General features: G+C 43.6%; 1 protein-coding gene across 1 annotated transcript; it reads right to left on the minus strand.

The window, feature by feature from the left end:
* Positions 1–10,504: 10,504 nt before the first annotated feature.
* Positions 10,505–36,549, minus strand: slc2a15a (solute carrier family 2 member 15a). The gene is made up of 12 exons (XM_069724412.1): positions 36,505–36,549; positions 33,611–33,709; positions 28,486–28,646; positions 25,836–25,960; positions 23,846–23,991; positions 23,460–23,592; positions 22,302–22,489; positions 15,944–16,054; positions 14,791–14,892; positions 13,532–13,607; positions 11,507–11,634; positions 10,505–10,768 (listed from the first exon to the last, which is right to left on the minus strand). Exons 1-12 carry the CDS (start codon positions 36,547–36,549, stop codon positions 10,505–10,507), a joined length of 1,578 nt encoding a protein of 525 aa, XP_069580513.1.
* Positions 36,550–72,089: the final 35,540 nt, after the last annotated feature.

The following is a 72,089-nucleotide window of genomic DNA, read 5'->3' on the forward strand; positions in this document are numbered from 1 at the left end:
AGCAGGTAGAAAAACACCCTAACACATACACATTGAGGCTGAAAGGCTGCAATCAACATGTGACTGCCTTTAATGATGTGTGAGAATAAACATGTGAGTCAGCAGAAACCAACTCTGAAACCAGTTCAGATGCTTATTGGCCGGCCACGTTAGCATTCCAACATCTGCAGCTATGTCTGTCGCCCCGGGGCAAGGCAGCGGTGATTACCATTTAAAAACAGGCCCAGGACACACAGCACCGACACGCACTGAGCAGCTGACACCGACACTTTGGAAATTGCTTTGAAAAAGCAAAATTTAGGTTCCTTTCAAACTCACCGAAACACCAGTCCAGTGTTTTATATTTACTCTGGAGGCCATTTTAGCAACACTCTGTAAATGTAAACTGACCAGTTTCTGGAGTTTTGAAAGTGAAATGTGGTCCCATCCTTGCCTGATTTAGGATTTCAGCTGCTCAACAGTTCAGGGTCTCCTTTGTTGTATTGTTCATGTCCTGATGCTCCAGATGTTTTCAATGATTGACAGGTCTGGACTGCAGGAGGCCAGTTTATCAGCGGACTCTTCTACTAGAGAACCATGCTGTTGGAATACGTGCAGAATGTGGTTGGACGTTGTTCTGCTGAAATAAACAAGACCTTCCCTGAAAGAGACGTTGTCTGGATGGCAGCATATGTTGCTCCAAAACCTGAATATATCATTCAGCATTAATGCTTCCTTCCAGATGTTCAAGCTACCCATGCCATGTGCACTAATGCATCCTTGTACCATCACAGATGCTGGCTTTAGAACTGAGCTGATAACAAGCTGGATGGTCCCTCTCCTCTTTAACCTGGAGGATGCAGCGTCCATGATTTCCAAACAGAATCTCAGATTGTGATCCATCAGACCTCAGGACAGTCGTCCACTTCACCTCAGTCCATCTTCAATGATCTCGGTCCAGAGAAGGCGGCGGTGTTTCTGATCATGTTTCTATCTGGTTTCTTCTTTGGAGAGTTTTAACCTGCATTTGTGGACGCAGCGATGAACTGTGTTCACAGACGATGGTTTTCACAAGTGTTCCTGAGCCCATGCAGTGATTTCCACTCCAGAATAGCATGTTTTTAATGCAGTGCTGCCTGAGGGCCGAAGATCACCACCATCCAATATTGGTTTCCAGCCTTGTCCCTTGTGTTCAGAGATTTCTCCAGATTCTCTGAATCTTGTAATGATATTATGAACCGTAGACGATGAAATCCACTAATTCTTTGTAGTTTTACGTTGAGGAACATTATTCTTAGATTGTTGAACACAGTCTTTCAGAGTGGTGAACCTCTCCCCATCTTCACTGCTGAGAGACTCCGCCTCTCTGAAATCATCTTTTTATACACAATCATGTTATTGATCTGTTGCTAGGTAACCTTATTCACAACCAGGTGACAACCTGTCCAAACTTTTTTGGACAGGTTGTTGGCATCAAATTCAGTATATATATATATATTTTTTAAATTTTTTAATTCTAATTTTTTTTTTCTCACAAAACAGTTAAATTTCTCAATTCCAACAGAGTGGTGAACCTCTCCCCATCTTCACTGCTCAGAGACTCTCCCTCTCTAAAATGATCTTTTTATATCTAATCATATTACTGACCATGTCCATTCTTACTCTGTGGGTCCAAACTCTTTACAGAAGTTTTATGACCTTTTCCAAACTGATGAGAATCAACAACTCTTTTTAGAGCTCCTCAGAAATCCCGTGTTCGTGCTAACATACACTTCCACAAATATGTTGTGAAGCTCAGACTGATAGATCTCAGTTCTTCAAATAAAACAGGGCGCCCAGTCACAGCTGATTATCATCACCTGAAACACTTGAATCTAATTTCACCTTCAAATTAACTGATAATCCTGGAGGTTCACAGACTTTTACCGCTCACAGCCATGAAATATTTGTCATTTTCATCAATAAATTAATAACCAGGTGTAATATTTCTATCTCATTGCAGCATTTTATCATGTGAACAATAGAATAAGGCACACCACTAAAGCAGGCCATTATTTTGGCTTATTTATGCCTTTTTTTGGAATTTACCCCTGTCCATCCACTTCCGCTATTCTGATCTATTGGTGAAAGGGTGATGGCAGGTGTTCACATCCCTGAACAGTATTTAGCCAACATGAATGAAACTCTCCATGTCCTTCAGACTTTTCACATTAAAAGTCTTGCCGGCTTCCTTCAGAGGTCATCTTTTGATTTTGAGGCCCAAAATGATCAACCTGAGGTTGAACTGCCATCTGAGCTCATTGTAGCTCAGATTTGATGAAAGAAAGGATTTCCAGCCAGTACATTGATGTATTTATATGAGGGGGGGAGGGGGACACATGCATGGCCACAAAACTGTCTGTGTGGCAGCATGGTGCTAAAGCATAAAGATCAGGCCGGCCCAATCGTAACACACGAGCTCACAAAACACTTACAGCCTGTAGCACAGAAGTGCCACATTCATCAGCTATCTGCCGCTGCATTTACACACCTATCATCACCAGCTCGGGGAGAGAGGGGGGCACAGGGGAGGACAGAGGGCAGAGCCGGGTTACCAAACCACCATGAAGCCAGCTGCAGAGATCGTCACAAAGCTGGTCGAGGTTTGTAAAAGGGAGAGGCTTTGTTCAGGGACTACATGCTCGATGTATTATGCCGCACGATGCATATCGTAACTTTATCATTGTTTGGTTCAGAGTTAAAAAGTAAAGCAGCCCGGACCGCCTCTGAGCATGGTCCGAGCAGATCTCAATGTGTCCGTGATGCTGACAGTTGAGATCACATCGTCCAGGAGGGATTTTAATGTCTCAGAGCCAACAGAACACATTCCCTACCTACATAACACCCTCATACTGCAACCCTCAAAACCAACACTTGGACATCTCTGCTTCATGTTATATTGCATATATTTGGCATAATTATTACTCGTATAGTCTACCTCAGCATGCATGTCCATTCATCATCAGACTCCATCCTGAACAGGAGTCTTTCCCAGCTGACTTTAGGGCAGGATGCACCCCAACCATCATCCATCAGTGATGTCATCAACCATCAGTGATGTCATCAACCATCAGTGATGTCATCGTTGGTTTGTGAACGTTATGAATCCTCCAGTTCAGATTTTGTCCGTCACCATCTTGCTAGCTCGGAGCGATTTGGAGCAGGAAGTGACCATATTTGGACGAGCTGGGGGAGGAGCCAGCGGTGGATCTGACCGATCTGATCGGAAACCTGACGATACTACGTCCCGCCCACCGATAGCTGTAACCTGACTGCACCGCAGGCCTGTCAATCAAACAGACACGCCCCCAAAAACAGGTTTTCTTGAATCTTCTTTTCTAATGAATGAGGGATTATTTTCAGATGGACCTCCAGAAAACTAAGAAGAAGGAGTGACTTTAGCTAACAACACCGAGATAACTGATGGACACATTTTATTCACTTTGGATTTGATGAGAGAAGTTGAATGGGAGTCTATGGAGCCGGAGGCTTTTTGGAGCCGACCTCTAGTGGCACTCGCTGGTATTGCAGCTGAAGACACTTCTGGATCGGAACCATTTTACAGACCTGAAGCTACGGACTCTTTTATATCCAGTCTGTGGTTTTATATTTTATATCCAGTTTGTGGTTTTATATTTTATATCCAGTCTGTGGTTTTATATTTTATATAAAATATATCTGTGGTTTTATATTTTATATCCGGTCTGTGGTTTTATATTTTATATCCGGTCTGTGGTTTTATATTTTATATCCGGTCTGTGGTTTTATATTTTATATCCGGTCTGTGGTTTTATATTTTATATCCGGTTTGTGGTTTTATATTTTATATAAAATATATCTGTGGTTTTATATTTTATATCCAGTCTGTGGTTTTATATTTTATATCCGGTCTGTGGTTTTATATTTTATATCCGGTCTGTGGTTTTATATTTTATATCCGGTCTGTGGTTTTATATTTTATATCCGGTTTGTGGTTTTATATTTTATATCCGGTCTGTGGTTTTTTTAATTTTATATCCGGTCTGTGGTTTTATATTTTATATCCGGTCTGTGGTTTTATATTTTATATCCGGTCTGTGGTTTTATATTTTATATCCAGTCTGTGGTTTTATATTTTATATCCAGTCTGTGGTTTTATATTTTATATCCAGTCTGTGGTTTTATATTTTATATCCAGTCTGTGGTTTTATATTTTATATCCAGTCTGTGGTTTTATATTTTATATCCAGTCTGTGGTTTTATATTTTATATCCAGTTTGTGGTTTTATATTTTATATCCAGTCTGTGGTTTTATATTTTATATCCGGTCTGTGGTTTTATATTTTATATCCGGTCTGTGGTTTTATATTTTATATCCGGTTTGTGGTTTTATATTTTATATCCGGTCTGTGGTTTTTTTAATTTTATATCCGGTCTGTGGTTTTATATTTTATATCCGGTCTGTGGTTTTATATTTTATATCCGGTCTGTGGTTTTATATTTTATATCCGGTCTGTGGTTTTATATTTTATATCCAGTCTGTGGTTTTATATTTTATATCCAGTCTGTGGTTTTATATTTTATATCCAGTCTGTGGTTTTATATTTTATATAAAATATATCTGTGGTTTTATATTTTATATCCGGTCTGTGGTTTTATATTTTATATCCGGTCTGTGGTTTTATATTTTATATCCGGTCTGTGGTTTTTTTAATTTTATATCCGGTCTGTGGTTTTATATTTTATATCCAGTCTGTGGTTTTATATTTTATATCCAGTCTGTGGTTTTATATTTTATATCCAGTCTGTGGTTTTATATTTTATATCCAGTCTGTGGTTTTATATTTTATATCCAGTCTGTGGTTTTATATTTTATATCCAGTCTGTGGTTTTATATTTTATATCCAGTCTGTGGTTTTATATTTTATATCCAGTCTGTGGTTTTATATTTTATATCCAGTCTGTGGTTTTATATTTTATATCCAGTCTGTGGTTTTATATTTTATATCCAGTCTGTGGTTTTATATTTTATATCCAGTCTGTGGTTTTATATTTTATATCCAGTCTGTGGTCCACCCTGGACAGTTCGCCCTGAACCTGGATCTACTGTTTCACTTTATAAGTGCAGTGAAACAGTTCACTATCTACTGCACCGCTGTGTGAGCATCTGTAGGATGGGAGGTGGAAGCAGAGGGCCTGATGTTCTGTGGCTGTCAGACTTGTGGTGATGGAGCAACACTACTGCTGCATTTACAGCCTTTTAACACTATCTCCAGAGTAAAACTCACTTTGATTGGGTCCTCCTCTTTTCCAGCTCTGGATCTTATTTCGAGATGATTGTAACCCTGTAATCGTTCCTCTCTGGTTGAACCACAGCAGCTGTGAAAGTCTGCGGAGGTGCTGCTGCTGCGGGATCATCCATCTCGTTTAATTACTCTGCAACGTTGTCGCCACTCTATCTGTCACCGGCCTCGTTCCCTGATAACAGACATTTGTCACTGTCCTCTGCCTCCCTGCTGTAATACCATCAGCACCCGTGACAGCCACTTGGCAAGGGACACTGGGACACACACACACACACACACACACACACACACACACACACACACACACACACACACACACACACACACACACACACACACACACACACACACACACACACACACACACACACACACACACACACACACACACACACAGCAGCGGCAGCATCGTAATTAATGGCAGTGCCTCTGATCCTAATAAGCATTCTGGTGATCTTTATTGCTGGGTGTTCCCCACTGGTTATACAAGTGTTGGTGTGTGTGTGTGTGTGTGTGTGTGTGTGTGTGTGTGTGTGTGTGTGTGTGTGTGTGTGTGTGTGTGTGTGTGTGTGTGTGTGTGTGTGTGTGTGTGTGTGTGTGTGTGTGTGTGAAAGAGACATGGTGGTATATAGAGATGAGTTGTGGCGGTATATAAATAAAATTGAATTGAATTGTAAATGAGTTGAATTGTTTGTCAGCAGATTTACAGAAAATCCAGCGGTCTGATTATATGAGCAGATATGAATGACAGGGCAGATTTAATAATATTTATTATTCGTGTTAACATTAAGAGATAGAACATTTGCTAAATGTCATCTTAAAATCCAGTAGATGGTAGTAAAGTTCATTAATGAGATATTATAGATTATTGTACCAGTAATCCTCTGAGATACACATGCTGCTCTTTAAGCTTAATACAGAAACAGTCGTTATGAAGAACCATATATATATATATATATATATATATATATTATGGTAGAAGTTTCAGATTTAGATCATAGAAAAGTGGGCTTTTGGCCTTTCTAAGAGGTCTACTGTCAGAGAGCCCTTCTAGTTTTTATTTTGTTCATGTGGACATTTTTTCCACATGTACAACCCCGTTTCCAAGAAAGAAAAAAAACAGAATGCAATGATTTGATTTGAACCCATATTTTATTGACAGTAGACCAGAACAACATATTAAATGTTGGGGAGCTGAAAAATTTGATTGTTTTATGGAAAATATCTGGTCATTTTAAATTTGATGGCATTTGAAAAGCGAGCGTCTGTGATGGTACAGGATGCATTAGTGCACATGGCATCGTGGGTCGCTTGAACATCTGGAAGGAAGCATTAATATACTGAATGATATATTCAGGTTTTGGAGCAACATGGTATTAAGAGGTCAGCTCAGTCTCCACTCTAATTTTTCAGTATTAATGTTATTATTCATGTCCAAACCCTCCAAAGTTATTGCAGGAAAAACAGACTTTTAACAAACGATCAGACAGAAACTATCAACATGACGTCATGTTTGGTGTCTTTCATGCACAGCAGACCAGGTGTTTCCATTTAATGTCTGTATTCATCGTGTTGTGAATGTAATGTGTGTCTTTACTGTCATCTGATTGTCACTTATTTCCTCAAACCAATCAGGGTTAGATTGTGCCGTGCAGTGAGACAGTATGATATTAAATGAATCCTGTCCAAATGTTTGTCATCTTCACAGGCGCTGTGACCCATCAGCTGTTACCAGAACCTCCCATACTGCTGCCTCTTGAACATGATCTATGATGAAGAAAGAAAATAGTTCAGCAACACACAGACGGTGTTTTATTTTTATTGAATGTTCATTTAAGTGAAGTAAAATGTGTCACGGGTTGATTGAACTAAAAGGAGAGATCCCTTTTTGACCACTAGGGGTCAAAGGTGAGTTGGTTCCCTGTGACAGGTTAAGCATGTAACTACAATGGGCCTGCTGTTTACTATGGCAGTGTTTCATTTACACACACACACACACACACACACACACACACACACACACACACACACACACACACACACACACACACACACACACACACACACACACACACACACACACACACACACACATTGGGGACCTCCGGTGGGCGGACGCAGGAATGACATGGAGAGAAACATGATGTGTTCACTGTTCTGAGTGCATCAGTGTTAAAGTTCAGAAACATCAGTTCACTACAAGTACCAGGATGATGTACTCCAAAAAAAGAGAAGTGTGAAACTCTGGACACTTTCCACCCTAAACGGTCACCATCTTGGCTCCGTAGAGGAAGCCAAGCTAATTAAAGCTGCAGATATTTTGAAGGGTGATGTGTTCACATGATGAGGTCATTTCCTGTCAGTGTGGCTTTAAACAACAGGACTGTCTCCACAGTAGGAGTCCTGATGTGTTGGTGTACTGAGGGAAGAAGAACATCTGGAACACAGCAACAGTAGCTGCCTTCTGATTCACATACTGTTTCTTTTTACTTTCAGTACGTACTGCAGCTACCCTTAAAAAGTATGTACTGTTGCATGTAGTATGTGTACAACTGGGACATGCTACATCATCATATAAATGCACCTTGACCTTTGACCCTCGTGGTCGTATCCGTGGGGTTTCTACATGTACATCTAAAGTAAAAAGAAAAAGGATGCAATTTAGAGCCACTACGCGTCCTTTCAATGCCTCTTCTTCTTCTTCTTCTTCCTCTTCTTCTTCTTCTTCTTCTTCTTCTTCTTCTTCTTCTTCTTCTTCTTCTTCTTCTTCTTCTTCTTCTTCTTCTTCTTCTTCTTCTTCTTCTTCTTCTTCTTCTTTTTTCTTCTTCTTCTTCTTCTTCTTCTTCTTCTTCTTCTTCTTCTTCTTCTTCTTCTTCTTCTTCTTCTTCTTCTTCTTCTTCTTCTTCTCCTTTTGTGAGTTGCAACCTGGCAGAGCATTATCCAGTTCTCTCAGGGGTCTCGCTGGATGTGACGTGTTGTCCGTCAGAGCTGAATGCTGCCTTTCATACTGCAAAATACAACCGGATGTAGACGGACATCCTGGTACTTCAGGCACACTACACTTCACATACTGTTGTATTTCACTGTCCATACTAACATACTATTTAGTATGCCGTAAAAAGATTTTGTATGTTCCACTACATAGTAGGTGAAGTGTAGTATGCCTAAAGTACCAGGATGTCCGACTGCATTCAGTCACTTCATTTATGTACTTATCATTCACTTATGCACATATTTCTATGTATTCAAAAATAAACTGGATTAAGCTTTTTGTATAAAATAGTTTCAGTCATTTTACCGAACAGCTCAGTTAGTTCAGTGCAGTCGAGTCATTTCAGCACATTTATACACAAAGTGCTGCACAGCCTGAGACAGAATCAAAACAAAAATTACAAACAAATGAAAAGAAATTAAGAACACATTAAGCCAAAACCACATCTGAAGATACACAGGAAGTCATCAATACTGTCAAAATAAAATGACAGTGGGGCCAGTGGTGTATAATATTATATCAGAGATCATTTCAATAGTTTGATTAAGGTTTGATCAAAATATAAATACACTCATAAAGTACCATAAATCATATATTCTTATTTCTCTAAGCCCTGAAAATAAAATGTACACTGTAATCTTATTTCTCAATATTCAGAAAATATTGCTATAATTTAAAGTGCCTTTACACCTGCTCTGTGGAAAGTTCAAGAGAGTGCAGGTGTCTGAAAAAAAGGGCCAGAGAACACGATGGAGGAAATGCATTAAATAAGAAATATCTATGATCTTTAGGTATTAAAAGGGGAATCCTCAGTGATCAAACAGATGTATTTCCATGGAAACCAACTCTCAGCTCGCTGTTTTGATTTTTGATTGCATTTAACTCTGTGAGCCTGATTGTAATTTTGTTTCATTTTGTTTGAATTTACAAAGAAAATCTCTTCCAATTTCTTCAGACTGGATATTTTTGGAGAATCCTGAGAGGCTTCGCTGGCAGGAGGCTGTTCCAGAGTTTCAGAGATGCCACTGGGAAACTAAACGTGAGCTCTGATACAGTCTGTAAAACTTATTGAGACCTCCTGAGGGGCTTTATTGAATTAACAAGAACATAGAACTTTACAATAGACAAGATGGCGTCGTCATAAACTCGCACACACACACACACTCGCACACACACACACACACACACACACACACACACACACACACACACACACACACACACACACACACACACACACACACACACTCACACACACCCACCCACACACACACACACACACACACACACACACACACACACACACACACACACACACACACACACACACACACACACACACACACACTTCACCCCGTCATGAGTTCCATGTTTATTGCTGATGTGTGTTTACAGTTTACAGTAAGTGCAGCGAGCTTTCAGACGATGGATGCAGGTACGACGTGGCTTATATAATTTATATATATTTATATGACAAATAACGATAACTACTGAAACTTACATCATACTATACGTGTTTTGAAAGTGCCATTAAAAGACACCTCCGATCCTCCACCTGCAGTAACGCTGACCGGCTGAACCTCCGGCTGCTGAGAGCCAAACACCCGAGTTCACCTGCAACACGCTTCCCCCTGCAACGGGCGCTTTGTAGTTTAGTAGAGCGTTACTATGGTTACAGCTTCTTGCAGTTTTGTCCATGCAGCCAGCAGTTTTAGAAAAGACCGCAGTCCACTGGGAACGTTGCCATGGTGACAGAGACACAATGACAGTACAAAAAACAAAAACAAACAGTGGATTCACTTTGCTTGGAGGTCAACTACTCATCAGCCGTCGCCGGGGGAAACCGTGCCGACCTGTCCGAGCTACAGTCGCTCCGAGAAGAAGAACAACGTGGAAACTGGGAAGGGTTTGTTCGGATCGCTTCTCTGTCGGGATGTCACGATGCTACTACATTGATTAATACATTTTTAATTTGCACTGATAGGAACTATGATCCAACCTATGAAACTGGAATTTGAAATTCTTAAACAGACTAAAACTTGAAGCTGATTGGAGAAACCAGAGGGGCACATTGTGGTGTTTATAACTGAGCGACGGTTTCAACCTGAGTGTGGGAGGTCAGCTTCACTCAGCTGGAGCTCACTGAGTGCAGGTGAGGTGTTGTTCGGTTGAAGGACTTAAATAGGTGATTTCAGGGAGAACCTGATGTTTACGATAGGTAATGTACAGAAGATGAGCTTTCAAACTCCACCGAAGTGTGTACCACTCCACCGTAGCCGTTCATCTTCTTCAGCTTCAGCTCGTCCTGGTGGATCAGGCTCTGCGTCTCCAGGATGGGCTCCTTCTTGGAGAACATCCGGCTGATCTCCATGAACGTCTTGTTTTTGGTCTCTGGTATCACGACGTAGATGTAGATGGCCACGGACACGCAGATGGAGGCAAACACCAAGTAGCTGTAAGCGCCCGTCGACATCTGAGGGACGGAGAGAAGAGGACAGTTTATCTCTGACCGGAGCAGCGATGAGGGAAGACTCACGCTGTCAGAGGTTTTCAAATGTTCTGATCCACAAATATGTCAGAATCAGTCCTGGTCACTGAACCTATGACATCCTGTGTGCACTGGCCCCCAGAACCAGTGGCGGTTTGTTAACACGGGGTGCTGAGGCTCCGCCCCCTCCAACGTCGAGAGGGAAAAAAATACTCCTTTAACATGTAAAACATAAATGAATGCTATTATAATAGTTTGCTGTTAAAAGTCTGTCAGTCTGTAATAATTCAATAAAAACTGCTTACAGATCGTATTCAGTTCATATCTGTGTAAATAATGTACTTTCTGGTGCGCGGCGTCGGACAACTGAGATCAATGAAGTCCTTCAACTTATATCAACCACAGGACCTGAGGCTGCTCTTTTGTTGGTTGGTTCAGATTTTCAGACCCTCCCTCTTTTATTGGCAGCCAATCGGTATTGTTTTGCGTTTCGTTATGTGGTGACGGTGACTCCTGCTTCTTTCTATCTGACCGGCAGCGGAAGTGAAACTTGGAGCGGAACTGAGGAAAACTGGGTTATTTCTAGAGTTGAGACGAGTACTCGGCTGAAACGAGTATCCGGTACCGATAACGTACTTTTGACGAGTATCATTTGAGTAAATGTGTTGACTAAGGTTTCTAACAGACACTACCTGTGTGCACACATCTACACACAGAGCCCACCTGTAAGAAGGGGAAGAGGAAGCCCACGGTGAAGTTGGACAGCCAGTTGAGGGAGCCTCCGATGATGTAGGCGGCGGGCCGGTGGGACTGTTTGAAGAGTTCTGCTGTGATCAGGAAGGGAATTCCCGCTGGAACCGGAACAAACAGAACACACTAAAAAACATGCAGCAGCCACACAGCTCTGCTCAAGGTTCTGCTGAGGGCACTTAAAGGGCTCATTTATTATTGAACTGTGTATGACATCACTATGATGTCATACACAGTTCATTCATAGGGAATAAGGTGATGATGAAAGCAGATGAGCTTCCTAACTGGACACTTTCTACTGATGAGCGGCTGTGCATGGAATATATTATTCATGTTCATTCATCATCTTTATAGCAATAAGACCGAGGGAAGGCTAATTAGGGAGAAACAGAATCAGCCAATCAGGCGAGGGCCAGGCCAGAATGTGGACAGGACAGTCATACATCACAGGATGAACTTTAATAATAGCCTATTTTATTATTATATCCTCTCATTAAAACTGCATCGTTTGTTTCTCTTACACAGAACGTGAGAATAAAATAAAGATTTATCATTCACTGCTGTAAAATCAACATGAGCTCACCAATTACGGAACACGACTTGTACAGGAAATGTACAATGTACTGTTCCTATGGATGTTAACATGTAAATATTATTAATTAACTGTCACTTATTAGACTGGACAAACTAGATCTAAAAGTGAGCCTTCGTAGCTCGACATGCTCTGGAGTTAGAAAAACATTTTGAATCTTTAAAGATGCCCTGTGACCTCCAGAGGGCGCCGTTCACTCACAACACAAAGCTCCGCACACTCAGCAAGTCTGCAGGTCAGTTTATCACCTCGGAAACGGAGAAGTCAAACAGAACAGAAGACAAAGTAAACCTGAATCTAAAAGACTTGTAAGAAATAAATCCTCCCCCTCAGTTTAAATCACTCTGACATCACAAACACTCCTGCTGGTGGAGTTGACAGTCCAGCACTGTGTTCCAGATCACAGACTTCCCTCAGTACACTACTACATAGTACTCATACTTGTGTAGTGCAGGAATTTTGACAGAGTAGTGTTGTTTTAAATCTCACTGTCTGTTCCGCACTGACAGAAAATGACATCAGCATGTGAACATGTCACCCTCCAAAATATCTGCAGCAGAAATCAGTGTGTTTTTGTGTCCTCTGTTTAACACTCAATAAACACACTGATTCTTCTGTCCAGCAGCAGCAGTGGAAAAGAAACACTTTGTGTTCAGGAACAGCTGCAGCTTCCTCACACGCTTTTAATTTGAAAATCCTAAAGGATACACGTAGGTTTCACATTTCTTTTTTGGACCGTTTTGAGTGCATCATCCTGGTACTTGTAGTGAACTGATGTTTCTGTACTGACAGTGAGAACACGCTGATGAGTGTTAGTACACGAGCACAACATCTGGAACACAAGTGCAACATCTGGAACACAAGTACAACATCTGGAACACAGCTCTGGTTTATTTATCTGCCCCTGACATCTCTTCCTTCAGTCCGGTACAATGAAGAGCAACTGGAACAGCTGATGTTTAAGAATCAGTTTATCTCGATCACTGTGAACCGCCTGTATTAAAGCTAACAGGTGGATTAATCTAATACTTAACTGAAAGAAATATAAACAGCCATTAATGTTGATGATTGATCAATCATTAAAAATGCCTAAACTTCACTGGTTCCAGCTTTATAACTGTGAAAATGATCTTTCTGATAAACTTAATATTTTGAGGGTTTTGGACTGTCGTTTGGATCAAACAGGACATTTTCACAGATCCAGAAATTAAGTGATTGACTTGAGAAAATAATCAACAGATGAACCTAAAATGATAAAATGTGCACAGCTGCACTTCTCCTGGCTCAGACATGCTGGATCTGTCCGTCCGTCCTCTGATGTCACGTGATCTACCTGAACAGTTGACCTTCATCATCCCAGCAGGGAGTCGAGACATGTTTTAAATGTGCGGTGCGGAGCGACTTGCCTGGACCGATGCAGAAGCCTCCGATGATGCCGACCACACAGCAGACACTGATGTAGTGCATGAGGGGAAGGTGAGTCTGGGGGGAGAAGGTTTGAAGGATTAAAGGACAGTTTGATTCCATGAAGCTCTCAGCCCTCCACGGCCTTCGTGTTCATCACTGTCCCACAGCAGCAGGAGCACGGCGTGTTCTGCCAACTGAAAGTCAAACGCTCAGTTCCCCCGCTGAACATCTGGAGTGAGTTCATTTGTCTTTCCCTCTCATTGTTTCCTCTCCTCCTGCACCTCCTCGTCTCTCCTACTCATAAATATATAATGAATACAGTGAACCCTCGTTTTTCGCGGGGGTTACGTTCCAAATAGAAACCGTGATAGGCGAAATCCGTGAAGTAGTAACCTTTATTTTACAATTGAAATAGATAGAACTGGACATTAAATATATCTACGTTACATATAGTCGTAATGTGATTTCAATGCACGATGCAAATCCGTGAAGCAGCGAGACCGTGAAAGGTGAACCGCGTTATAGCGAGGGTTCACTGTATATGGATAAAAACCCAAATTCTGCTGCATGGAGCCACCGTGGATTTACAAAGTGATGTAGGTGAGAGATGAGGTGCAGGAGAGCCGGTATCAGTAACAGATCTGTGAGTTTGAAGGATTACCATGCAGAGACCTTTTTAAACAGTAGAAAACATGGAAAGTTACTTGTTACTATATTTTGGATACTCAGATGTAAAAATCAGCTGAAAAAAAAATCAGCTGAAGGTCTGAGCAGGTTTTAACTCGCGGACATTAATGAGAAGGATTCCAATCTAACGAACGATGAAATGAAACTCTGAACTATCGAAAATTTAATTCTTTCTGAAAAAACAAGACACATTTTATACATCAAAGGCTCTGACAAATCTTAAACCTCTCCAGACGACACATGTGAATAAAGGAAAAGTAGTACGATAAGAAACTGAGTTGTGTTGTCGTTTTTTGTTGTTATTTGTTGTTATCTTACTAATGTAAATGCATGTGTATATATGTTTGTAAGTTATGTTCTTGGGAATATAATTGTTCAGAAAAAAAACAATAAACACAGTTTCCAAAAATAAAATAAAATAAAGTACATTATATCTCTGAAGTCTACTGTAAAGTTCTTAAAGAGTCACGACATAATGAGTTATTTCCTCAGCTTTAGATTTGTGTTGTGCCGTCCCTTTAATTCATGATGTCGTCCTGACAACGTAACCCCTCCCACCCCCCACACACACCTGTAAAATGAGGGCTAATGTGATTCCAGCACAGCACATGCCCATCATGGCGAACCCCCCGATCATGAGCGGCCTTCGTCCCAGCTTCTCGATGGTGAAACACTGCCGGAGACACAGAGCTCACGTCAGACATGAAAACACAGAAAAACACTGAAGAATATGGACGCAGAGCAGGTGAACAAGGGGGATGTGTTCTGGTACAATGGTACCAAACCTGGCAACCTGAAGGTGACAAACACCAGAGACTGTCTCTTCACATGTAAACAGAGGACCTGCAGTGATTACATGAACTGACAGTAATAATGATTCATTTGATCTCTTTTATGAGCATAAATCATCATTTAAAGTATTCGATTGTTTACTTCTGTAAAGTAAATAACTTCCTGATATTTAATCATGTCAGATGATGTTCTTTAAACCTGATTAAAAGCTGTTACGCTGTGTTGTTCATCCAGATATAATCCCAGCATATTGAGCCACTACAACCACAAGCTGCTGTTTTCTTTTTCACTGAGTATCTGAAACAAACAAGATCCTGTGAGCTCATTTCCAAGTGCTCGAACATTGTTGAACTGCTTCCGGTCTTTGAGCTCGGCCAAACACGTCCTGACCTCTCATTAATATTCCTCTTCTGATCGTATCTCAGACCTATCCATCTAAACCAGAGGTCTTCAACAGGGGGTCTGCGACCCCTAGGGGGTCCGCAGTGGTACCAATTTTTGGTTGATGAGACAATTTTTCATATTTTTTAAATATTTTTTTTGACAAATTTAAATGTCTTTAAATCCACATTAACATGAATCCAACATATAATAGTGAGTAGATAAATGGAGGCAGAAGATGTTATCTTTCAGTCAGAAATGCACATTCAGCGACACACAGGAGCTCTCAAGCTGGACACCGGTTCACTCACAGCACGAGACTAGCTTGGACCTGTCCCTCCAAGCCTGGACCTGTCCCTCCAAGCCTGGACCTGTCCCTCAAAGCCTCCTGCACTCCTCCAGTTTAATATAAAACACCATTTTATACAATATATACTGTATAGTAGGGGTCCCTGCTCCATCTCTCTATCGGTTTGGGGGTCCTTGGTCTGAAATAGTTGAAGACCCCTGATCAAAACAACAACAATAACCTGATAATAAGTTGTGTTTACCCCGATGAGTCCCCCGATGATCTCTATAATTCCTGTTCCTGCTGTGGTGTACTGGATCTGTGGAACCGGGATCCCGGCATTCTGAAAGATGTCGTTGGTGTAGAACCAGATCTGTGGAGAGAAGCGTTTAAAGATCCATTCAGTATTCAGCGTCCCAGCGCTGCTCATCAGACTAGTCTGACGGTTGGAGGCTTTCTGGGTCTGACATATGATGATGTCATAACATGCTGAAACCTTCCCAGCTACTGAGGCTCAGTTCTCCAGAACCTGCAGAGTTTCAGACGGTATCTGTCTCTGAAGAGGAACCATGTTTTCTGTGTGTAATGTCAATCTATTTGTTTCATACAATAACCGTCTGCTATTAAATACCACAGCGCCACGAAAAAAAATGAAATGAAACTAGAATCAAGGCACTTTTTGTAAGTTGTAGTTTTTCATGAAATTATTTTCACAGTCGATTTCAGTTGACTGTTTTATGTTCTGATTGTGGATGATCACGTAGAACTTTTTTGTTTATTTACATGTCAGCTGGTTGAAAAGTGCAAAATAAAAGGGTAATAAATGGAAAACCCATGAAGTGAGGCCTTCGTGTTCTTTATTTTCATCAGAAAAGTTGCACCTGATACATTTTACCAAATTATTGGGTATCATGAAGTCAAGGAAGTGACCATATTTGGACGAGCTGGGGGAGGAGCCAACAGTGGATCTGACCGATCTGATCGGACACCTGACGATACTTCGTCCCGCTCACCGATAGCTGTAACCTGACTGCACCACAGGCCTGTCAATCAAACAGACACGCCCCCAAAACCAGGTCTTCTTGAATCTTCTTTTCTAATGAATGAGGGATTATTTTCAGATGGACCTCCAGAAAACTAATAAGAAGGAGTGACTTTAGCTAACAACACCGAGAGAACTGATGGACACATTTTATTCACTTTGGATTTGATGAGAGAAGTTGAATGGGAGTCTATGGAGCCGGAGGCTTTTTGGAGCCGACCTCTAGTGGCACTCGCTGGTATTGCAGCTGAAGACACTTCTGGATCGGAACCATTTTTTAGACAGGATTCACACTTTCAAGTTCCTGGGAATCCTGATTTCCGATGACCCTCCAACACCGCCGCGACCATCAAAAACGCACAGAAGCGACTCCACTTCCTGAGACTGCTGGAGAGAAAGCTGCTGGTGGCCTTTTACCGTACAACCGTCGAGAGAATACTGAGCAGCTGAGCATCCCTGGACAACGTGGCCACTTCCCGCTCCCTCAGCAGAGCCACCAACGTCCTCCAGGACTCCACACATCCCGCTCATCACCTGCTTCAACTGTTGCCCATCTGGCCGGCGCTGCAGGTTTCCTCCTCCACTCACGCTGCTCCTCATCTCGTACTTTACAGACTCGTGTGCAATATTTCAACTCTGCAATACAACATTTCATGCTGACACCCATATTTTAGTAGTATATATATATATTTACCTATATTTTATAGTCTGTTTGTATCTTCTACGCACCAAAGAGGAGCAGCACGTAGCGCTTAGAATGACAATACAGGGTTTCTGATTTCCATCTCAGGTTGAAGAGGAATGTCTTCAATGTAGCATGGGGGTCAGGAACAGTACCCATGGACTGGCAGACCGGGGTAGTGCTTCCCATTTTCAAAAAAGGGAGACCGGAGAGTTGCTCCAACTATCGGGGTATCACACGACTCAGCCTCCCGTGCAAAGCTTATGCCAGAGTGCTGGAAAGGACTCCGACCGTTTGTCGAACCTCAGATTGAAGAGGAGCATTGCGGATTCTGTCCCAGTCGAGGAACAGTGGACCAGATCTTTACCCTCGCAGGACTACTGGAGGATCCTGGGAGTTTAACCATCCAGTCTACATGTGCTTTGTGGACTTGGAGAAGGCTTTGGACCGTGTCCCTCGGAGTTTTGTGGGGCGTGCTGCGGGAGTACGGGGTGCCGGACCCGTTGCAACGGGCCATCTGGGCTCTGTACAACCACAGTAGGAGCTGTGTTCGTATTCTCGGCAGTAAGTCAGACTCGTTTCCGGTGGGCGTGGCCTCCGGTGGGCGGGGCCTCCACCAGGGCTGTTTTTTGTCACCGATCCTGTTCGTGACCTTCATAGACAGGATATCTAGGAGTTGCTGGGGGGATGAGCACGTCAGGTTCGGGGGTTTCGTGCTTGCCTCTTTGCTCTTTGCAGATGATGTGGTCTTGTTGACCTCCTCGGACTCCCAGCATGCACCGGGGCGATTTGCAGTCGAGTGTGAAGGCCATGGTGCTCTGCCGGAAACCGGTGGATTGCTCCCTCCGGGTGGGAACGGAGTGTCTGCCCAAAGCGAAGGAGTTTAAGTATCTCGGGGTCTTGTTCACAGTGAGGGGAAGATGGAGGGTGGAGGATGGAAGGTGGAGGGTGGAGGTTGGAGGTTGGAGGGTGGAGGTTGGAGAGTGGAGGGTGGAGGTTGGAGGGTGGAGAGTGGAGGGTGGAGGGTGCAGGTTGGAGAGTGGAGGGTGGAGGGGGAGATGGACAGGCGGGTCGGTGCGGCTGCAGCAGTTCAACAGGCGCTGCACCGTGTTGGTGAAGAGGAGCTGAGCTGGAAGGTGAAGCTCTCAGTTTAGCGGTCGATCTGCGCTCCGTCTCTGCGATGGTCAGCAGCTCTCTGGGTCGTCACAGAAAGAACGAGGTCGCGGCTACAAGCGGCCGAAATGAGTTTCCTCCGTAGGAGGCCGGGCTCAGCCTTGGAGATCGGGGGAGGAGCTGGACATCAGGAGGGAACTTGGAGTTGAGACGCTACTCCTTCATGTCGAAAGGAGTCAGCTGAAGTGGTTCAGCATCTGATCAGTTTCCTCCTGGCCGCCTCCCTCTGGAGGTTTTCTGGACACGCCCAACTGGCAGGAGACCCCGGGGAGACCCAGGACATCTGGAGGATCATATCTCCCTGTTGGCCTGGGAACGCCTCGGGATCCTCAGGAGGAGCTGGAAGATGTTGCAGGAGAGAGAAGTCTGGGCCAACATGTTCGACCTGCTGCCACCGAGACCCGACTTCGGATGAGAGGAAGAAAATAGATGGACCTCAGGTTGACCGTCAACAAGAGAAGACATCACGTTCCAAAAGTCAAACAGCAGCCACACATCCTTCAGACAGAGAGTCTGCAGTGTCCCAGTGAGGCCTCGTTCACCGCTGGTGAAATGAAGGTGTGTGTCTGTTCTGTCACAACAACGAGAGCAACGCACTGATTTTAGCTTTCTAAAACTGAACACTGTCAGGATGAATTAACTACCAGGCATCTGTGAGCAGCAGAGGTAAAACTGTCTGCCCGTATGGAGACACACGCCCTGAGAGGGAAAGGAAACGCTGTAAAAACCTGGAACGAGTCAGCAGACAGGTGGTCCAACATTAACACAGAGACACACCGACATGTGTTCACATTCAGTCGAGCTGGAGGCTTCAGGACAGGACCGGAGGGGTGTGAAGAGACGATGAAGATACTCACAGACACACACACGCACACACGCACACGCACACACGCACACACACACACGCACACACGCACACGCACGCACGCACACACACACGCACACACGCACACACGCACACACGCACACACACACACACACACACACACTGCTCTTCATCACGTCACAGCTTTTTGTGATACTTTACACACAGTGAATGAAGGCTGCTCTCAGATCTGCACATCTGGAAGCTCAACCGCTGAACACGCTTCTCCACAACGAACACACAGATCAGCGTGATGTTAAAAACACCACAGCAACGAAGCAGCGGATCACACCGAGGTGACAGGTGAGAACAGGTGAGTTTACCTGTCGTCAACAGAACCGGAGGTTTATCATCATTATCGTCAATGTCAAGCACAATAATCATCTTTATCACAATCATCTTCATCAACATCCATTTCACCTAAATCACTTATATCCCAGTGATCAGAATGATTATTATTATTATTATTACGCCATAATGATCAAGGTCTCAATTACCACTCATCCTCATTACATCACCATGCTGTCATTGTAAAGTATAGTCATCTTCCTCATTATGATCACCCTCTTCTTCATCTCCATCACTCACTATAATCCCTGGTTCATGTTTAAATCTGATTCATTTCAACGTCTTCATTCCTACGGAACCACTGTGAAGCTCCTCATCTCTAATTAGCAGCTATAAATACGACCGGTTTAACGAGCTGAGCTCCGAGCTCGCAGCGCGCGGTCCGGCTAATCATCTGGGTAATTCATGAATCTCCAGTGCATCATTCAGAGAGGAAACCTGGTGAATCAGAAGGATGACAGCAGCTTTTTGGCTTTATTGGAGATGAGGGATCGTTTCATCTCAGAGTCTCTGTCTGATCAGCTGGACGGAGCAGATCAGGGGGACGAACGGAGCCGCTAACCGAATGAAACCATCCGACGTTGCTTTATGAGTTTGTGGCGTCATCTCTGCAAACCAAAGCCTCCGTTAACCAGCCAGCAGCTGATGGTGAGCAACACAGGAAATGCTTGTTAAAGCAAACACCTGCTAAACCTGCGAATGCCCTCTGGATGATAATAGCTTTTTATAATTGGTCTATTTTGGGCCTCTGGTAGGAAAACTAAAGCTCTAAATATGTTACGATTATTGCTGTGTTGGCAGTGGTTTATGACATGATGTTGATTTAGAGCCAAGTAATCTGGTGTTTCTCGGTCTCATTGGTCACTTCACTTTGACTTCATTGGTGTCTGTCGAGGCGGCAACCCGAGAACCCGGTGGTGGACACCGGGGGTGAAGGAAGCTGTCAAGCTGAAAAAGGAAGCCTTTCGGGTCTGGTTGGCTCATTGTCTCCTGAAGCAGCTGAGAGGTACCGGCAGGCCAGAAGGGCTGCAGCTACGGTGGTCGCGGATGCTACCGGGCATGAAAGGAGATCGGGGAGGCCATGGAGAAGGACGTTCTGTTGGCCTCAAGGAAGTTCTGGCAAACCATCCGACGACTCAGGAAGGTGAAGAAGGAGCTGATCTACGTTCCAACTCTCACCGATGGTCACGAGCTCTGGGTGATGACTGAAAGAATGAGATCACGGCTACAAGCGGATGAAATGAGTTTCCTCCGTAGGTGGCCGGGCTCAGCTTTAGAGATCGGGGAAGGAGCTCTGACATCAGGAGGGAGCTCGGGAAAGAGACGCTACTCCTTCATGTCAAAAGGAGTCAGCTGAAGTGGTTCAGCATCTGATCAGGATCCTCCTGGCCGCCTCCTGCTGGAGGTTTTCTGGACACGCCCAACTGGCAGGAGACCTCTGGGAAGACCCAGGACATCTGGAGGATCATATCTCCCTGTTGGCCTGGGAACGCCTCGGGATCCTCAGGAGGAGCTGGAAGATGTTGCAGGAGAGAGAAGTCTGGGCCAACATGTTCGACCTGCTGCCACCGAGACCCGACTTCGGATGAGAGGAAGAAAACAGAAAAACTACGTGCTTGACGTAGAAAAAAAATGAAATCGATTTCCCTCATTGTCTTTAAAATCAGTGACGTTAGATCTGTGAGTTGTGAAACAAGAAGTCTCTCTGGTGTTTCTGAGGTTAGATGACGGTACGTCTATTCTTAGAAACAGATGCAACTGAGTCACTTTGTTGGTCGAATTCTTCTCCAAACATGCCGTCACTCTGCCAGCAGCTGTTACACCGTCACACACACTGAAAACACACCGACTGATAGAAATGAAGGAAATGATGTCAGCAGAGTGAGAGTTTCTCACTGCAACAATTATTCTATCATCTCTCGCTCTGCAGTTCTCCTCAACTCTACAGAGCTTTTCAGCCTCTTTTGTCTCATTGTTTTGGTTTTGTGACTGTGACTCAAGCTGTTTTCAATGAAGCTGCTCGAAGTGCATCAAACACTGGACAAAAGAGCATCCAGCTGAAATATAAGATATTTCACTGAGGTGGAGACCAAACCAGAGCAAAAACAGGAGTGAACAGAAACACTGAATGGAAGCTGAATTTCTGTATCTGCCTGATGTGCAGACACTTCCATCACAAACACTTTACCTGGTCAGACGTGTCTTCTTGCAGATTCTGTGTTTTATTAAGTGGTTCTATTGACCAAATACCCTTTCGTGCAGTGTGTATTGTGCTGATTGGTACATTTTACTGGCTTAATGTGAAAACGTTTCAGTCCCACTGACCTTCTGAGCACTGAAAAATTTGCTTCACGTATGATCTCGGAGCCTGACATGTGCTTGGACAAAGAGTCTGGAGCATTTCTCGGTGTGGGTATAAAAGCACTTTAACTGTGGTGAAAAGAAGAATATTCTGGACTTAGTGAATCCTCTTACATGCACACATTACTCAGTTTTCAGAGTGTCCTTACAGCATCGATGCCGGACAGCTGCATGCCGATGTTGATGACCACCACACTCAGCACCTGCCAGCGGACCGTGTCGTCCATCAGCAGCTCCCACACCGACAACGTTTCCACTGAGGACAGGGAGCGCTGCTCCTCCTGCATCTCCTCGATCTCCGCCTGGATGTTACACTTGGCTCTGTACCACTTCAGAGCTGAGACACACAGACACACAGACACACAGACAGCAGCATAAAAGAAAGATGAAGCATGAGGCTGCACAGGCGGATGGATTTCAGAAGATCTTTGGAAATTCACACAAGCTAACTCGCTAATCTAGAAAACTAGTCTGAGAGGTTTGTCCTGCCAAAATGTGATGATGTCTTTCAGTCAGACTAACAGTCATCAGCACATCTAACATGCAGTTGTTGTTCAAAGATGCTTGATTTTTGAGGCGGTTTTCACAAAACATTTTAACATTTTAAATTAATTTTTTGCTAAAATTGCAGGAATTAGAAAAAATGACAAGTTTAGAAAGAATAATTCAATTTTTTTAAAGCACAAACTAATAAAAGATTAAATATGGAATCGCTTCCTTTGATAATAAGCTTGTCATTCAAATTTTTGTTGTGAAGACCACATTTCCTACAAACACGGTCACTTCCTGTTATTCCGCTTGATCCGGTTTCCTCCGGTGCACAAATACAAATTTGGTGAGGAGAGTAGAGGAGGAGAGCTGTACTGACTGTAAATGAGGAGTTATATCTGTCAATAAAGTGAGTTTTGTTTGAAAAGACTTACTTTATGCCGTTAATACTTTCAACACAGCTTCTGATGACGTCATTTTTTGCGGAAAAATTGTGGGAATGTAAAAAAAATTGCAGGCTGCCGCAAATATTGCGGAGTTTGCTTGTATTTATGTTAATTATTGAGATCGCAAGATCACGATTTCCTGGAGGGACTGTATATTAAAGACACACTGTACATGCTGAAGTTCCTATTTCATAATGACGCCTTAGTGAAGCTTGACAAAATGATAAACTGCTATAGTGCAAAAAAAGACGTCTCAAAGTGGGTCGCCTCTAAACGAAGGTGACAAACTCTGATTTAACTGCTCTTCTCCTCCAAAATGTGAAAGCTAGTCTTGTTGGTCTTGTTGATGAGCAGCAGTGCCGTGACACTGACCTGTGATGGTGGCGTGGACGTTGTGCTTTTCAATCAGCAGGTACCTGGGGCTCTCCGGGAACCATGGCAACAGCATCAACTGGATGAAAGTGGGTACCACCACCATTGAAAGGAAGAGGGGCCAGTGCTCCTCCTGTAACAAGTCCAGCACACCGACACTTACAGTACACACATGGAGGGCAGCAGTGATGATGAGATAACAATATCTAGCCGCGCTAATCATGTTCATGCACGCAACGTTTCCAATGTCTGGTGGAAAAACTGAAAGTGGGAACACGTTAAGAATGAATCGTTCTTCAGCCACGACACTTCTTTAGTTTTAGGTGAATTGATGGGCCTTGGCTGCAGTCCCCTCCACACACTGGCAGAGTTTGGAGAGCTACTACCTTTCCTAGAAGCTCCTGCAGTCCGAGGATTTGGGCGCTAAAGACTCCGGTTCCGATGAAGATACTCGGCACAAGACCCAGGAAGCCTCTGAGATTCTTCGGTGCTATCTCACCCAGGTACATCGGTACCACACTGAGAGAGATGCCTGCGGGAACAGAAGCAGAGAGGAAGGTCTTCGTCACTTTATTCTAATCCTCTGTGGAGTTAAACATGACATCAGGATGTAACATCAGAACGGTTCTGAAACCGAACCTATGAAAGGAGTCTGGCACTGAACATGCTTATGATTTCAGCTCATGACTTCTTGCACTTCATGCACTCTGTCATGAAAACACAGAGAGGATATTTGTTTTTTGTTGGTATTGTTTTTGGTTCTTTGTAAAATGATCAAAACATAAAAGTGGTACAGCCACTGTCTGTCAGTCAGTTAAATGATCAGCTGAAGATGAACTGACAGTCATTTTGTTATTAATTGCTTTCAGTCATCAGTTGAGCAGAAATGCAAACATCTTTAATGTGAGGACCAGCAGCTTGTTATGGATCTCTTTGGTTTCAGACATGAATAAACATCTGAAGACATTTCGAGGGTAAATCAACAAGTTCAGAGAATACTGCTTGTGTGTGCGCACGGAGCAGCAGGAAGATAAAACCCTGACGAGTCACTGCTACAAACTTCATCTCCTGATCATCATCAGTTCCTGAGTTACTCGTGTTTGTGATCCGTGTTCTGGTGCGTCTGGGATGTTTCACACCTGAAACTTGATCAGAGAGCGAACATCAAAGTTTGTGAAACATTTCTGGGGAACAGAGAGACGTCTCAGAGAGACGAATCCGGTGAGGAGCTACGATTGTGTTGTTGTGGGTAGAAACTTGTGTTTTCATTGCGCTGTTGTCGTGTTGGAGAACCCTGTTACCATGGCGACACAGTCCGGGTCATTATAAGTGAGCGTGTGTCCTCAGACCCTCAGAAGGTCCAGCAGAGCTCCGTGGTTTCACTCCGACCCTCAAATAGAAGCCAGCTGGTTCTCCTGATGTCTTCTTCCAGAGTTGGACGGAGACGTCCTGAACGTCTCTAAGAACACGTCTCCAGGTGTCTTCGTGGTCTCAGACCTCCTGAAGCATCGTCAGAGTCTCCGTTGATGATTTCCAGAGTTTGATAGTAAACCTGACGTGTTCCCTCTGGTCATGTTCACGGAGAAATCAGAACCAGAACACTGAACAAACATGAGGAACTCAGGAACTGATGAGGATCAAGAGATGAAAGTTGTAGCAGTGACTCATCAGGGTTTTATCTTTCTGCTGCTCCGTGACGTGCACGAGCAGCAGTCTCTTAACTTACTGATTTATCCTCGTATATTAGGTCAAGGAAATAGTGGAGGGCTCTGTTTGCATTATGTTTACATTTTTATTTATTTATTTGATTTTATTTCACTTTATTAATCCCCGAGGGGAAATTTCTTTGCTACAGCATGAAATATGAAATAATTCATCTATGAAGTAATGTGCAGATTAATCCATTAGGTCGCAGCTGCTGTTTCCGTCCTCTACACCTGAGCAGAAGAAACTTCATCATTTCAGTGGAACAACCAGTGTCCTCATCTTCTTCATCATGTGATTATATCTAATCAGTGTGCTGTAAGAGGATGTGATCTATTTCCTGATATTTTGTGGAGTTACATGAAACGTGTCTGTTTGTTAAATTGTGCCTCCACTCTTCTGCTAACGTCCATCCAGCAGATGTTGAACCTGCTGCAGTTCAGACAACAGAGCATGTTGTGTCACGAGGTCTTCCTCACAGTGGAGATGGGTGAGGTTGAGGTGAGGCTGTGAAGGCATGCTGGGAAACGCATCTCTGAACGGGACACAGAGTCTGCAGGAACTCAATGCAGATGTGTGTGTGTGTGTGTGTGTGTGTGTGTGTGTGTGTGTGTGTGTGTGTGTGTGTGTGTGTGTGTGTGTGTGTGTGTGTGTGTGTGTGTGTGTGTGTACCTGAATGAATTCCTGTGATAAGACGACCAATGATGACCATCTCAGGTGACCCACAGATTCTGCTGAAGCCCATCAGTGAACCAGCAATGAACACCAGCACTGTTGTGTTCACTATCGTGCCCTTCCTGAAAGTACACACACACACACACACACACACACACACACACACACACACACACACACACACACACACACACACACACACACACACACACACACACACACACACACACACACACACACACACACACATCATGCAGACATGGTGAACATACATAAAAGCATGACGGAGGTTTATGGAACAGGAAGGACAGCAGCAGAATGATGGTTGACAGCAGTAAACTCATCCCGTCTTATACACACAGTCACAGACACACACAAGTCCTGATTAGCCATAAAATGCTAACACAGCTTGTGTGGGACATGGGGGGGGGGGTGATAAACTGTGATCAGCTATAAAACACTGCTGCATGGAGGAAGTGACCAGCCTGTAAATAGGATTATAAATCATCTGCTTTTCATTTGCATTTAAATGTTTGTGAATGGAGCCTTCATCTGATGTGTGCTGAAGGTAAAGAAAACTTTCCTCTGCACTTGTCAAGGGCAGCGGGGCGAGGGGGTGGGGGTGGGGTGGGGGCAGTCTGAAGGACGACAGGGCACCGAGGGAGGTGAGGAGAGGGGGGAGGGGGGGCAACAACAGCTCTGGACAGAGAGGACAGAGGGATGATAGATCTCAGGCCCTGATCTGGTGCCGTCTGTGTTCCTGCCTCGTTGTGTTACCACGTATTGGACCTCTCTGCTGATGGGACACTGGACATCCTGCAGCACGCTTCTCTGACGTCACTGCTGGACGCTCCCTGGTGGGACTGTGTGTTGGTGGTGGTGTGTTCAGATGTTGGATGCTGCTGAGTGTCTCAGGCTGCCAACTAGCCAATGTCCATTTTATTGGTATCAGGAGGAAGCACAGGCTGAGGACTCATATTCCCCGCATGGTGTCAAACTTTTTCTATTCTACAACAGAGGTGAAGGAAGCTTTCAAAAACATATAACGACTGGTTACAGAGGAATCAGGGTTTTGGGTTGTCTGCTCGTCCTAAGATCATGAAAACAATATCTCATGAAGAGACGTCTTCAAATTTGGCACAAATGTTCACTTAAACCCTTTTCACCTGCCGGTAGCGGTAGAGCACGGCTCAGCTCCACTCTACTCACTTCTTTTGGTTTTCCATTGGGAAAACTTTGTCAACAGCACCTGGTACCTGGTACTATTTTTAGTATCATCTCCGTCGAGGTTCCAGTTTAGCGATATTAAAGCACACGCTCCAGTGTAATATTGTGATTATACAACAAGTTACCAATTAAATAAAACATGTAATCTAAATGTTTTCATATTGTGGAGCAACTCACTCTTAAAATATGAAACTTTTTGTTAGTGTGATATACGTTTCCATGGTAACACATGGGGTACAACTAAGAACTGGAAAACAATCAGTGGCGTCAGTAGACTCTTACATAACGTACGCAAGGTTTCCTACTCCAGGAAGTAGTCGGACCCTTAGCAACCACCTAGCAACAGAGAGGATTTCTAGTCTCCAACTGAATAAATACAGAACATAGAAACACTAAACTGCTCAGCTAGTTCAGTCTGATTGGAACAAAGATATCTGAGGAACAAAGATATATGATGAACAAAGATATCTGATGAACAAAGATACCTGATGAACAAAGATATCTGATGAACAAAGATATCTGATGAACAAAGATACCTGATGAACAAAGATATCTGATGAACAAAGATATCTAATGAACAAAGATATCTGATGAACAAAGATATCTGATGAACAAAGATATCTGATGAACAAAGATACCTGATGAACAAAGATATCTGATGAACAAAGATATCTAATGAACAAAGATATCTGATGAACAAAGATATCTAATGAACAAAGATATCTGATGAACAAAGATATCTGATGAACAAAGATATCCATGTTCTCATGTGTTTTTAACATTTTAGCTCCGTGTCATGTGTTCAAACCAAACCGGTCCAGCTAGCCTTCTCTAGGATTGTAAGTGCGTGACTATCCGTGGTGTTACGGTACGGGTGCTCAGAGCGACCAAAAAGGACCAAAAGAGACCCGACTTCACCAAATGGATCATTTAATAGAACTATAACAAGTAGAAACTACATAATATTACATATTATATAATATTCTATTCTAATTCTATATTCCCATTGAGGAGGTGGAGGGATATTTGTAGTGATGAACAGGATGTGATGTCATGATGATTTGAGGACGTTGACCAATCAGATCTCTGGGTCAGAACGACTTGTTGTTTAATGGCTGTTATTCTCCTCATCAGTCTTAAACCTGACTCAGCTTGGCTCCTCCTAATTTCTATCTTTTGAAGTTTGGTTAAGTAATGAAAGCTGAAATGATATTTTTCAGGTGTAGGGTTAAATGTGCGTGTGGTGAGATTCTGCAGCTCAAAAATATGACTGCACAGACTGTACACATCAACTCGTGAACACCGAACAGACATCTGCTGTCTGCACGCACCTCTCTTTTGGACTTAAAACTACTTGGTTAGGGAAAGATTGTGTTCAAAGTTAAAAGAAAGAGAACTGCTCTTTGAAAACGAATGTTACCTGCCGAAGCGAGTGACCAGCATGCCCACGATGACGGAGCCCAGCAGACCTCCGACAGCGAAGACCGACACGGTGAGAGAGTACATGAGGGTCAGAGTCTCCTCACTGAGTCCAGTTCCATTACGACTCACCACTGTCCTGTTGTAGAAGTTCTTTATGTACTGAAACAGAATGGAGGAGAGGTCAGACCACAAATAGAGCATCAAAAGGGCCAGAAACACGGAAAAAACAAACATGAGGCATTAATAAAAAAGTAATTTGTGATATACTAAAGCTTTGAGTTTAGTCTGTATGTTCAGATGGTGTCTGACTAGTTTTATAACCCTCTGAGATACGTATGACTTTGTGACCAGGTGCGCTCAGCAGTAAAAACACAGCCTATTAGTCACATACTATTTAATAACCAAAGCAGCAGTAAAAATGATTTGTTAAATATAACCTCGTTTACAAGAAAGTCAAGACGCGGTGCAAAATGTAAATAGAACAGAATGTGATGATTTGCAAATCACATAAATCCTTATGTAATTGAAAACAGACCAAAGACAACATATCAAATGTTGAAATAGAAAAATGTTGTTTTATGAAAAACATATGCTGTTTTTTTTGTTGATGGCAGCATCACATCTCAAAAAAGTTGTGACGGGGTCAACAAAAGACTGGAAACGTGTAACGCAAAAAACAAAAAGATGGTGAAATATCTCAATATTAATGAGGTTACCATGGCAACAGATCAGTAACATGATCGCTATAAAAAGATGATTTCAGAGAGACAGAGCAGTGAAGATGGGGAGAGGTTCACCACTCTGAAAGACTGTGTTGGAAAATAGTTCAACAATCTAAGAATAATGTTCCTCAACGTAAAACTACAAAGAATTAGTGGATTTCATCGTCTACGGTTCATAATATCATTAAAAGATTCAGAGAATCTGGAGAAATCTCTGAACACAAGGGACAAGGCTGGAAACCAATATTGGATGGTGATGATCTTCGGGCCCTCAGGCAGCACTGCATTAAAAACACACTATTCTGGAGTGGAAATCACTGCATGGGCTCAGGAACACTTGTGAAAACCATCTTCTGTGAACACAGTTCATCGCTGTGTCCACAAATGCAGGTTAAAACTCTCCAAAGAAGAAACCAGATAGAAACATGATCCAGAAACACCGCCGCCTTCTCTGGACCGAGATCATTGAAGATGGACTGAGGTGAAGTGGACGACTGTTGATTGTTCTGCAATATTTCAAAACATTCTGATCATAAAAGCACCTGTTAAGTTGATCATTACATTCCATAAAACTTTGAAGTTTAGCTCGCTGTGCACACAAACACGGGGAGGAAAACCTCACATCATTAGTTTCACGGTTTTCCATGTAAGCCGAACACAAACAACAGAAATTAACCGATTCTTAATTTAGCGTTAATTAAACGTTTCAGTTCAAATCCGACTGGTGTCTCAGATGGCAGATGATTCCCGGGCTGCTCTTTGCTCCTGCAGAGAACCTTCCTTGCTGATTCGATAGGAAACCTTGTCTTTGCGCATCATGTGGCTCAGATATCCTGCTTTCACGAGACCAGCACAAACTCTCTCTTCTTTCGCTCTGACATTTTCAGCTCTCTCTCTCTGTAATCAAATCCTCAAGTCCTTTTTGACCTCCTAGCTAGTTTACCATGTGAAGGCACATGTTGGTGGATTAGTCAGTTCCTCAACAGAGAGCGGACACACGTGCTGTCATTGTATTCATGTGATGCCTCTTCTCTTCTGCAGTGAAGCATCAGCAGGTCAGCGAAAGGTTTCTGTAACAAACCAGACAGGTCGAGGACCAAACTGATGAAACGCATCACGAAAGTGATGTGCGTTAAAACGTCCTTCAGCCACGGGTGTACACGATGTTGTAAAACTGCTCGTACGTTGTGTTACGAGGTCCTGAAGTGTTTTAGTGGGGTTGCTGCAGGGTTGTACAGGAGAACTTCACCGTCTGAGAGAGGCTAAAGTGAATCTGAAGTTGTCATGGTGACATGTACGGCCGGAGCTAAACACTGACCTCATGTTCCTCCCACAGACAACTGGTTTTTTTATACATTTGTATGACATACATTTGTGCTGTCCGTATCTGGATATATTTCTTCTGAATAAAACGATTCAAAATTTAATTGAGAAAACTATTTGTCGAGACTGCAAAAAGATGGATAAATCTTTTAACTTTAGGCTTCCTCAGACGTCTTAATTTGAAATTCCTTTACGTTGGTGGCCCCGCCCCCTTCCTCTACGGAGCCAAGATGGCGACCGTTTAGGGTGGAAAGTGTCCAGAGTTTCACACTCCTTCTTTTGGAGCGTTTATGAGTGCACCATCCTGGTACTTGTGGTGCTCTGATGTTCCTGTACCGACAGTGTGAACACACTGATGGCGGCTGCGTTGATGCAGCGCTGGAATGAACTACAGCGTCAACGTGTATCTTTCAACTTGGTTGTTTTCTATCCAACTGGTTAACAAGCTTTTCAAGCTGACAGTTATCAGCTGATATTGGCACAGTTATCAGTGTTGTGATGTCACAGAGAGCCAAAGTGAAAGTGAGCCTCATAACCACGCTGACAACGTCATAACATACAACACTAGAAACTTCCAGCAGTATTTACTCCACAGACAAGGACAGTAATCTGTTTGTAGCAGTTCCACGTACTCAATCACTCAGTTCAGTCAGTGGAACCTCAGTGTGTGTGTGTGTGTGTGTGTGTGTGTGTGTGTGTGTGTGTGTGTGTGTGTGTGTGTGTGTGTGTGTGTGTGTGTGTGTGTGTGCTGTTGAACAGAGAAGCCTCCATTGTACACTCATCCTTACAGAAGTTGCATTCCTCTGATAAAGTTCTGTACATCATTCAGTTTCTTACAACACAGACACACTTCAGCTTTACATCAACTACACACACTCACTGTGTCCATCAACTACACACTCACTGTGTCCATCAACTACACACTCACTGTGTCCATCAACTACACACTCACTGTGTCCATCAACTACACACACTCACCGTGTCCATCAACTACACACTCACTGTGTCCATCAACTACACACTCACTGTGTCCATCAACTACACACACTCACCGTGTCCATCAACTACACACTCACTGTGTCCATCAACTACACACTCACTGTGTCCATCAACTACACACACTCACCGTGTCCATCAACTACACACTCACTGTGTCCATCAACTACACACTCACTGTGTCCATCAACTACACACACTCACCGTGTCCATCAACTACACACTCACTGTGTCCATCAACTACACACACTCACCGTGTGTGTGTGTGTGTGTGTGTGTGTGTGTGTGTGTGTGTGTGTGTGTGTGTGTGTGTGTGTGTGCTGTTGAACAGAGAAGCCTCCATTGTACACTCATCCTTACAGAAGTTGCATTCCTCTGATAAAGTTCTGTACATCATTCAGTTTCTTACAACACAGACACACTTCAGCTTTACATCAACTACACACACTCACTGTGTCCATCAACTACACACTTCAGCTTTACATCAACTACACACACTCACTGTGTCCATCAACTACACACTTCAGCTTTACATCAACTACACACACTCACTGTGTCCATCAACTACACACTCACTGTGTCCATCAACTACACACACTCACTGTGTCCATCAACTACACACACTCACTGTGTCCATCAACTACACACTCACTGTGTCCATCAACTACACACACTCACCGTGTCCATCAACTACACACTCACTGTGTCCATCAACTACACACACTCACTGTGTCCATCAACTACACACTCACTGTGTCCATCAACTACACACACTCACTGTGTCCATCAACTACACACACTCACTGTGTCCATCAACTACACACACTCACTGTGTCCATCAACTACACACACTCACTGTGTCCATCAACTACACACTCACTGTGTCCATCAACTACACACTCACTGTGTCCATCAACTACACACTCACTGTGTCCATCAACTACACACTCACTGTGTCCATCAGTCACATGCAAGTATTTACAACCTTGTTTCCCCAAAAAGCTGGGACGCTGTGTAAAGTGTGAATAAAAACAGAATATGATGATTTGTAAATCACGTAAATCCACATTGAAAATAGACCAAAGACAAAATATCAAATATTGAAATGGTGAAATATTATGGTTTTATATGAAATATCTGCTTATTTTGAATTTGAACGTTTGGGAACTGAGGAGACCAGTTTCTGGAGTTTTGAAAGTGAAATGTGGTCCCATTCTTGCCTGATAGAGGATTTCAGCTGCTCAACAGTTCAGGGTCTCCTTTGTTGTATTTTTCATTTCATGATGATTTCAAAATAAGGATATACAGCATAGTAGTCCCTCTCTCGCCTTTGGCTTCCTCCATGATTGTTTTTGTTTGTTTTTTGCACATAAGTTAATTTCTGTTTTAGTTCTGCAAAAAACAACAACATATCTTTAGTTACATCTCATGTGGTCTCCCGTCCTCCGTCCAGCCTCGAGCCGGGTTATGACACACAGGAGGAATATCGTTTCTACAGTTATTAAATGTTATTAATTGATTTGTCTTTATTGCTACTAACATACAGGTTTGTTAACTTGCTGTGGGTCCGTGTTGATTCGAGCCACTGAGGAACAGATAATGTGAGTACACCCCAACTGAGGGAAGAATCAGATATTTGAAATCAAATCATGTCAACAACATCTGCATTACAACTGGCTTTCTTTCTATTTCTGCTTCAACATGGCCAGATGAGCGTGTCAGCTGTTCTCTGTTGAAGACTCCAAACTGGGGCAGTTTGATTTAACACCACTTGATTCAGAAGTATGTAACAACTGAACACGGCTCCTCTACGCGACTCAAATTTCCTTCACAATTGCTAAATTAAATAAGCAAAAATTACTTCACAACTGGGGACTTTTGGAGTGTGTGTTCATGTGTGTGTGTGTGCGTGTGTGTGTGTGTGTGTGTGTGTGTGTGTGTGTGTGTGTGTGTGTGTGTGTGTGTGTTCATGTGTGTGTGTGTGTGCGCGTGTGTGTGTGTGTGTGTGTGTGTGTGTGTGTGTGTGTGTGTGTGTGTGTGTGTGTGTGTGTGTGTGTGTGTGTGTGTGTGTGTGTGCCTTACCACAGCAGGGGAGTTGACCACAGCCAAATTGTAGCCATAAAGCATGGAGCTCCCGAAGGAGGTCAGGAATGCCACCGCCAACAGAGAGCTGGTCAGGTGCTGCAGACAGAGGATGAGAAGTGTGTCTGACTTCATCCACAGAAGTGATTATAATTAAAACAAATGACTGGTAGCTTTTATCTCAAATTAGCTCAACTTTGCCTTCCTGCTTAAAGCAATGTGAACCAGCAATTTTACTCACCGTGTAACAAGCCAGACGTTAAAATGTGTTCTCTCTGATTAGTAACTTTATCAAATGTCTGTTCTCATCAGGGAAGAGGGAAGCAAATTGTGCTCCCTGTGCTTTTATTTTGGAGGGCTCCAGTGGTCAGGAGAAGATGTTCATAGATAATGTGCAGATTCATTCATGTCTATAGGTGTTGTGCTGCTGGAGCGCACAGCAACGACGCTCTTTTTCTTTCTTTCAGTGAGGAAATAAAATGTACAGAGTTCTCTGGATCCGACTGAAATTCAACAACGTTTTTGAAGTGCTTGGTGATCCCATCATCTCTAAAGTGTCTGTCCTGCCAATAACAACAAATCGGATGGTCAAAGTCGTCATGCTGACATGAAGGCTGTTTTGATTGATTCGTGATGTAATCTTGAAGCCTCGTTTTGATCCGCTGCTGTTTGCCCGGTTACATTACTTAATACATTTTTAACAGGGTAAACAGTAATCTGGTAACATATAACATTTTAAAGTAAGCTGCTTGAAAAAGGTCAAATAAAAATGGACAGACAAACAGAACATGAATGATTGTTTGTTTATGTCAGACTGGCGACCTGTCCAGAGTGTCAGCTGGGAAACGCTTCAGGGTGGATTATATGAGTGTGCCTTCACTCTAAAATAAATACCAAAATATTAGGGAACAGTACGCTGAGTTGACGAGCTCTGAGCAGGTGGTGAACTGAACAACAATCACTCATTCATGGTACCAAGATCACAGTTCGCTGCTGAAGAAACCAAAACTGTCACTGAGAAAGAGAAATGTGTACACTAGTGGCTGGTACGGGCTCGGACCTGGTGGGTTCATCCAAAGATGTGACTCATAGTGAAGTGTTTGATGATTTGTATATAATACACAAGGTGTGAAGGTGGTGGGACCAATCAGCAGCCATCAGTGATGTCATCATCCATCAGTGATGTCATCGTTGGTTCATGAACGTTATGAATCCTCCAGTTCAGATTCTGTCCGTCACCATCTTTGCTAGTTCGGAGCGTTTTGGAGCAGGAAGTGACCATATTTGGACGAGCTGGGGGAGGAGCCAGCGGTGGATCTGACTGATCTGATTGGAAACCTGACAATACTATGTCCCGCCCACCGACAGCTGTAACCTGACTGTACCACAGGCCTGTCAATCAAGAAGACAAGCCCCCCCAAAAACATGTCCATGACCAATCACTGCATGAAGTGGACATTATTGTCAAATAAGTTGAAAATTGGGAAGACATTGCCCCGATGGCTCCTTCAGGTCCGATGAGGACATCAGAGGCTTCCAGAAGCAGACAAAGCACATGGATACCTCCAGATCTCTGATGACATCTCTGATTCTATAACTGAGCTACTTTTCAGCTTCCATGTTTGCTGAAACACTTTGCTCACATACATGTTTAGGAGAGGATATCTGTTGTCCCTAGTTTGCTCCTCTACAAGGTCTTGTTGGCATTGTTCACATTCCTCACTGCAGCCCAACTAAAGGGCATGGCTTACTGCCAAATCACAAACTGAATCCTTTCCCCCAAAGTGCAATCGGTATCTGATAGAGAAGACAACATCAAGTTTAAAACGTTATAAACTGTGAGGGGAAGCACTATATAAAACGTGGATAATGGCTCGATAGAGCGTTATAAACATACCAACATACAGGAACACAACTTCCATGTCTGACTAAAGAATAGAAAACAATGTCTCCTCACTAAAAGGTGACTGCTGTTATTTTACATTCAGACTGGGCCAGTCTGCTCCTTTTATTTACATCCAGGGTCAAAGTTCACCGTGGATTGGGGAGTTAGAGTCCCTAAATCACCGCTGACAGAAGCAGGGATGAGGCAGGGATGAGGCAGGGATTTTAGGCACTAAAACAGACCTGGAGACAGTGTTCACATTTGTATACACCATAACCTGGTTGGGCAGCATCAATCCATCCAAAAGTTCACGAGAAAATTGGTCGGAGCATTATAAATGTTCATGTCATATCTTTTCCATTTCTACAGTGAACATGGATTAAACAAGAAGGGAACAGGAAGTCGGTTTTCAAAGCCACATGCCACCCACACGCTTACTTTTTAAACAGTTGCCATCTTGAGTCAGACTTGGTTGTATTTCTGTGGATCGATCTCTCATTTCGACTGTCACACACGAAGCGTGTGGCTCGGTTTTCCATCTACCGACGACTCAGCATGTCAGCAGTGTGAATAACACCAAGGAAGACATTCATACATCCGGTTATGAACTTCTGAACAGGATACACTCGGACAAATTAATAGGAACAGTTCAATACAAAGAAAAATACTTTCTGTTGGAGACAGTTAGGTCTGACTTAATTCTTATGCTGAAGTTAAAAATGCATCTTCACCCAGTTATTCACTCTGACCAATGAGCTCTCCCTACTTCTAAAAGTTGATGTTTTTTTAACCATAATGTAGGACTTTAAAGCCCCCCCCCCCACTCCCCCCCTTCAAATATCTCATTTCAGGAGCAGCTCCTGATCTGCTTTGTGCAAAGTACCGGGCTACAGGTTGGTAGTAAATGCTATTAGCCGCTGGGACTATATGTCTAAAACAATAGGGGATAAGTCAGCTGATGGCCCCGGCTCTGCATCTGACACCATTCATGCATGCACTCTGAACTCACCGATGTGATTTTCCCCGGCGGTGGAATTAAAACCTCCTCGGCCATTTAGGAAGTGTGTGGTGTGGTCCCAAACAGCAAGCAGCTCAGCGGCTCCTCTACACTGCACAGCCTCTCATGGCTGCAGCAGCAGGCGTGGTCACAGGCTCCAGACCTCAGGTTGGAGTTGGGCCGGTTCATGTGCTGTGTGTCAGGCCTCTCCTCCACCGAGCAGCCGTCCACAGGCCCCCGATAACAAGCACACAGTATCATCACATGACGGAGGGCAGCGTGACGGACTGAGAGAAAAGTCTGCTGGAAGCAATTAGCTCTAAGTGAATTAAAAAAAAAGAAAGAGGAGGAGAGGAGAGGAGAGGAGAGGAGAGGAGAGGAGAGGAGAGGAGAGGAGAGGAGAGGAGAGGAGAGGAGAGGAGAGGAGAGGGAAAAAGATGAACGGAGAGAAGAGAGGAGAAAAGTAAAGAAGAGGAGGGACGACGGGAGAAAGGGAGAGGGGGAAGAGAGGGAGAAAGAAAAGGACAACGGAGGGAGACAAATAAAGGGAAGCTGAGAGAAAGAAAGAGGAAAGGGAAAAAACAAAAAGAGGGAAGTTAAGGTGAGAAAGAGGTTCCATGTAAAAACAAAAAAAAATAAGGAGATGAGAGTGGAAACTACATTTTAATGTGATACAGCAATAAATGGAGACTCATGGATGTAGAGATGTCATGAAACATGTACACTGGGCAGGGTTTACCGTTTACATGATGGACAGTAGAGTTTACTGTATGGGGGGGGGGGGGGTAAACACGCAAAACCACGAGATTGGTCTTTGAGTAAACTTCTGAATTAAGTTATAAGAACATTTCTTCAACCACACAGTGAGATCAGTGAGATTATAACCACACACACACACACACACACACACACACACACACACACACACACACACACACACACACACACACACACACACACACACACACACACACACACACACACACACACTCACGATCACAGTTATCATGTGCTCATAATTTTGGTTGCAGTGTTTATTGTGACTGATCACTGGGTAACAATCACCCGCCTCGCATTACACATGTCTTAATCCTGTGACTTTACTTCCACTGCTGCTGCATGAAAGGCCGGTTTGTTCATTAAATCCTGCCGTTTGGCACGAGCGCTCCGTTACACCCACTTCACATTATAGAAGGAGATATTTTGTAAGTTCCACCAGCTGGTCTCTCTCAGCTGCTGCACTCTCCTTCACCAGCGGGTATGCCGGCATCATCAGGTTATTACTCAGGGTTGTGACTTTCTAAATGTGAGAAGGGGATTTATCTCAATGAATACAGAAGCGTTAGAACTACAAGCAAAATGGAAACAGTCCTGTTTCATAAGGGATTCAGCTGAAAGTCTGCCGGAGGAATGTTTCCACTGCCTGTAACCCAGTCTTTGTGAAATCCTTCCTGAATTAAGCAGCAAACGTACGATGATTATGTTCACAAGAAGTTACAACTACGCTTCCAAAAAAGTTGGGGAGCTTTATAAAATGTAAATATACACAGAAAACAATAGTTTGCCAAATCATTTAAAGCCATGTTTCATTGCAAATAGATCAAATATGAAAAATGTCTGCTTGTTTTGAATTTTAATGAATGAAGCAGCCGAGAGAGGCGGAAGGTTTTTGGAATTGGTCGGTTCAGATCCTGACGTCCCCTGACAGCTCCTCCTCCACATCAAACAACTCAATCCATCATTCGTCCACGCAGCAGCAGCTCAGGAGGGAGAGCCAGAGATCCACTTCGTTCGTTCCAGCTGCAGCTCCTCCCACAGACACGTGGAGGAAAACCTGAAGACACCGAAACCTCTGGCAGCTTGCATTGTGTGAGGATGTGAATAAGAAGCACAACTGCACCTCCTTAGAAGACTTATGTCTCAACAGGATTTGGAAAAACGTGTCCATGCATTCATCTTCAGTAGACTGGACTACTGTAACGGTGTGTTCACAGGTCTCTCTAAACAGTCAGTCAGAGCGCTGCAGCTCAAGTCCTCAGAGACCAAGAAACTGGATCACGTCCCTCCAGTTCTGAGGTCTTTACACCGGTTTCCTGTCCAACAAAGAATTGACTTTAAAACCCTGCTGCTGGTTTAGAAAGCACTGAATGGTTTAGGGAAAAAATACATTTGTGATCTGCTGCAACCTTCTGAACCATCCTGACCCCTCAGGTCGTCTGGGACGAGTCTCCTTTCTGTCCCCAGAGTCACAACTAAACATGGAGAAGCAGCGTTCAGCTTCTATGTTCCACATATCTGGAACAAACTCCCAGAAAGCTGCAGGTCTGCTGAGACTCTCAGCTGCTTCAAATCAGGATTGAAGACTTTTCTGTTTGCTGCCTTTAATTGAACCAGATTCAAGGATGTTGATCAATTTCCTGCATTTCTGCATTTTATTAGTGTATTTTATTTCTTAAACTGCTCTGCAACTTTTATTCTATTTTTTAGCTTGTTTAATGTTTTTATGACTGTTTTTAATGTTCTTAATTGTTTTAAATTGTTTTTGTTTTTTTGCCTTATGTTTTGATGCTTTTAATGGTTTTATGTGAAGCACTTTGAATTGGCTTGTTGTTGAAATTTGCTGTACAAATAAACCTGCCTTGCCTTGCACATCTCAGTAGAAACCTGCTGTGTCAGTGCAGTCTGGTCACCGTCATGGTTTGGGAAAATAAACCAAGCAGTCAAAACTCCTCATTTATTTCATCAATGATTTTGCCCTGAAACCTGTGAAGGGTTTTTACAATCACAGAACAAAATGGTGCTCCTCTGCTCCAGTCGGAGGGTTTCCACCCTCAAACCGACTTATTTTTAAAGTGTTATTACAGTGACTAATGATCTGAACAGGGTGACAGACATGTGGCTGTTCATCTAAAATAAAAAGATGTAAAGAAATGAAGACTCCAGGGCCTGCACTCAGAAAGAGTCACAAATCTGAAACAATTCTTCAAATTGTGCTGCTTTTGCTGAATATTTCATCATTTACTGTGTTAGATTAAAAGGAATAAACCTGTATAACAGTCACGGCTTCATATTAACAACCATGTTACTGTAAACAGTTCAAATATTTGGACAAACTGTATTTTGATGCTTTGAGGACATTATTCTGTGTAGAAGCATGTTTTCTGCTTGCTGTGTCTCAGGAACGCCGCGGTACAATTTCTTCAAATGTGCCACAAATACAAAAACCTAGGTTTAAAAAAAAAAAAGTGAGGCTATGGTGCTCTCCTGGAAACCGGTGGATTGCTCCCTTCGCGTGAGTTTAAGTATCTCTTGGGGTCTTGTTCACGAGGGAGAGTAGGACGGAGCGGGAGATTGACAGGCGGCGCACCGGTCCGTTTTGGTGACGAGGATCTGAGTCGGAGTTGAGACGCTACTCCTTCACCTCAAAAGGAGTCAGCTAAGGTGGTTCGGCATCTGATCAGGATCCTCCTGGCTGCCTCCTGCTGGAGGTTTTCTGCGAACGCCCAACTGGCAGGAGACCTCTGGGAAGACCCAGAACATCTGGAGGATCATATCTCCCTGTTGGCCTGGGAACGCCTCGGGATCCTCAGGAGGAGCTGGAAGATGTTGCAGGAGAGAGAAGTCTGGGCCAACATGTTCGACCTGCTGCCACCGAGACCCGACTTCGGATGAGAGGAAGAAAATGGATGGAGGGATATAAAAAAAAAAAAGAACTGACAGGAGGAAAAAGGTCAAAGGTTACAGCAACCCTTTAAAACACAATGTTGGTCATAACTCAAGAATGTACTACTTATGACAAAATTTCACACCAATGTCTATTTCAATTCTACTTTATTTCGAGTGTTATATCACCATGAGTCGTGTTCCCATGTTCCCAACATGCTTCACAAACAAGGAAAACAAAATAAAAAAAATAAACATCAGGGAAAAATGAGGGTGCCTGATAGCTTCAGGTCCTTCGTCCCATTGTAGTCTCAGAGACCTTCGGGACCTTCAGCAGGTCTACACTGAGCACAGCGGTCAGTTCGGGTGGCAGGGTATTATGAGATCTTCGATATATGAGGGAGTCTGGTTGTTCATGCTTTAAAAGTCAAGAGAAGGATTTTGAACTCAATTCTCTGTTCAATGGCAAGCCGATGAAGAGAGGCCAGGACGGGGGAAATGTGCTCCCTCCTGCCAACTCCTGTCAGCACTCCTGAAGCTGCGTTCAGTGTTAGTTGGAGGTTTTTCAGGGAGGCTCAAGGGCATCCTGACAACAGAGTCGCAGCCTGGAAGTGACAAATGCCGGCATTAATGTCTCTGCGCTGCATCGAGCCAACTGTTGGATTGGACAAAACATTTCTGAGGTGTTTAGGTCAATGACTTCAGTTTTATCAGAATTTAAAAGTAAACAATTACCAGTCATGTCCCGTAGACATGTTGAAGGTTGTGTAACAGTTTGATCCCCTCTGGTTTCATAGAGATGTATCGCCGGGTGTCGTCTGCATAAAAGTGGAAGTGTATGCAGTGTTGCTTGATGATATTAACGAAGGGAAGCATGTATATGTGTATGACTAACCTTAGTAGGAGGAGTCGCTGTTGACTAGAACCGATTAGTATCTGTCTGATAAATATGACTTCAACCAGTCTAGCGCTGTTCCTTTAACCCCGACATGTTCTAGTGTCTGAAACAACATGCAGTGATCAGTGGTGTCAACGGCAGCACTGAGATCCAGCAGGACGACAACGGAAACCACTCCATTGTCTGAAGCATTAAGGAGGTCATCTGTGATTTTAACTGGAGCAGTTTCTGTACTGTGGTGCCTTCTGGATCCTGAGAGGACATTTTTCAAGCAGGTCATTATTGTATAAGTGATCACATAACTGTTTTACAACAGCTTTTTCCAGGAGTTTGGAGATGAATGGCAGGTTGATATGGGCCTATAATTAGCTGGGACCACTGGGTGCCAAAAATTCCTCTCCTAATACGGACCAAACATTAATCTAGGAGGATCAGGGGCCAAAACTAAATGTTTACATTATGTAAAATAATTCATGGAAATGTAATATATTTGAGAGAAAATCAACATTGTAAATATTTTAAACTACTCTTAAATCTGTGTAACAGTAATTCTATTATTTTGCAGAGGATACTTTTTTATTATTTATTATTATTAATTTTGCTGGTGTTTGCTAAATGTTCTGAGGTCTCTCCATCTCTCATGTTGATTTGCAGCCCAAAGTCAGTGACATAGGACTCATTAAACAAGATGTAGGCTAATGTAATTTAACAGGAACTCAACAGCACTGTGCTGTGCATCCCTGTAAAACTCGTATTATGTTGTTTTTTGCAGCACAAAATTTAAGCTTCATAGTCATTGAGGATTTTATAGACCTGAAGAATAGGGAGAATAAGCAGCAGCTTATTAAATGCCGTGGTCGGCCAAAACAGAGAAGGAGCGGGCCAAACTTGGTTTTGGCTGTTGTGGTCTGGTGTTTGCTTTCTAAGTAGGGACTTGATTACTGTGACCTTAAAGGCTCCTGGAACGTGCCCTGTTTATAGTGATACACTGATCTGGTGTGGAATGACTGTGTTAATCAAAGAGAGAGCATCTTTGAGCAGTCGGGTCGGCATGGGACAAAAAAGACAAGCAGAAGGTTCGGATGCAGCCATCGTTAAAGTGAGCTGAAGGAGATCTGTCGGGAGAAACCGATATAAAAAATGAAAATAAAATTTGGTTTTACAGAGAGTTCGGAAGTTCTTATCATTTTTTCCCTGATGGTAATTTTAGTTGTAAAGAAGTTAAGGATATCATTGCTGCTAGAAGCTGAAGGAAGAAAGGTTTGAGTGACCTGCGGCCATTTTTGTGTTCCTCTATCAATGATGAGTAGCTTGTGGTTCTGCCGTTGCGGAGGACTTTTATTTATTAGATTTTATTAGACTATCTTTCCAGGCCAGGTGAAATTCCTCCAACTTGGAGAAAGGCCACTTCTTATCCAGCTTTCCTAAAGTCTGCTTTAAGGAGCGTATTTGGGAGTTGTAGCGAGGGGACAGCCTCTTCTGTAGAATTACTTTCTCCTTTAGAGGGGCAACTATATCGAGTGTCGGCTGCAGCCTTTTCAACGAGATGATCCACTTGTTGGAGAGCAAAGCTGAGGTAACTGCTCTGCATTGTATTTGTAGATGGACAGAGATGGAATCCGTTTCTTGAATTGGACAGAGCATTATAAGACAGACATCGACTGTAATGGGCTTTTTTCACAAATGCTGTGTCGTCAAATAACGTGACATCAAATGTTATGAGAAAACAGACAGACAGAAGAGGGATCAGCCTGTTAACTGTTTAGTTTCTATGTCAGAACAAGATCGAGGGCGTGATTACAACAGTGAGTGGGTTCATTAATATTTCGAGAGAAGCTGATTGAGTCTGATAATTAATAAATGCGTTGCTGAGGCTGTCGCTGTCCACATCACCCACTATCATCACTTTATCTGATCGAGGCACTAAATCAGATACAAAAGTCAGAGAATTCAGTTAAAACTCTGAGTAAAGGGGCAGATGGGAGATAAACAACAACAAATGTAATTGTTTTTTATGTTTTTTTTCCAGTTCGGGTGCGAGAGACAAAGAGTTAGACTTTCAAAAGACCTTCGGTAAGTTTCGGTCTCGTGAATTGTTTAGCTTGATCGCTGCTTCTCGGCCAGAATCTCAGGGAAGGGGATAATTAATCTGACTGGGAGGAGTTGCTTCATCAAGGCTGACGGACTCTTCCTGCTGCAACCGGTTTCTATGAGACAAAATAAGTCAATGTCATGGTCAGTTATTAAATCATTTACCAGATTTAGATATGGAGATCTCATCTTTAATCGTCCACATTTCATGGTCCTGTTTTTATGCTCAGAAGAAGTGGTGGTAAAATGGTTACGTCCTTTCCTCTGGGTGTTCGCTTTTGCCCATTTAATTTCCGTGCCCAGTAGGATCTCTGAATCTGAAGGCAGATCCGGGGTACGTGTGTTGGACGTAAGCAGGATCCCGTCCTGGCTGATAAAGGCAGTGCGGCCCCAAAACAGCTTGAGATTGTCAATAAATCCCACGTTGTGAGTCCTGCAGGCGGACTGGCGCCAAGTTTGAAGGGCAACGATTCAGCTGAATGGGCCAGCTCGGTGCCTGAGAGGAGATGGGGCCAGATATAAAAACGGACTTTCCGCTGTTCCTCAAAATGTCAAAGAGGAGGTTAAAATATTTTTTGGTGCGCTGAGACTCCTCCTCAGTCATTTGTCCGGGTGGCTGGTCTCAGATCCTCGTGCAGGTGAAGGTCCTGGGCTGGCATGCTGGTTTAAGGTTTTGAGGCTGGTTGGATGTCCTGCAAAATACTCAGCAATGACATTACAGACATTTTTTTTTTTTTTTTGGAACATTCAAATTAGGGGCAACAGCTGTGGTGGTGTTACAAAATCAGAAGGACACGAACACGCAACTCCAGAAAGATGATCCGGTCAAAAAACTCTGCTGAGGTTTGATGCAGAACAGCAACAACACCAAAGGGATATCCAGAATCAGTGTCAGCTAATCAGTCTGAGATCAGAGGCAGGCGAGAGGTCGATCAGGCGGAGGTACCGAGGGACAAGACAGGAGGCAAAATACAGGAAAACAGACGCTCAGGTCAGACACAGAGACTCATGAAATTCAGGAAGATAACGCTGATACGAAGAGCTCGGATACGACAACGAACTGGCACAGGAGGTGAAGGAGACAGATTATATACTCAAGAGGGAGGGAAGACAATTACACATGACAAACATCTCTTTCTCTTTGTGCACTTCAGATGAGTTTCCCAGCCATTCGCAGTTCTTTGTTTCGGCCTGCTTTTGACCTGAACCCTTTCACCTTGTCTGCCTGTTTCAAGAAAACTCAAAGTACAATTTTAATCTGCTTTCCTCTGAATTGTGTATTTTGGTCTGTTTATTTGGAGCTTTGACACTAATCAGCTCCTTCATAAACCTGCATGTGAAAGTGTCTTATTGTCATAGTGGAACAATTTGTAAAGTTACAAAGTACTCGAACTGTCTGATGTCGTTTCCAGCCGACCAGATCCTCAGATCACGTGTGTATGTGTGTGTGTGTGTGTGTGTGTGTGTGTGTGTGTGTGTGTGTGTGTGTGTGTGTGTGTGTGTGTGTGTGTGTGTGTGTGTGTGTGTGTGTGTGTGTGTGTGTGTGTGTGTGGTGTCCTCACTTGTCCTTGAGTTAAGCTCGTGGGTTAATCTCTGATAGTGGACAGATTGAACTACATTGAAAGCAGTGTGGCTTCTATTATGCTAATGGAAGCAAACTGCATTATGTGGTGACAGAGACTCAAATGTACAACACAAGGCAGGTTGTAAAACTAAAAGGAGATCTTTACTAAGGAGATGTTAGAAGTTACAAAAGTCCAGCTGGCAAACAAAATACAGGAAGCAGGCTGAGACGGAGTCCAAGGTTCAGGGAAGGTCCACAAAGACAAAGACGAGAGGAGAACAGGAAGAAGCAGAGCAGATACGAGAGGCGTTGACTGAAGTAGACAAGATGCTGGAAAAGAGAAACCAGAGTGAAGGAAGGAGAAAAGGACAGAAAACCAAAACACTAACAAACTGCAGTCCAACAGCTTAATGGAGTCCAAGTTGTTCTCCATCAGTTTGAGCTGATTATCAGATGAATGTAGAAGACTGGAACATCACACAGTTACACACAATATCTTTTCATAGTCATGAATTCCTATTTGTCAATATGCTGCAACATCTGATACAAATCTTCTATAAATCTAAATATTCTTTACAAAGTTTTTGTTACAGCTCTTCTGAAGAGGGGGGATGTTAAACAGTCGAGTACCTTTAAACCGTGGAATAATTCATTCATCCATATTTTTTTCTGATTGTTGTGATGAAAAAAAAAGGATTTTGCAGCAATTCTTCTACAAATTTTATGACAGTTAGTGAAGATTTTAGTCATTAAACTGCAATAAATGCTCTTTCTTACTGCTACTTAAGGAAGAAAGAGTCATGCAATGACTTCCTGTGATGAAATCATCATCAGAAAAAAATAATGGAAATATTTTAGTTCTGATATTTTGCTTATATTTTTAACCTCTAAATAATTTTGGGGTTCAAAGTTATGAACAAAGTCCTGAGTCATAAAAGTGACATAGCTTCCAAAACAGTCTGTAACTGAAATAGAACACAAAGCCTCACAAAACATCTGCTTTAAATGCTTATTAAATCCTATTATTGGGGTGCATCGGGTATTGTCTTCCCTGATCCATGTCTCCAGTTCAAAGACCTGTTTTTGGGGGCGTGTCTGTTTGATTGACAGGCCTGTGGTGCAGTCAGGTTACAGCTATCGGTGGGCGGGACGTAGTATCGTCAGGTTTCCAATCAGATTGGTCAGATCCACCGCTGGCTCCTCCCCCAGCTCGTCCAAATATGGTCACTTCCTGTTCCAAACTGCTCCGAACTAGCAAAGATGGTGACGGACAGAATCTGAACTGGAGGATTCATAACGTTCACAAACCAACGATGACATCACTGATGGTTGATGACATCACTGATGGATGATGATTGGCTCAAATACTCCGGTCTTGCAGTTGCTCAGTGCCCGATTGTTTAGTCCGCTCGTCTGGTAACTATTTTGGTCGAACACTTAGATTATCACGGTCCATTCTGTTGCTCTGACCGCCGACTGACCCACATTTCTCTTTTGTGTCCAGCGATGCTTCCTGCCAGCTGCCTGATTCTGTTCTGCTCTGTTTTAAGAGGATCCCTCGACTCACCTCATCTCCTCTACCTGCTTCCAGCCACCTCCACTCGGTCTCTCACCTCGTCTGCTCTGCTAGCCTCCCTGGCTAACCACCTCAGACAAATTCCCGTTGTCAATAAAACATCACTTACCTGGTACAACCAGCTGGTGTCCTGCATCTGGGTCCAGTCTCGTCTCTCTACCCAACACATTTCAAGACTCAACACATACTGTAGGAAGGCTGAATAAACTCATTTAACACAGCACAATTTTATTTTATTTCTAGTGTAATATCAACATGAGGCGGAGATCCGATACACCTCACAGACAAGGAAAATAACATAATAAGACACACGTCATGGAAAGTAAACAAACACAGAGGAGGCCAAAGGTAAACAACTACAGTGTTTGGTTATGTATTTTTTTGTTGTAGGAAACTGAATAATAAAAGATGTAATAAAGCAACAGGGCAAGATTGGAGATGTATGATGTACAACAGAGAGCGTGGTTGGGGGGGTGGGGTGGTCGATGGTCTTTCCCTTAACTATATGCGTTGTGAAGAAAGGGACGTTTTAAGCCTGGTCCTGAAGATGGAGAGGTTGTCCGCTTCCCGAACCCAAGCCGGAAGCTGGTTCTACAGGCAGGTGGCCTGATAGCTTCAGGTCCTTCATCCCATTCTAGTCTGAGAGACCTTCGGGACCTTCAGCAGGTCTACACTCTGAGAGCAGTGTACCAATGAATGGAGGGCAGAACAGGGAAATGTGCTCTCCTGAAGCTGCGTTCAGGGGCATTCTGAGAGATGCAGCCTGGAGGTGATGAATGCCGGCATTAATGTCTCCGCGCTGCATCGAGCTGTCAAATTCCTGATTGTATTTATTTTACGTAAGTGGAAGAAAGCCGTCCAAAAGACTTGCTTTAAGTATGATTTGAAGGGCGTATCCTCGTCAAAGATCGCCAAGATTCTTCACAGTGGTGCTGGAGGCCGAGGCAAGTCCATCCAGAGTAACTGTGTGAGTGGAGAAAGAATTTCTGAGGTGTTCAGGGCCGAGTATAACGACTTAATATAAAAGTAAACAATTACCAGTCATGTCCCGTAGACATGTTGAAGGTTGTGTAACAGTTTGATCCCCTCTGGTTTCATAGAGATGTATCGCCGGGTGTCGTCTGCATAAAAGTGAAAGTGTATGCAGTGTTGCTTGATGATATTAACGAAGGGAAGCATGTATAGGGTGAAAAGAATCGGGCCGAGCACGGAGCCCTGAGGAAGCACATGACTAACCTTAGTAGGAGGAGTCGTTGTTGACTAGAACCGATTAGTATCTGTCTGATAAATATGTCTTCAACCAGTCTAGCGCTGTTCCTTTAACCCCGACATGTTCTAGTGTCTGAAACAACATGCAGTGATCAGTGGTGTCACTGATCACTGCATTGGGCTTTTTAAGTAGGGGTGTGCTTTCTGCAGTCTTAAAGGCTTCTGGAACATATCCTGTTCAGTGGTAAATTGACCTGGTGTGGAATGGCTGTGCTAATTAATGGGATAACATCCTTAAGCAGTCTGGTTGAAATGGGATCCAAAACACAGGTGGAAGGTTTAGATGAAGTGAATCTCATAACACAACCACATTTCCCATAAACCCTGACACTTCCTGTTTTCCAGTTTTTTCTGGTCAACCATCATATGGTAGTTTCATATCTTGCCTGAGGTAAAAAAAAAAAAATCAACAAAATCAACAACAAAAAAATCCAACCACAGTTATATTGTTCAGGGGTCATTCTGTGTTACTCTTTTTCTGTGTCATTGATCAAAATTGGTTCTAAGTTAGTGACTCTGCTAAGATCACTCATCTGGAGCATAAACAAATGCAGATTAAACCTTTACCATGCAAAGAAGAAACCATAGTGCTCATTTAAAATGGACTGAATGATATATTCAGGTTTTGGAGCAACATATGCTGCCATCCAGACAACGTCTCTTTCAGGGAAGGTCTTGTTTATTTCAGCAGAACAACGTCCAACCACATTCTGCACGTATTCCAACAGCATGGTTCTCTAGTAGAAGAGTCCGCTGATAAACTGGCCTCCTGCAGTCCAGACCTGTCAATCATTGAAGACATCTGGAGCATCAGGACATGAACAATACAACAAAGGAGACCTTGAACTGTTGAGCAGCTGAAATCCTCTATCAGGCAAGAATGGGACCACATTTCACTTTCTAAACTCCAGAAACTGGTCTTCTCATTTCCAAAAATGTTTACAGAGTGTTGTTAAAAGAAGTGATGCAACACCACAGTAAACATGACTCTGTCCCAACTTTATAGAGACGTGTTGCTGCCATCAAATTCAAAATGAGCAAATATTTTCATAAAACAATAACATTTCTGATTGTTAACATTTGATATGTTGTCTTTTGTCTATTTGCCAATTAAATGAGTTTACATGATTTGCAAATCATTGCATTCTGGTTTTATTCACATTTGACACAGCGTCCAAACCTTTTTGGAAACGGTGTTATGATGTGGGGTGTAACAGGACCCAGACACAGGCACACAGACTCGGGTATCAGTTCAAACAGTCTTTATTGAAACACAGGTGGTACCTGCAGAGTCTATTTCCTCCCGAGTCGGGAGGGCAACTCAACCGACAAGCACCGGGGAGGCGAAGCTAGTACTGGAGCAGGACCGAGGACGGACGGACTCACTAGCTCCGACTGGTGGTTCTGCAGCACCTGGTATTCCCAGGTGGTCTCCCAGCCATGTACAAACCAGGTCCGACCCTGCTTAGCTTCGGCGATCAGCCGAGATTGGGAACACTGACTGATCGCACGGACTGGAAGCAGAACCAGGGTACCGGTACAGGTGCAGGTGCAGGAGCAGGATGGACGGGTGACGGACGGGTGACAGGCAGGAACTCGCAGTATGAACTGACACTAGATGACTGCAGGAGCAGAGTACATATAGTCCGGGGAGGTGATCAGGGGAATGAGCCACCTGCAGGTGGTGATTTGGGGAGAGTGGTAGCAGCTGCTAAGACCGGTGAGGGGCGTGGCCATGGGAGGTGACAGGAGGCAGGGAGAGGAGGACACAAGACACATGGGGACACAATAACAAACAGACGGGAAAGACAGAAAACATGAAGAGAGGTGATTGGGGACAAAACAGAGGAGTAGACAGGAATCCTGACAAACGGGTTATAAAAGTAGTCTGACTTTGCCCCTGCAGACCTCTAAGATTTAAAAGCGTAACGAGAGTAACTTTATTTTTATGCTTTTGCATGTTAAGTATTACAAAGTATTTATATGGATTTATCATCGTTTACCAGACCTTCAATCATTCAGTGCTTCATTCATAAATATTTAGATTTGCTTCCTCACTGCTGCCTGACTTCCTCAGTGAATTTTGTTCTCTCCTCTGAAAAACACACACACGCACACACACACACACACACACACACACACACACACACACACACACACACACACACACACACACACACACACACACACACACACACACACTCAATGATATGTGGAAGTGGGCTAATGTTGAATCATGGAGGCCCCCTGGTGGCTACATTTATGATGTGTGACCTCGATGAAATGGAAGAGCTTCATGAAGACAGCTGGCATGGCTGCAGAATGATGAGGCTGCAGATAAAATTCACACATCCATCACACTGTGAAATCAGACCTGTGCAAAGGCTCAAGCAACAGCAGTAGTAGTAGTAGTGTTGGTACTTGCTGAAGTCCAACCACGAAAAACTGAAAAGGAAACAATTACATTATGGCGATGATATCAGAAAGTAACAGATGTTGTACCGGTGTTCATTGTAGTAAAAACATTGGCAGCACTGTTGCTGTAAACCTCAGAAGTAGAAGTAGGAGTGGTGGTGATAATGTAGTAATGTGATCATGTCAGCGCTATGTTTAGATGTTTAGGTGTGGACCTCCAGAAAACTAATAAGAAGGAGTGACTTTAGCTAACAACACCGAGAGAACTGATGGACACATTTTATTCACTTTGGATTTGATGAGAGAAGTTGAATGGGAGTCTATGGAGCCGGAGGCTTTTTGGAGCCGACCTCTAGTGGCACTCGCTGGGATTGCAGCTGAAGACACTTCTGGATCAGAACCATTTTACAGACCTGAAGCTACCAACACTTTTATATTCAGTCCCCCTCCCGCCCCCCCTCCCTCAGCCTGTGGTACTGTTGTTCCATTGGATGATGCTCTCCCAGTCAGTCGCCTGCCTGTCGTTAGGGGGAGGGGCTCGAAGATAAATTACCCAGCGCCATATTGCCCATCAGGACCAATCAGCAGCCAGACAGGAAATGGATGGCTCTCATTTGTTCTCATTATTGTCGTAACAGCCATAATGCTCAGACAGACACACACATGCCGCTCGCTGTCACCACCGTGAAACATTCCCATTAGTTATGCTGGGAGACAGCCTGTGTGTGTGTGTGTGTGTGTGTGTGTGTGTGTGTGTGTGTGTGTGTGTGTGTGTGTGTGTGTGTGTGTGTGTGTGTGTGTGAGTGTGTGTGTGTGTGTGTGTGTGAGTGTGTGTGTGTGTGTGTGTGTGTGTGTGTGTGTGTGTGTGTGTGTGTGTGTGTGTGTGTGTGTGTGTGTGTGTGTGTGTGTGTGTGTGTGTGTGTGTGTGTGTGTGTGTGTGTGTGTGTGTGTGTGTGTGTGTGTGTGTGTGTGTGTGTGTGTGTGTGTGTGTGTGTGAGTGTGTGTGTGTGTGTGTGAGTGAGTGTGTGTGTGTGTGTGTGTGTGTGTGTGTGTGTGTGTGTGTGTGTGTGTGTGTGTGTGTGTGTGTGTGTGTGTGTGTTAATCAGGAGGCTCCCAGGCCTCTCAGTGCAGTGATATAGCATTTCATCATTCCTGCAGGAAGGAGAGTCTCGGTGAAAGAGGGTTCATCCATTAAAACATGCTTCACTGAAAGAGACTTCTTCTCTCACACTGCTGAGGACCGTTGATGGACGCCTTCTGAAAGCCTGAAGTTTGTCAACTTGGAGAAAAAGGTCCAGATAACAAGAGAAATAAACCGGAGTTAGACTGATAGGCCAAACAGATGTGATCCCGCTCTGGAAGAGAAGATATGATACAGCTTGACTGAGTGCATATATACAGTAATTCATGCTGTTATTCCCATAACACCACACTCTGTCCTAACCAACCAAACCCAGAAACCTCCTAAGATCTGTTTTTGTTGCTGCTGATGGATATTGAGCTATTGCCTGCACTCTTGCACACAGGGGGGCGCACTTCTCCCTGTACAACCTGCCAACCAAAGTACGTCACTGTCCTCAAGCAAACTCAAACTTATCCAAGTTTACGATGAGGCACGCCTCAGCCAGACGGTCCAAAAGTGCTTTGATGCCCTCGACGTGGACAGACCTGGAGCCTCATTTATAAAACAGTGCGTAGGATCCATACTAACCGTGTACGTGTGCACAAAAGCAGAAAATGGCAACAAAAAAATTCAGATCTATAAAACCGTGCATACAAATACCTGCATGCAATGTTCCCTGTAAAAATCACAATCCACATGGAAATGTGTGCACGTAGATCCACCTCATATCCCTCCTTCAACACGCCCACATTGGACCATAAATGGTCAATGCAAAGTATGTTATAAAGGATAATGTATATAAAATGATCCATGTGGGTCAGTGGTTCTTTGGTTAATTATGTCAACAACTGAGAGGAAAAGCAGGAAATGGAATTTCTCCGACAGAATCGAGGTGTTTGTGGACGAGGTGGAGGATATGAAGCTCAGATTGTTCTTCAGTTAGTTCTTTAACCTGATGCTGTTTGATGTCATCTTCCATATTTTCCAAAGGATGATGATTAGTTTGCTGTGTTAACGTGATGAAAAGGATTGTGTTGGTGAGACAGAGCGCATGATATCATGAGCAGAATTAAATGATATTTAGATTTGTTTCTATCATTTACGATTTAAAGTTGCTGATGGAATAATTAAAGGTGACGAGCCGAACTGATCCTGCTGTTCTGGATGTTAATGATAAAGTGGACTCGTGTCCAAATAAGATGTGAAGTGACATTGAATGTGAGAGACTTCGTTATTCGTATCAAGATGTCCGTCACGTTTCATTTCTACAATCTGGCTTCAGTCCACCACCTCATCGTCTGTCTACAAACATACGTACGGAGTCACAGTTTGCTTTCAGGTGCCACATTTTCCCGTTAAATGAGTTTTTATAAATCCAGATTTGGTGTGGGGAGCGACGTTCGCCTCTTTCAGGCCTTTCTTGCGTAACGGTGATAAATGAGACCGCAGGTATGTGAGAACACAACAACATCGTCTAGATATACCGCACCCTTCCAAATTACCAACCACTTCATTCATCACGCATCGAAATGTTGCAGGAGCATTATGTAATCCAAAAGGCAGGATGGAAGAGGAATATCTTCCAGCTGGAGTGCAGAAAGTAGCTTTTCCCTGTGAGACAAAGGAACCTGCCAATAACCTTTCAAGAGATCAAATCTGCTGATGAATTTTTCAGCACCAACTGGGGCAACAGTAGAGATGAGACGAGTACTCGGGTGAAACGAGTATCCGGGAAAAGATAACATGCATTTGACGAGTATCATCCGAGTAATTGTGTCAATATCCGTGTTGATGAAGGATTCTAACAGACACTAGCTGTGTGCACACATCGGGACCAGATACACACCGAGCCCCGCCTCTTCCTGCTGCTGCAGCAGTCAGCCTGTTCAGTCATTAGAGGAAATACTTGCGACTCTTCCAGTTAGTTTCTGTCATCAGCTCATTTCAATCAGGTTTGTATAAAATATCTTCAACCGAGTTACTCAGAACTTTGTTCTTACCGGACGAGTCGCAGGTTGCAGCTCGTCACTCTACTTCTGCCGATTTGTTCTCCTTTTTTTCCCATCATCTCGCTCCTTCCTCGTTAAGATATCTTCAGTCAGCTGACCGCTTTCAGTGAGAATATAATGTAGGGTATATTTCAGTGTGGACTGTCTGCATTAATCACTCAGCTTCCCACCGTCGGTTTATTTAATTAAATATTAAAACCAGGCTACATTTCCTGAAGCTTCATTCTGGGGCTGTTTTGTAAATAGTTTTCTAATAAATAATAAATGTAACAATTTCCCTCAACTCATCAATTTTGTGCTTAAATTAATTACTACCGGTTAGTTCCCACCACCTCCCGGATTAAGCCCCGCCCCCTTCGAGTACGGATATGCAAACAGATGATTTAGTTGGTTGAACAGATACATATACAGATAATGGTGTACTCCCTTGTCCCTAGTAGTACATTTACTTCACATTATGTGGATGTTCTGTCCCCAGGAGACACCATATTGAGTTTTCACGAACCCCATCCTACTAACAAGAAAAGTTATTTAGAAGCTGAATTCTATTAAAATGTGACAGTGCTCATCGCAATTTAATCATTGTACTGCTGCAAATACATCAATCAAAAGATTGGAGTGTCCAGGAGAAAGTTCTATGTACCTGCTGCTTTGTATATCCGCCAACCTCCCAACACACTTCCCAGTTTAGGATAAAGTTTTTTTTTTGGTGCTTCAAGAATCATATTAAACATACCATCATATTTAAAAAAAGAAGAACATTGGTTTGGATAGTGGACTTTATTAAACTATTATATGAAAACAAACGATTTTCTCGTCAATGTGGAACAGTGGCTTCCTTCTTCTCTGTAACAGTTGCTGACCTATGATGAGACATCTCCTCGCTGTCTTTGGGCTCAGCAGGTTTTGGAAAGAGATCAAATGTCAGCTGGATGTCTTTCATTTGTGTACAGGATGTGGAAAGCCCGAGCAGGGATCGGCGTTTTCCTTTTGGTCCCCAAAAGGGCAGGAAAAGATCAATGATGAGAATGTTTTCATTTGATATGAGAAAATAAAAGTGTACATCTCACCAGCTTGAGAGAATTAAAATTGATCAGTGAGGCACAAAGAGTCATTCTGACAGAAACCAAACAGAGTAAAGAACCTGGTCATCTCGGTGTGGACACCGAGTCGGTCATCTCTCCCGACTCCTACGCTGTCTGCGACAATGACACCATGTTGGGAAGATGCATCGAATCATTTTATGCTGAGTAGTCAACATTTACTTGAACAGAGTACAATAATTCAGGTAAATTGATGAACGATTATTTCATTTGAGGCCGAGTATGTGTTATTTGTTGTCAAACTAGATCCAACACCTGCGTCTCTGGGGCTGTTTGCTGTTGGGCACCGAGCTCGACAGGACCGCGGGAACATGTTCACTTTTTGTTTACTTTGATGTTTACTTTTGCTTATATACGCCGCAATTTGTTCAGGGACTACATTTTTAAACTGTTCAAGCACCATCAAGGTTTCACGAATCATCAAAGTTGCTCAACCCCGACGTCAAACACCACCGACTGAAGTGGGTCACCAAATCACAATTGCAAACTCAAGGTATGGCTCATCTCCTTTTTTCCAACTTCTTAAGCGTAGTCGGTAAGCCTCAAGGACGCGTTCGTATATTTCAAGTATAGCAGCCTCAACCTTTGCACACTCAATACTTTCAGCTGCCGACAACGAGGAAAATCCTCCTGAGCACGTCCAGTCAAAACACTCGGCAGGAAGATTGTACGACTTATTGTCCGACCTCTGGAATCTCCAACGTGTTCAAACAAAGTGATAAATAACATCAACTTCCTTCTCATTGACTTTAGGCACCAAGTGCAACATACTTAAAATGTCACCTGGCCTATCACTGCCTCAAACCAGCTCTTCTTCCCTTCACATGTCACACATCTTACCCTCTTCAATCAGACTCAGCTTTTCACTTTCTAAATCAAACTTAGCCTTTTCTGTTAGTTGCTTGATTTTTTTCTAAAGCCAACGCCTTGTCAAACGCAGCTTGTTGCTGCATTTTTCCAAAGTCAACTCCTTCTCTTTTTCAATCTGCAGTTTCAAAATCAGTATTTCTTTCTGCTGCTCAAAACCTAAAGCCAAAATGAGGTCTGAATCGGCAGAAAAAACAGTCTGAGTCAGATTAACGGAACTTAAAAATTTCCATGTTGTACAAATTTGGAATTAAAATAGCCGTCACATTTGGCTTATTTTATAGTAATCAGCTGTCTTCAACAACTGAACTCTAGAACATTGGTCTAAAAACGAGGGAGCGATAATGAACTCCTCTACACTCGTCATGATTAACACATGGACAAAGCCAACAATCAGCGGTAACCAAAAGAAGGTAAAGTTTTTACCTTACTTGTGCACAATCAACTCTCAACTCCTCACGTGAGCCTCCAAGTGGATCACAAAAGGAAAAAGGGAATCCCAGAGCAGACGTCCTTCTGTTAACACCAGGGAGAGGCACGAACTCAGAACAAAGCGTTTACTCTTATGAAACGCCACCACTTTATCCTTGTTGATAATGTACTTATTCTAGGCCTGGGACACACTGCCTGTGTGACGTGTGTGTTACACGTTGCTTCGTTGCGTCATTTCATTTCCATAGTAACAGGCTACCACAACCACGCCGCCTGCGTGAGCGTGTCTCACTTGCATTTCTCACCTCGTGTGTGCGGTGCTTCATTAATAAAATATAACTGCACCTATTCTTCACACGTCATGCGGCTCACAGCTAAAATACATACAGAGAGACGATCTGTGATCTCATTGGTATCTCATAATCATATAGAAACACAGCGTAGGTTCTCTGTCTCGCTGTGAGAGCCCGTGTGTGTCGGGCAAATGAACGAGGGTAAACAAAAATCACGTGCCTGCTTTTTGGTTACAACTCCTCACTCGTCAGACCTCAAAAATACTATACGGATGGCCGTTATCAAAGAGAAACTCATTGATTCAATGGCAGGACCTGCAGACGCAGCAGCGCAGCTGACAGGCAGCAGGTGTGGACAGGTGTGACAGGTAACGCACACCCCAGGCAGGCAGGTGTTTGAGGCCTAACACTGCTACTGTGGCTTCAGATTAGATGAGCCCCTGATTTTTTTTTATGGCTTTGAGACTTTAGTAGAGGAAGGAGCACACGAGACGATGTAACTAACACAATTCTAACGAAAGTACTTAATGAAGAAACAATGCCGTCCATGAAACTAAAACAACATGAAGACCCAGTGAAAGGTCTGGCACAGCACGGCGTCGTGCCAGGGGAGCACAAGGCCACAGACTGCTGGATGTGGCGGCTTTTAAGCCACCTGGAGACGGTGGCCAGCTGCCTCCAGTTACCTTGATGACTCCCAGACTCAACCAACCAGGAACCAGCGGCACTGGAGGACACAGCACACACACACACACACACACACACACACACACACACACACACACACACACACACACACACACACACACACACACACACACACACACACACACACACACACACACACACACACACCACAGGACAAGTTACCTCAAGGCACTTCACATGATAAACACCTACAACACACACTTACAACATTATAGAGGGACACAACAATTCAACAAGTCCCACATGAGCAGAAAGGAAATGAGGAGGAAAAAACTCCCTTTCAACAGGAAGAAACCTCCGACAGAACCAGACTCAGAGGTGGACGTCTGCTTCGACTGGTGGGGGTGACGGGAGAGCAGAGAGAACCGGACAGTATAGAGATCCAAGACACAATAAACTGTTGTTGGGGTCAGTAACCGCAGACGAAGGCTTTGCTTCCCAATCTACTGTTGGAAACTCTGGGAAACACAAGCAGGCAGCACTGAGAGAGAAACGCACATTTAGGATGTTACTGTTCTATAAGATCTTTGAGATAAGATGGAGCTCCATCATTGCGAGATTTGTAAGTCAGCAGAATTGAGTCTAATATTGAATTAAAGGCAGTGCTGAGGATGTCATTGACCACATCAGCATGACTGTTAAGTATAATCACTTTATCTGTACCAAGCACTGAATCAGATAAAAGGAGAGGCATGTGGGAGATAAACAGCAACAAATACAACTGTTAAAGATTAGAGTCTGATCGATAAGCTTGAATGAAAAATTCCTCTTCCTCTTCCTTCTCTTCCACCTCATCCTCCTTCTCCTCCTCTTGCTCGTCCTCTTCCTCCTCCTCCTGCACCAGAATCTGGAGGAATGTGATAATGAATCTGAGTGGGACAAGTTGATTTAATAAGATAGTCTTCCTGCTGCAGCCATGTTTCTGAGACAAAACGAATTAGTGTGATGATCAATTATCAAATGGTTTACTAACTAGATTAAAGTGATCTAATATTTAATACTGCAAATATAATGTGTGTGAGTGTGTGTGCAGTGGAACTAGAGGTTTGTTTAAGCCTTTACCAATTAACACCGAGGTGATGAATAAAGTGGCTCTGTGTGTGTGTGTGTGTGTGTGTGTGTGTGTGTGTGTGTGTGTGTGTGTGTGTGTGTGTGTGTGTGTGTGTGTGTGTGTGTGTGTGGAGGGGGGTGCTGTGTTGAGTTGCCCATCAGGGACAGGGTTGGCCAATTCCTCCCACCAATAGTAATAAAGAGTGCAGACACACATTGAAGCTGTCAAGCTGTGATCAGTCACAGCTGGTTCACACAAAAGCATCACATGTTCTGGACAATAAACTGCTGCATTTGCATGGAAACGGAGCGCAGAGGCTGGAACAGAATGGACACACACACACACACACACACACACACACACACACACACACACACACACACACACACACACACACACACACACACACACACACACACACACACACACACACACACACACACACACACACACATGGTGAAATCTCACAGTACATTTCATAAATTGTTTCAAATAGCTCTACAAATATGTGAATATTACAGTATAAACATGTTTTAGAGCATTTAGCCCATATTTTACTGTTCATGTGCAGAGATGAATAAAACTCCAGGTTATCACAACTGGAATTACATTCTTGTAGGTCAGTCATCATTGTGATCCGTCATTTCTGTTTTTGAGAGAATTAAACAAACGAGATAAAAAAGTTTGACAAAAACTCCAACATATGCTTGGATGTCTGGGTTTAGCAGAATCATCCAGTTTCTGTGTATCAAGGTGGAGTTCAGGCTCTATTATCTATCTATCTATCTATCTATCTGTCTGTCTGTCTGTCTGTCTGTCTGTCTGTCTGTCTGTCTGTCTGTCTGTCTGTCTGTCTGTCTGTCTGTCTGTCTGTCTGTCCGTCCGTCCGTCCGTCCGTCCGTCCGTCCGTCCGTCCGTCCGTCCGTCCGTCCGTCCGTCCGTCCGTCCGTCCGTCCGTCCGTCCATCTATCTATCTATCTGTCTGTCTGTCTACCTGTCTGTCTGTCTGTCTGTCTGTCTATCTATCTATCTATCTATCTATCTATCTATCTATCTATCTATCTATCTATCTATCTATCTATCTATCTATCTATCTATCTATCTATCTATCCATCCATCCATCCATCCATCCATCCATCCATCCATCCATCCATCCATCCATCCATCCATCCATCCATCCATCCATCCATCGATTTCTTTCCAAATGTTAGCAACAACATTTTGATGGTTGGAAAGTATTTTCAGTTTTTTTTTTTTTTTTTTTTTTTACAAAATCATCTTTATTGTTTAACTTCAATTTTGAAAATATTGAAAACTTTTTCTAACTTTTGCAGGAACTCCACACTACTTGCAGGAAACATCTCTGTCTCATCATTGTCTAAAAATAAAGGAAAGATACAAGATCACGGCCCGACTCATTGGTCAACGCTGTGAGAATTATCCTTCAGTCTCTGTCTCTTAGTACTGGTGTCACCTCAAATGGTTGGGCTGCATACCACATGGGCCCCTGAGCAGTAGATACCAGGCTGGTCCCAACCTTCTTCCATGTTACTCCCTTTTTCTTTTCTGCAAGAAAGATGCACATTCAGCAGCTCCAACAGCATTCACACTACATTTTCTTTGGGAAATGCAAATTCGAATTATTTATATAGCCAACCCCGAGCAAACCTCTGTCATATTGTACTTATGACACTTCTGCATTGTCCTTTACTTTCAGATCAGGAAGTTACGTCCACTTTTACATTACATTTCATTTATCTGACGCTTTTATCCAAAGTGACTCAAAATAAGTGCATTTCAACCATGAGGGTACAAAACCAGAACAACAGGAATCAAGAAAATACAATTTCTTCCAGAAAGCCAAACTACAAAGTTCTATCAGTAAGTTCCATGTTAAGATACTAAAGTTGTACTGTTCAAGGTGAAGTCTGAAGAGGTGTGTTTTTAGTTTGTGGTGGAAGATGTTCAGAGTTTCTGCTGTCCTGATGTCGGTGGAGCTCATTCTACCATTTAGGAGTCAGGACAGCAAACAGTCAGGATTTTGTAGAGAGTTTAACTCAGTGAGGAGCAACAAGCTGATTGGTAGAAGCAGAGCGGAGGGAGGGGCTGGGATGTAAGGTTGGACCATGTCCTGGATGTAGAGGAGGAGGAGGAGGAGGAAGAAGAGGAGGAGCGGAGTAGTGTGAGTGAATTTCAGGAGGTTAAAGACCAGTCGAGCTGCTGTATTCTGGATGAGCTGCAGAGGTCAGATGGTACTAACAGGTAGACCTGCCAGGAGGGAGTTACAGTAGTGTTGTGTTAGGTGAATATTCATGCATACAAGCAGTCTAAAATATGTGTGTGTGTGTGTGTGTGTGTGTGTGTGTGTGTGTGTGTGTGTGTGTGTGTGTGTGTGTGTGTGTGTGTGTGTGTGTGTGTGTGTGTGTGTGAGCCTGCCTCCTGTCTGCAGACGGAGCTTGTTGCTGTTGTAATCTAATTATAGGAACACAAGCAATTTGTTAGACATTTCTCATAATATAGCAGTTTCCCAATAAGCTGTTTTGGTTAAACTGCTATGAGCTCGGGAATAAATCTGTCTGGTTTGGAAATTACTTGTGTTTTAGTGTGTGTGTGTGTGTGTGTGTGTGTGTGTGTGTGTGTGTGTGTGTGTGTGTGTGTGTGTGTGTGTGTGTGTGTGTGTGTGTGTGTGTGTGTGTGTGTGAGTCATTGGAGCCTCACTGGTCCAACATGTATGCTTGGTGATATGCTTGTTTTAGAGGAGAGATGTCAGGCTGGCATGCTGGATCAACCCAATCACTAATATCTGAACTACCTCTGAACACAAGATTCACAACGGTGGCCTCAACTCAAAGTAGAAGGTTGGTGTCCATCAGCTGTCACGGCACCAGTGGGATTGGTGGCCTGCAGCTGGAGGATCATCGCTCCTCTCTTCTCTTATGTCTACGATGGTGAAGGGAACCAGTTACTGGATGATATTAGGAGGTAAAGAGGTGTCAGGGTCCTCACAGCTGCAACAACGGACTTAATCCAGCACAGTCAGCTACTGTTTGGCCTTTTAAATCCAAAATACGTACTACCATGAATTTAACAAGTGTTAAAATGATACGTCCAATTAACAAACAACTACTCAAAACCAGAGACCTTGAAGGACACATAACTACTTTACAGATCCTGCTAACAACACCACAATGTGACGTGAACGCCGGCTCCCCCAAGACGAGTCTCTGCAGTCCACACAGATGAGTTACCAGCAACGGTAGACAGAGACGCCGCTTCAGTGAAACTGTCCAAACAACAGCAAAAATAACTATCAGAAACATAAAGGATCAGTTCATGTAACCATAACCAAGTTAAAACTAGTCTGTTGACCAGTTTGTTGCACTGGTTTTCTGAACTCACCAACAAGCCAGGTAACCCAAAGAGAGCGACACTCATCTGAACCGGCTTCATGATACAGAACCGGGTACTGATAATATTTGTGTTCATGTCACGGTATTATTGCAGTGACCATCGTTTCACAGAAGAATACTGACGTGATTTGGGCTGAAACAAATCCGAAAATGATATATTTTGTTTATACTAGTTAACAAAGATTTTGTCCCACACAAAAAACAATATTGCTTATTTAGTTTTTCTGGATCCAAATGTGTTTTCAGAATTTCTCTGTCAGTCGTATTTTGGGGAATTTTCTGAAGCCAAATATACAACGTAGGCAAAAGCTTTATGTATAAGCTTGTACGCATTTTAAATGGAGCAACAGCCTTATTTCTAAGTAAGTAATATACACTGTGTCGCTTAAAACACGGCTGATAGAAAACCTCTAAAAACACATTCAACTATACTACAACCCAAGTTCCAAAAAAGTTGGGACGGTGTGTAAAATATAAATAAAAACAGAATGCAACAATTTACAAAACATGTAAACCCATATTTTAATAAAAAATAGACCAAAGACAACATATCAAATGTTGAAACAGAGAAACTTTATTGTTTCATGTAAAATATGTGCTTATTTTGAATTTGATGGCAGCAACACGTCTATAAAGTTGGGACAGGTTCATGTTCACCGCTGTGTTGCATCATCTCTTCTTTTAACAACACTGTCATCAAATTCAAAGTAAGCAGACATTTTTCATAAAACAATAAAATGTCTCAGTTTCAACATTTGATATGTTGCCTTTGATCTATTTTCAATTAAATATGGGTTTACATGATTTACAAATCATTGCATTATGTTATTATTTACATTTTACAGAGAGTCCCAAATTATTTGGAAACGATCTTGTACAACGCCCAAAAATGCCAGACGGGGCAGAATTTAATTTATTTATTTATTTTTTTTATTATATGTGTTTGACACCTTTTATGGAAGTATTGAGATGAGCAGCAGAAGCTGAGCAGCAGACAGGAGGCCAGCGAGCCGCCTCGGGCCAGAAGCTAATGAACAGGGAGCAGCTCCCAGCGCTGCCAGTACAGGGATGACTGTCGTCCATATGGGCACAGTGGTCAAGGGTGGAGGAGAGCAGGATGGGGTTAATGAGGAAATGGTTGGTGGGAGGTGGGGTAACAGTTCCCAGACACACACTCACAAAGACACACACACGTCCAGTCTGCACACACCACGCTGTGTCCTGATGTGACTAAAGGTGCTCCTCAGACCTGGAGGGCTGCCGCAGGTTCAGCGATGGATGTGATGGTTAAACCAGAGCTACAGGCTTCAACACATTCAACGAGCAGGGATATGTACTGCATGCACAACAGCTGCTGGGGGGAATGCAATGAATTAGCATGCTGGAGTCAGCAGTGCCTCGGGGATGATGAACAGTGTCTAAAATCGGCACGTTTTCAGCCGTCTCAAGGTCCCTCAATGGAAATTTAAAAATGGAATTTATTTTTCTTTGCATTTATCTGAGGTGTGAAACTTGTCAAAAAATATGCCTTTGAAAATAACAACAAACACTAAAGTTATACTTATTAAGTTTTCTTTATGAATCTTTATTTTCATATTGTTTGGTATTTCTCCAAAAATAGTCAATAAATGTACATCGATCGGCTCCAGCATTAAATCCAAGAGAATAACACAGATCACCTGTCGGTGGGAGACTTCGATCAGGCGGCAAGCCAACAGTCAGTTCTGATGAGTTGATGAGTTGGAAGCAGGACAGACGGGCGAGTGTGAGGACCTGTAAACCGATATCACGGCAAAACGTAAAATAGTCACGCTTCACGCTGTCTAGGCGTGACAGTTACACGTTTTCCTGAAGTGCACGAAAATTAAACCTACTGCTTCAGTTTAGCCATGTGACTTCCAGGAAAAAGAAACTTAAAGCTAAAACATGTGGCAGTGGTTCGTAAATAAAGAAAAAGAACACGGTTGGTGTTACGAGATGAAAAAAACAACAACTCAAGAACCTCCTGGATTCGAACCTGTGCCTCCTGTATGGCACCAGGCCGCCCCTGCAACCTCCACTGAAAAATGTACTCGGTCACACGTTCCTCCCTGACGGGAGATTTAAGTGTTTAAGTTTCACGCTGACAAAACGTAAAACTGTCACATTTTTCTGTAGAGGACAGGCGTGTCTATTTTACGCTTTGCCGCTGAGACCTGAGCAACTTTAAGGAGGGTCCCACTGTGATGGCTGGAGGACTCGGTCCAAACTGCAGGTGATGTGGGCGGTTCAGGTTTGAACATATCCTCGTCAGTTCAGTTCGAGCAGCACCAAGATCCTCAACAGCTTCTCTGTCCACTTCTTAGACGTCCTCACGTCTGCTGCTGAGAGATTCTGGCTGTCAGCAGCAATCATACAGTGATCTCAGGTGTCCTTCTCTCTGACTGAGGATTTTATCAGCTGACAGTATTCAAAGAGCTCGTGGAGATTCTCTTTTTAAGAAAAGAAAAGTGTGTACTGCACACAGCGTGCACGAGGCCTCGTGCTCGTCGGTCTGCGGTCGAATGCGAACAGCGACCTCACAGGGAAGATCAAAGTTTTGAGAGGAGGGTAGCAGAGCTGCAGACTCACCGTCACCTCTTTACACCAGCAGCTGTAAGAACAGATACCTCCACACTACAGCTGGAAACCTGCCGCAAGACGTGCCAAACTAAACTACTTCATCATCACACGCCGATCATCAGCCAGCGTCTACATGCACATCCACCAGAGTACGGGCCGGGATCATCTAACAGGATCACATGTGGCCTGCCCAAAACTCAGCCGAAGGTGATTCATCAGTGTCGTCATCAGGCGCTGAGTGTGGATGGGTTCATTAGCAGCAAATTAGTGCGAGGAATCCTGGCGAAGCCCTGAAATGATGTGGAAAGACAAGCGCTGATGAGATTAATGATAAATACATTAGCCATGTGCTAGCAGAGTCCCGGGGAGATTGATGGTGTTAGCATTCGTCACATGCTAGCATGTAACGTTGCTGGGCTGACGGATGGACAGACACCTTAGCTGCACTGTGTTAGCAACATTAGCAAAAAAGTTCACGAAAGGAGTCTTTGAATAGGAACTGTCGAGATGTTCGAAATGTCGGCGTCCTCTCCTCGGCTCTGTTCATCCTCTCCAGAAATGGAGGAGAAAAGAGGGGACGCGCTCGTGTTTCACAGACCACAGGCTTCGTTGCTGTCATTGGCAGAGAGAGGAATGAAATGCTAACAAAGACCCTCTGCTTCACGTAGTGCGAGGAGCTGCCCCGGGCCTCGAGCATCTGCTACCAAGATGGATCCAGTGAAAGCAAAAGGAAGGAGGGGCGGAGGCCAGCAGTGACAGGGAGAGCATCCACCCATGTACACAGATGGAGGGGAAACTGGAGAAACCAAGACGTACGAATGATGACATCTTATCGTCTTTATCAGAAACTCGCGTTCCAAACAACGGGCTTGTTCTACGTCGTACGAGCTGCTTTTTAAGTTGGTCCACGGAGACCAAAAGCACTTTGCACCATGCGTGAAGCACAGAGAAGCTTTCACCTTCATGTTACAAATCTTGTCACTCAATCATCAGTTTCTGAGTCACATGTTTTTGTGAGCGCTGGTCATCAGCACCACGTTTTGGGTCAAACTCTGTAAACGGTCATCAGAGACCCTTGAAACGCTTCAGAAAGTCTCCCGGCGATGAAGCGACGAGCCGGACGACGAGTTCTGAGTGACGTTCAAGGTTTCAAGAGGGGGCGGAGCTTCACCGTCCCAGACCGAAGAAGGGTCGTCAGGTCAGGAGACACCAGCTGGGTTTCAGAGTCCGACCGTCAACACGAGTTCTGCTGAGACCTTCTGAGGCGTCTGAGGGGAAAACGTTCGCTGCAGACCACCTGAACTGTGTCGCCATGGCAACAGGCTTCTCCAACACGGCAATGCGTCCCAATGCTGCTTCTGTGTTCCCCAAACATTTGTTTGCAATAAAAATCGCAGGCACACCAAGACCAGAAAAAAACGTGTTTGACTCTGATCTGATTTTGATCAAGCGAAAAAAACTTGGAGCGCTTACTCACACAGGTCGCTGCTTCTCTCTGCTGCGTGCACGTCACGGTGCTGCGCGTCCTTCATGCACAACAGCAGCAGTCTCTGAACTTATTGATCCACCTTTGAAATAAAAGTGTATTACGTGTCTCCAGAAGAAGTTTTCCAGGCAGTAATGGAAGCTTCGGTCCTAAGCAGTAAAGTTTGAAGCTGCAGCAAATAGCTTGCACAGTAATCATAGTTGAGGCTGTGGTGAAATCACAGGAGCAGCAGGAGGGTGATAGCCTCTCTGCCTTCATCTCTTTCTATTTCCAAGGCAGCAGTGTGTCATACCTCAGCACACAGGCACACAGCCGGGAAATTAGGAGCGAGACGCTGATAGCTCCTGCTAATGTTACAGGCCGAGAGGTTACCGACAACAAAGACTCTGAACACGCTACTGCTGCCTTCCTGCGTCGCTGCAGTACATATAGATTTAAGAGCTCTTTAGAGAGTTATTCTCCATAAATCTCAATGTGTCAGACGTGTGCGCAGACACACACCGACACACACCGCCACCAACCGGCGGCAGCACTGAGTGCGGAAGAGGAGGAGGAGGAGGAGGAGGAGGAGGAGCGGAGGGAAGTGAGGGCGGTTAGCGGAGAGGTTGTCGTCAGCGTAATGGTCAAGTCGTCGTGACACTCTGTCTCTGGCCCATTAGCTTCTGTGGTCAGATTCAATTTCAGCCAGTACGACAGCGGGCCGCGCTGTCATTAGCTGACAGATATGCCTCGCTGCTGCAGACTTCGGGGGTCTGGCCAAATTTTAAGGCCAATTGACTTTTAATATGAATCACGCTGGGATGCCGAGGACTCATCCCATCGCTGGAAATTAACACCCTGGAGGACACACACTCTTACAAAAAGGCACATGTGATGCACACACACACACACACACACACACACACACACACACACACACACACACACACACACACACACACACACACACACACACGCGTACTGACTTCCAAACAGTTATTAATGGCTTGACTGAGTACTGTGATTGTTTTCTCTGCAACTAGACAAGCATCATGTGGTGCAGACGATGACACGTGTGGTTTAGTGTACAGTAAAGTCAGGCCTTTCCATTTAAGGCTGTCAGCCCTGCTCTTCTGTTCTCACTGGACTTTCTGTCGGTTGCTCCTCATCAGCACTTCTAACCGCACCGTCCTCCATTTGTCTTTCCTCTCACAGGCCAGTTCTTGTTCTCTCATCTGGTGCTCCTTTCTTAAATCACAGTATTTCTGTCCATTCACTCAGCAAATGTAGTTATTAGTACCAGATACCAGGACCTAAAGACCTCATTCAGCACTATCTTCTTTTGTTGTTGTTGTCAATTTCATGACGTGTTCTTAAACCACAGATGTTTTTGCACCAGTTTTCTTATATTGATGAATCTGTATGTTCAGTGAAGTAAAAACGGGAGCTTGAAACTTGCACAGGGTTTGAGTGTGTGTGTGTGTGTGTGTGTGTGTGTGTGTGTGTGTGTGTGTGTGTGTGTGTGTGTGTGTGTGTGTGTGTGTGTGTGTGTGTGTGTGTGTGTGTGTGTGTGTTAAATTTAGAGCATTGCCAGTGAGAAGTCCTGACTGCGAGTGGAAAAAGTCAAATGTCACCCGTGGAGCTCAGCTCCTGATTTAAAGCTGCATGTTTGGGCTGGTGAGGGAATTAGAGCTCGTTCTCCTTATGATCCTCCACCAGCTGACATCAGACACCCTTCAGCGACTGCTTTCATTTGAGTCCTGGGTGCGTGTTGAACATGGTTCTGGTCTGTCCGGCTGCAGCTTTACAACGAGCCTGAAAACACCTGACTGCTGAGTTACTGTGACGTTACATTTGATGTGGCATCCCAAACGTATTACTGCTGACTTTGTTAGCAGTTATTTTGTTTGGGTTGTTTTGTCCAGAGTACATCTTTGCTAATCCACAATTTTTTTGATGATTTGTGATCTGCTGATTTTGTATGTATGGGCCGATCCCAACGCCCCCCCCTCACAGACTCACCGACTTTGAGGTGTCCCTGGTAAGTCCCGGAGGGTTTGGGGCTGTCCCACTGTCAGATCATCGAGTCCATGAGGGCTCTCTGGAGAGTCCTTTAAGCACCCTTTCCATAAGTCCATATTTCTGCAGAGTTAGATGAAGAGAATTACCCAGAGTTCATAGCAAAATTGGTGACTGTTAAACGTGGTTGTAAACCAACAAAATGTAAACAAACCCAGTATGGCTGCTGCTGCTGGTGTCGTTATGTACTGTGTGTGAAGTTGTTTGTATTTTACATCAAACGTCTTCATTGGATTTATGCATGTTCATGACTTTACTGAGTTTAGGTAATTTGTTCAAATGTAGAAACATTAAACACAGCTTTTGGCTAATCTTCCACTCAGATGCACTCTGAGGGATCCTGTGATGAAATGAACAATATTTATATGGAGGTCCTTGCACCCTGATTGTTGAACCCAGATCACCAGTGAGCAAAACATGATGTGCATATTTGTACGCTAGAAATGATGTGTAAGTTAATCTATTTGCAGCAATAAATACCCTTTCAGCCTGATGTTTAGTGAAGAAACTAACAAAATATACGCTAATGCTGACCGGCCATACACCGATGTCTTCGTGCAACCGCTTCCTCGTCAGGCTGTGCTACTCTGCTATAACTCAACCTGCTCAACTCATCCTCAACAATGTGGACTGTGCAGCTGGAAATAGTCCCAACATGAATTCTGAGTCATATATTTGCATGCGTTAGCACTGCATTCATTAGGCCTGATGCGTGTTTGGCACTGTAATGTTGTGCATACTCAGCAGTCCCGGGCACCTGTGGTTTGTAAAAGTTTTGATCTGATCCTCCCGTCCGACTGATCCGATGAAGAGACGCGTCAGCGTTGTATCTGAAAAATCAAACCAAACCTACAGTGACTCATGATGGATCCTTGATTAGCTCCTCAGCATGAAATCACAAATCACAGTCGACATTGTTTCCCGGCTTGCTTGTATGTCCTTGTAGCAAAGTTGGTGCTACCGGGTCTCTCCTGGACACAGATGACACGCTCAGTCGTACGTTCAGGTGTAAAATGCCTTTATTTGCCCGGCCCATACACCGATGTCTTCGTGCAACCGCTTCCTCCTCTTCCTCCTTCTCCCTGCTCCACTTTATTAGGGGAGAGCTCATCAGTCCACATCCAGCTCAGCTGTGCTCATCAGTTTGTATTCGGCTCAGCTGTGCTCATTACACCTGCCCGGCACCGTTCCCTGAACCACTCCTCCCACTCTCCACCCCCTGCAGCTGAGCTAACCACACCCCGCCACCACAGTCCTCTAATCCCATCTAAGCCTTCCTGTAAAAGATTCACGTTCCACTTTTATTTCTCACCATTTGCACCTGTTTAGCTGCAATGTCATTCAGTGGATCCATGTTTGACCTGCATGGAGATCTCTGAGCCAGGTGTAAACGACTTTTTACACGTCTGTTTCCATGTGTTTACGTGTGTGCGTGGAGCTCTTTGTGAATCACGACCGCAGGTGCGACTCGGTAAGATTACAATCACAAGTCCCTTTAAACTAAGGGACCATTTGTTTCTGGTCCATTTGTGCGTTAATAAATATGTCAGGCCCAATTAAAGTCAGTCCATCCACTGGTCTGTGCGAGCGCTTCTCCTTCCTGTCTGCTACTGACGTGTGAACTACATTTCTTGGCAGTGACACCGTCGGCGTGTGTGGCCTTCTACTGGTTTCCTCACGATCCCGTGTTGCTGTTGAGAGGCCGAGCCGCGGGGAACGGTCGCCGTGGAAGCGCTGGAATCTCTGCCCGAAGACTTTTAATCCCAGCTCGTAAAAGGGAGTGACAGCGAAGATATATTTGGACGTGAATAAGGCCAGACAAATGTTCCCGACCCCCACGGCCTGAGGTTAATGTGTTGACAAAGCGGTTGGCTCATTTTTACTTCAAGCCTTTGTGACAAGAGTGAATCAGAGAAGCATCCTTCGCGTCATGTGTTGAAAGAGTTAAATGTTGTTGGTCTTAATTGACTGTAATGATGTTGTCTTCTTGATGACGGTAGTTCCACAGTAGTAAATGTGTGTGTTCAGCCTGTGGACGGAGGTGTTGTGGTTCATGAAGGAGTGAGTTAGCAGATGGTTACAGCACCACTATTTACATACAGAACAAACAGTTATAAGTTATCAAAAAATATATGTTTATTCATTTGAACCTTCTGAAGTGGGCAAACTAAGCCTGACAACAACACCTACAAATGCTTCCTCCTTTTACTTTCTCAGACGTTCTCCTTGTGTGTGCAGTAAAAATGTTATTTTCCAATCTGTCTCGGCCATTAAGCTGAACCATCAATACCAAAATCCTGCACCTGTTCCAGGGACACAAGACGGGATAAACTTTCCCTGACTGCAGCGGCTCGAGCTGGCCGGAGGCACGGATCACTGTAGCTATTGTAACGTGACAGTATCTGCATGGTATGCACAAAGGGTTAACACCAGGCCAGGTGTCAGATCATGTTTAAGTCCAAATGTCAACTCCTGAAACACTCACAATAAGTTGTGAGAAAAACGCACCAAAGCAAACCTATCCCATTATATATATATATATATATATATATATATATATATATATATATATATATATATATATATATGACATAAAAATACTTTCCTCGGTGTAAAAACAGGACTGAAGGGGATATTTAACAAAGATAAAGTGTAGCTGAATAAAACAGATATCGGTGCAAACAGCTGTGTGTATTGTGACGCCTGTATCCAAGCATGCAGCATGTTCAGAGGTGAGTAGTAAAATAATAAACTTTACTTGTGTAACACCTTTCATACATGAAATGCAGCTCAAAGTGCTTAACAGCAAGATAATTACATGTAGTGTTTCACATAAAAACAGATATAAAGGAACATTTAAAAGTATAGAAATATTTTTTAATAAAATGCATAAAGCAGATGAAATGCATAAAATTATACAGAATTAAAATATAAAATAAGGAAATATGCATTTTAAAGGCGCAGTAGCTCAAAGTGCAAGAGAACCTAAGGAGTAGCTCGTTAAAGGATAAAGTAAAGAGATATGTTTTGAGATTCATTTTTAAAAGTATTTACTGAGCTAAAAGTGAGTAAATCTTTTTTGACTTGCTGGTGTAGCCCCAGATGTCTACGAGAGAGAACGTATTGTTGGGGCTGGACGGTAGACGGGTCTGGTTCAGAGGTGTACACAAGTACCATGATTGTTTTTCAGGGTGAGCATACATGTGTCTGTTGGTGTACTTGTGTTGGTATGTGTAACTATGCTCACAGGCACCAGTCCAGGTCCACGATGGTCTTAATATATTTACATTTAGCAAAACGAGGAGGTACCAAAGTTTTCTGGTAATTTGGATAGAGTGGACTCTCCTAATCTGGAAGAATGGATTGAACCATATTCAATTGAAACCCACTAAAAAAGAGAAGGCTAATGGTGTGTATAACCCTTTAAAATGGGCGGCCCGTATAGAAGAAAAATATCTTCCTGAACAGATGAGGGAGACTGTTCATGGTATATTTGCAATTCTGAGAGACGTTCAAGCTGGTCACACTCGCCAATTTCCCTTCAGCGCAGGTTTTTTAACTGTAAACAACATCATGGAGAATTATTGTTAGATTATTCGCATGCCCTGATGTCCTTGATGGATCAGATTGTAGAATCAGACAAGCAAGAGACCCGCGTGACCAGATTTTTGAGGGCGTCAGGGATGCGAGTCTGAGTATAAGATTGACAGACAAAGTTTGTCTGAATCCCCAGTTGACACTTCAAGATGTACGTATGGAGGCTGTTCAGTGGACAACACGGTGTGAAGGCAGTCATTTAAACAAATGGAGAGCCACTCATTTTTTTCCAATGAAGCACTGGCACAAGGCAGTTAGTCGGTTGACAATACATCAAGTTAAACTGTGTTGAAAGTCCTTATTGAAGCTCAGTAGAGGCAGTTAGACTTGCTGATGAAAACATTGCAATCCTCAAAACAGGAATTCGAGGCGCAGCCCTTCCTAAAACATCTCGGTCTAAATGTTCAAGTCGCGAAAGATCCAGATCACCCTCAGATGCAGCAAAAGAAAATGCAGAGCCCTGGTGTACTGGTCATGAATAAGAGGGATCTACTGTGTATATCTTTCAATTCGCAAAAGGTGAAGCTGATATAGATGCAAGCCATGCAAGGTTGGGGGTAGTACTCTCCAGGAACATGGAGGAAAGCTCAGGCCTATTGCTGTGCTAGTAGGGCGCTCAGACCTGCAGAGAGGAACATGCTGAATCATAGCTCTATGAAGCTGGAGTTTCTTGCCCTTAAAGGGACAGTGTCCTTAAAGTTCAGGGAGTATTTGTTCGGGGGTTCCTGCACAGTGTACACTTCGTCGCAGTTCCCAGCACTTCATTCCAGCATTCTTTCTTGTCAGTGAGTTTTCTAAGTGTAAGACTTGTCCCTGTTTATGTCTGGATCTGTTTCTGCCTGCACCTCGTCTGTACCTCTGCTGTGTCCATTGACTCTCTGGTTTTGGACCTATTGGAACGAACCTGTGGCTCTGATCTTGGTTTCCCCTTTTGATACCTCTGTTGTGACTTTTCTGAGTTTTTCAGTAAAGATCATTGAACTGATCTGCCTGTCTGTGAGTCGTGCGTTTGAGTCCTAACTCTGTACATTAAACCCAGATACAGCAAAACTTGGTGCAGTTGAACAACGATGGGCAGCCCAGCTAGTTCCATTCAACCTTCCCTCGAAGTAACGTCAAGGGGCTTGAAATGGGAATGCAGACTCTTTGTCTCGCCAATACCGGGGGGGGGGGGGGGGTCAATGTAGCCGAGGCCTCAGAGGAGGAAGAAGAAAGCCCATACCATCCTCAGAGGAGCGGTCAGTGTGAGCAGTTTAATCGTACAGTGCATCATTTACTGTGCACCAAACAAGGTAGAGGCCGAGGCACCTTCTTCAACTAACCTATGCATACAACACGACAGTACATCAGTCAAGCGGCATATCTCCCTACTTCTTGACGTTT

This window comes from Brachyistius frenatus, unplaced genomic scaffold, assembly GCF_029030835.1.
Source record: "Brachyistius frenatus isolate BFR_SWC_R1_liver_20210118 unplaced genomic scaffold, ASM2903083v1 Contig_376, whole genome shotgun sequence".
NCBI classification, from domain to species: Eukaryota; Metazoa; Chordata; class Actinopteri; family Embiotocidae; genus Brachyistius; species Brachyistius frenatus.

Excerpts from the sequence above, each read along its gene's own strand:
- slc2a15a (XM_069724412.1), bottom strand. The coding sequence starts at position 36,549 with ATGGCCGAGGAGGTTTTAATTCCACCGCCGGGGAAAATCACATCG. Across the intron at positions 28,647-33,610 it reads TGGTCAACTCCCCTGCTGTG|TACATAAAGAACTTCTACAA; the intron begins GTAAGGCACACA and ends ATTCTGTTTCAG. Across the intron at positions 11,635-13,531 it reads AGGCTTCTGCATCGGTCCAG|CGGGAATTCCCTTCCTGATC; the intron begins GCAAGTCGCTCC and ends TTCCGGTTCCAG.